The sequence below is a fragment of the Hemiscyllium ocellatum genome, unplaced genomic scaffold (assembly GCF_020745735.1).
Source record: "Hemiscyllium ocellatum isolate sHemOce1 unplaced genomic scaffold, sHemOce1.pat.X.cur. scaffold_2844_pat_ctg1, whole genome shotgun sequence".
Taxonomy (NCBI): Eukaryota; Metazoa; Chordata; class Chondrichthyes; order Orectolobiformes; family Hemiscylliidae; genus Hemiscyllium; species Hemiscyllium ocellatum.
The window spans coordinates 1-64,067 of NW_026868226.1; the positions used below are offsets into that span (position 1 = coordinate 1).

Consider the following 64,067-nt stretch of genomic DNA (forward strand, 5'->3'; position numbering starts at 1 on the left):
CAGCAGGATGGACAGTACTGCTGGGAGAGTGGGCTGAAGAATAGCAGATGGAAGTTTAATAAGATAAATGTGAAGTGTTCCATTTTGGTTAAACAAACCAGGGTGGGACTTGTACAGTTACTGTTCGGGCCTGGTAGTGTTGTCAGTCAGAGACCAAGGGATGCAGGTACACAATTTGAAAGTGGTGTCACAGGGAGGCAGGTGGTGAAGCAGGCGTTTGGGATGTTACCTTCATTGGCAGAGCATGAAGAGAAAGGGTTGGGGGGATGTTGTGTATCTGTACAAGACATTGGTCAGGCCACTATAAAAGCATTGTTGATCAGTGGGAAAAAACAATCTGGTTCACTGACCTTTTGTGTATAACATCTGACATTTTAACCTGGTCTGGCTAACATGTGACCAGACCCCCTGCAAGATGGCTGACTCTGAGCTGTCCTCTGGGTAATTAGCAGTGACACCTTCATCCCATGAATGAATAAATAAAAATACCTATGTCCCTCCCTACCTCTGCAAACCCCCCAGCTGCAGCAATCCGTACTGGCTTTGTAACACCCTGACCACTCTCTGTAACACTCTCACCACCTCCGGCACCTTCACCTCTCCTGTTCCTTTTGTGACATTATACCCTGACAGTGATTCCCCTTCCCACTGCTGCCCCCTCCTGCTAGCAGACCCTTTGCAATCCCTTTAAAACTTATTCCTAAAACACAATCTCACTTCAGGATTTCAAGTAATTTTTGGTGATCTTCTAAGCCTCATAATCTAATATGATACATTTTGTCCTGAGTGAGGGGCCTTGCTGAGGTTTTGTCTGTTTCAATGGAATCTTATTTTGTTGAGTGATTTACACTGTTCCTTCAAATATTTTCCACTGTTCATTTACAGACCCATATTTCAGTCTGTTTAGCTGTTTACCTTGGTCAGTTCTCATCTCAAACCCAAGTAATTGGCTGTTTTTGTTTCTAGTTGTAGCTTTTCCTTTCTGTGATTCACTTTAAAACTTTATATTTATTTAAACTGTATTTTATCACAATTTCCCTGAGGATCTCTGCAGGTGACATTCCTCATTCAGTAAGTTTGATCACACAACGGTCGCTCTGAGACAGTTACATCCCTAACCAATTGCACAATTTGTTATTCAAAAAAACACTGAAAAAATTCTCTGAACTCCTCTTCCAATATCACTGTTGTCAGTGTGAGTGTCCCAGATTATGTGAATATTGAAGTTTCCCAAAATTATCACAATGTGTTTCTTAAAAAAAATTCCAGTGAGTTCCTGTGTAACGCAGTGATGAGCAATGGAATGCTGTTCGGTAGCTAAAACTGTTCTTCTGCTTGTGTCCTTGGCAAGTAGTAGCCAGAATTTACATTCAGACTGACTCCACTTCATGATCTGAGACCAAATGCTTTCTCTGTAATGCCTTTCTTACCCATTATTGTTTGCGTTACCCATTTTGCCTGAATTTCCGCAAGGTTGTGATCCATTGACTATTTCTGTCCACCTTTTGTTCACCCTGTAACCACATCTCTCTGGTGTCTAAACCTCTTTTATCTCGGTGTCACAAATCAATCTACCTTATTGAAGAGACATTCAAAAAACATAATTTACTCTTTCCCATAATTTCCTGTCACAAACCGATTCCCTGATGTACAGTTTTAGTTAAGCTCTGTCCCATCCTGTTCCTTTCTGCTTGTCTTCTGCCACATTCCCATACTGCTCCCATTCTTCACCTTTTCCCTTTGGATTTGGAAAGCTCCTTTCACTGGCATCCTCTCTGTCAGTTGAAAGCCCCATCCATAAACTTACCGATATGATTGGCCCGGACCCTGGCCCCAGCGCAGTTCCAGGGGGACCATCCTCATGGATTATTTATTAAATCAGGTATGGGATGTGGGTATCTCTAGCTGACCAGCCTTTCTTGCCCAGCCCGAGCTGCCCTTGAGCTGAGTAACTTGCTCGGCCATTTCAGAGGGTAATTGAGAGGCAAACACTTTGCTGTGGGGATGTCGTGCAGACCACGTGAGGATGAGCAGATGTCCTTATCTAAAGGACAAGGGTTTGGGGTTTTTGAACATCTGCAATGGTTTCATATTTATTTATGGATTGTTAATTACTATTTTTAAAATTATTGATGGTGAGATTAAAACCCACTTCCCCTGAACATTAGCTGAAGTTTTGGATAAATTCTCTCGCAGTAATACCACTCGGTCATCAATTCGCCTGCTCAGTGGTTGCTCATCCCTGAGCACTGATACCAGGGCATCATGAAGCTAAACCCATTCTTCCAACATGACTGTGTGATCCTGAGGTCTTCCAGCACTCTGGTGATATCATTCAGTCTCTCTCCCTTTGGTATCCCTCACTGTGTGGGTCTAATTGCAGCCTCTGTCAGAGCCTCCCGCTCTTGCAGTTACTCCAGATCCTGAGCGAACAGAATTCTCCACTCCAGAGAGATGCAACAGCGCAGACCAGGGATGGAGTGGGATTTTCCAGATCTCTGTGGGGTTCATTTCCATTCTCCATGTGTAAACCTCACTGCATCAGTCTAATTCCCCATTCTGTCTATTTTTCTGTCTCCTGTAGGTCCTCAGGAAAGTGCTGACTCCATAGACTTCCCAATTGCTGGGTGTCTCGTCCAACACCTCATTGAAGTTGATTGGTCAGCCAGAGAGACAAAAGGCAGAGAGATCTGGAGCCTTCAATAAATCCTGCAGTGAGGTAAGTTCACTCACAGTGTACACAGCAGGGAGCAATGGGAGGGCTCCAACATCATCTAACATGACATGACATAGATACAGTGCTGGAGGGTAAGTACAGTACAGTACAGAAACACCCCTGGCTGAATCACCACGTCTACATTAACTTACGTTGCACTGAGACAGCATGGGGAGTTCATAGTTATCAATCCAGGCCGGTGCTGTCTTAGTGAGCATCAGGGCAACAGAGGGGAAAGCAGGCCTCCGACGAGATGTTGTGAATGCTGCCTGGGATCTTTCTGTTCTGTGTTCTCCCTCCAACACTGTACTAAGACTCACTACTCTGCAACACTCTATGTGTGGCATGGCTTGTGCACCGGTGTCTTCAGTCATTTTTAACTCCTATAACAGTTCCTGTCCCTGTAACCTCCTCCCTTCCTGATAGACCCTCCACATATTTGAAACGTACTGCATTTTAGACTACCATCCCTTTCACTATAACTTGTTTCAGTGTCCACAACATGCTTTACTTCCGTACTATAATCCTCTTTACCTGGATACAGAGTGATACAGCACGGAAACAGAACCTGTGGTCCAACTCGTCAATGCTGCCCATGTTTCCTATACTGAATGAGTCTCATTTGCCTGCGTTTGGCCCTTAGCTCTTCAAACCTTCCCCTCTCCATGTTCCTGCCCAAAGGTCTTTTCCATGTTGTCATTGTTCTTGTTTCTCCCATGTGCCCCTGGCACAAGGTTCTGTCTGTGCACCATCCTCTGTGGATAATGTTGCCCTCAGCTCCCTCTTTAAATCTTTGCTCTCTCACCTCCAGTTTGTACCCTCAAGTTTTGGACTCCCTTACCCTTGGCTATTCACCATTCTTAGGCCCAATCCTTGTGACACTCCACCGGTCACTGTCCTCCAGTCTGATAAGCAACCCTCACCACTACCCTCTGTCTTCTACCTTTGAGCCAGTTCTGTATCTAAATAGCTACTTCTCCCTGTATTCCATGAGATCTAACCTTGCTAACCAGTCTCCCATAGGGAACCTTGTCGAACGCCTTACTGAAGTCCATATAGATCACATCTACCGCTCAGCCCTCATCAATCCTTATTGTTATTTATTCAAAAAACTCAGTCAAGTTTGTAAGGCATGATCTCCCACGCACAAAGCCATGTTGACTATCCCGATTCAGTCCTTGCCTTTCCAACTACATGTACATCCTGTCCCTCAGGATTCCCTCCAGCAACTTGCCCACCACCGAGGTCAGGCTCACTGGTCTATAATTCCCGGCTTGTCCTTACCACTCTTCTTAAACAATGGCACCGCATTAACCAACCTCCAGTCTTCCGGCACCTCACCTGTGACTATTGATTATACAAATATCTCAGCAAGAGGCTCAGTAATCACTTCTCTCGCTTCCCACAGAGTTCGAGGGTACACCTGATCAGGTCCTGGGAATTTACCCACCTTTATGCATTTCAAGCCATCAACACTTGCTCGTCTGTAATATGGATATTTTGCAAGGTGTCACTATCTATTTCCCGACATTCTATATCTTCCATATCCTTTTCCACAGTAAAAACTGATGCTAAATACTTGTTTAGTATCTCTGTCTTTTAAACGTTGTCATTGTACCCACATCCACCCTTCTTCAGCAAGTTCATTCCACAATCAAAACACCGTCTGTGGAACAATTTGCCCCATGTCTTTTTTTGAACATTGCTCTCTTCTAAACTTTAAGACGTGGTCCCTCCTCTTGGGAGTCCCCCATCCTGTGTTAAAGACAACTACCATTAAATCGATCTATATACCTTATTTTTAAAATTTACTTTTATAACATCACGTCTCAACTTCCAGGCTCGAGTGAAAAAAAGACTCAGCCTGTCCAGCCATTTTGCAGAACTCAAGCCTTCCATACCCAGCAACGTCCTGGTAAATCTCTTCTGAATCCCCTGCAGCTTAATAATATCCTCCCTATAACTGGGCGACCAGAACTGGACAGAGTATTGCAGAACAGGCCTCACCAATGTCTGTGCAATCTCAACATGACGTCCCAAATTCTCCATTCAATGGACTGAGCAATAGTCAGGCATGCCAAGCACTGTCTTATCCATCCTGTGATGCAAACTTCAAGAATTATGTACCTGAACCCGGAGGTCCCTCTGCTCTAAAACACTAACTGAGGCCCGAACAGTAATTGTATCGGCTCTACCTTTGTTTGTTTTACCAAGTGCATTATCTTGCATTTATTCAGATTGAAGTCCATCTGCAATTTTTCAGCTCATTCACCCATATCATCAAGATCCCTTTGTAATCTTAGCAAACCTCCTTCACTGTCCACTATGTCACCCTCCAGCCTTCCAGCCCATCACACATGGCTGTCATTGGTACAAATACCTTTGTTAGCGGCTCCACAGTTCCTTCCCTAACATCCCACAATGCCCTGTGATACATGTAATCAGGTCCTGGGGCTTTCCATACCTTTGTGTTTTAAAACGTCCAGCACCACCTCTTCTATAACATGCCCTCTTTTCAAGCCATAGAGATGTACAAGGGAAACAGACCCTTCGATCCAACTCATCCATGCTGACCAGAAGATCTAAATAAGTCCATCCCATTTATCAGCATTTGGCCCATGTACATCTAAACCCTTATTATTCACATACCCATCCATCCCTTAAATGTTGTCATAGTCTCAGTATGTGTTACTTTCTCCCTCAGCTCATTCCATACACACATCACCGTGTGCATAAAAAGCTGACCCTTCAGTCCCTTTTAAACCTTTCCCCTTTAACCTTAAACATATGCCCTTTAGTTTTGGACTCCCCAACCCCTGGTAAAAGACCTTGAATGCTTACCCAATCCATATCCCTCATGGATAATCCTCTGTCAGGTCACCCCTCAGTCTCTGATGCTCCAGTGAAAATAGCCCGAGCTTATTCAGCAACAACCCCGGCAACATCTTGTCAATCTTTTCTGAACACTTTCAAGCTTCCCAACCTCCTTCCTATAGCGGGATACTGGAATTGCAGCAAACTCCAAATATGGTCTAACGTATTACTCTTGTTCCCTGAGTTCCCCAGTCTTTGTCAACAGTAAGTTCTGGAGTCACAAAATGTGTTTAAAGTCTAGCCATATCCTGCGGTTCCACACATCAATGATCTCATTGATCCTTAAGGAACACTATTTTGTTTCGAGTTACACTTTTTACTCAATATAGTTATACAATCACTTTTGCATTCTCCCTATCATTTCCTGCCGAGGCTATTTCATGTACCCTTTCTGCATTCCTGATTTCCACCCAAAGTGTATCCCTACAGCCCCTTGATCCTCATGCATTCCCTTGATCCAGCTGGCGATACCTGAAATATGCCCTTTTTCCTTGTCCAATAGACAGCCAGTGTTTCCGAGGGCTGTCAGCATTGAGCTGCACACAAACAGGAACATGCTGGTGGTGATCGCTCAATTTATCTCACTTTTAAAATATTCTCAGTTGCCAGACTTCCCTTTCCCTGCAAATAGACTCCCTGATCACCTTTTGAAAGTTCCTGTCTAATACTGTCAAGATTGGTCTGGTCCCATTTCATACCTTGAACTTGTGGACCAGACCTGTTCTTTTCCATCTTTATTCTTAAGCTAAGAGAATTGTGGTCATTTTGGCAAAATGCATTCCCACTCACACATCAGTCCCTTTCCCGACCTTGTTTCCCAAGGGAAGGTCAGGCTTTGCCCCTTTCTCTTTTCAGACCATTTACATATTGTTTGGGAATTTCTTGAACATAATTACCAAATTGCTCCCTTGCAAATGCTGAACACTGGCAGTCCCAGTCTAGGTTTGGAAAGTTGAAAAACCCCAACCATAACAGCCCTATTATTCTGATTGATATTGAGATCTCCTGATATATTTGTTCCTCAGTCTGCCACAGACTATTCGGGGTCAGTAGGACAATCGTATCAAAGTGATGACCCATTCTTATTTCTCAGTTGCACTAACATAACTTCAGTGGGCAATCCCACAGGAATATCCTCTCTAAATCTTGCTGTGATGATTTATGCAATCAAAACCCACCACCACACATCCTCTCTTGCCTACCCTTTGATGCTTCCTGTAGCATCTCCACCTTGAACCAATGTGCTGACAGCCCTGCCCCTCCCTCGGCTTTGTTTCTGTAATAACTGTAATGTCCCAGTCCCATGTTCCAATCCATGCCCTGAGTTTATCTTCCGTAGCTGTCAGGCCCGTTGTATTGAAATAAATGCAGGTTAATCATCAGTTTCTCCCCATTTCCTGCTATATTCTTGCTTGCCTTGTCTGCTGAAATTGTTCTCATTAACTTGTGCATCAGCCTCAATCTTCTTTCTGGCCTTAGGACTGTTTAAGATGCAACACCCTACCAGACTGGTTTATATCCTCTCAAGCAGCTCCTACAATTCGCCCCACCAGGATGTGGATCCCCCTCCTGCTCCCAGTTCAGATGTCTTCCCCACCCTGTCAACATGTGCTGACAACTTCACACATCCAGAGACTTGTCCACCAAGGTCCCTTGTTCCTCAGTACTCCAGGTGGACCTACCATTCATGATGTATATCCTTCACTTATGAGACTTCCCACAGTGCATTACCTCACAGTGATCAGAAGTAAACTACATCTGCCATTACTCTGCTCAGTTTATCATCTGATCGATATCAGACTGCAGCCACACCGACCCGCCGAAGCACAACCCACCTATACCCCGACATTTACCCCTTTTACCTAACACTACGGGCAATTTAGCATGGCCAATTCACCTAACCGCACATCTTTGTGACTGTTGGAGGAAACCGGAGCACCCTGAGTCGGGAATTGAACCCGGGTCTCAGGTGCTGTGAGGCAGCAGTGCTAACCGCTCTGCCACCGTGCCGCCCACAAGTTATGCTTTCACATCCAAGTTATTAGTGTACATAATAACCAGCAATGGTTCCTGCACAGATCCCTGTGGTACACCCACTGGTGAAAGAATTTCAAACATGAAGAAGTGTATCCGCTAATTTTGTATCTAATTTGCGAACTTGCCTTGTGGCTCTTTACATTTGAACCAGCCTTCCATGAGGGATTTTGTCAACCGTCTTATTCAAGTCCATGTAAACCACATCATCTGCACTGCCCTCATCAATATTTTTAGACACCATTTCAAAAAAACTGAACTGAATTCCTCAGACAGTATCGTCCTCTACCACATCCGTGATGACGCTGCCGAGGTGATCTTTGCCTTTGCAAGTGTCGATTCATCCTCACAATTGTTCCCAATAACCGCCCCCCCACCCCCCCCCCCCCCCACCCCCGCTGTCAGACTATCTGCTCTGTAATATCTGGCCAATCTCTGCTGCCCTTCTTGAACAAAGGAACCGCATTAGCGATCCTCCAGTCTGTCAGAACTTTACCTGTGGCCAGCAAAGTATTAAAATATACACCAGGGCCCCAGCAAACTCCAGCCTTCCTTCCCATAGCAACTTGGGATACATTTCATGAGGCACTGGGGATTTCTCCACCTTTATGCCTGTGAAAACATTTAAACCTCCTCCTTATTCATCTTATCATGTTCTAAAACCTCACCATCCCCACTGAAATCCCCGACTACAATGCCTTTCTCCTGTGTCAATACAGATGGGAAGCTTTCATTGAAGACCTTACCTACTTCCTCTGGCTCCATGCACGGATTGTCCCTTTGGTTTCTAACAAGCCTCGCTGTTTACCTGGGAATCGTCTTCCTCTAACTGTACTCATTAAACACATTGTGGCCTCTCCTTAACAGTATCTGAAAAGGATATTTCATGCCCATTATTTGCCCATCATTTTAAGGATCCCCTTGCACTCTCTATACGTTGGTCGGTCTTTGCCTGTTTTCATCGCATTGTATTTCCTTTATCAAGCTCAGGATATCGCTTGACCAGTATTCACTGGAGTTACTGCCTTTGTCAATCACTCTTCGCAGAACACACTGGCCTTGAATTCTCCCTGTATCACTTTGACGCACTTCCTCTTTCTGAATATGAACCCAACTGCAAATAGTTCCTCCCGGTCTGTGTTTGCCAGATCCTGTCTCGTGATAATGATAATGCCCAGTGACAGTGATATTCTAACAATTAGGGGGCTTCCACAAATTTGGCGTCTTCACCTCTGCCTTGTCCTTATATTTTACCAAAATGCCTTTGAAACCAACTGTTATGACCCCATCACCAAAACACTATAAAAATCCTTACGTTTGTCATCTTGTCCAGCACCTACAGCCCACTCTGTCTGTAACATCCAGCCCTTACTGACCTGCCCACCTGTGTACCTTCCTCCAGCCTCTCCAGCACATGATGTCACTGTAACCTTCTCCAGTCCCAGCAGCACTCCTCCATCCTGTCCTACAGCACCTTCATTACCTCTAACCTTCCACCATCCATTTCACCTCACTGTCTGTACAGAGTCCTCCAGTTCCTACAGCGTTTCCTGCCAACCCTCCCTTTGTGTAACATTGTGAAGCCACCTGAAAGCTCCTGAGATCTGTAACCTTGCCTCTCTCTCTCTCTTCTCTGTGACTAACTCCCATCAGTACAATGTTTCTTACCTCTGATCACCTCCAGTCAGGACGAGCCTTCTTAGCTCTCGAACATCCTGCAGCCACTAAAAGCATCAATGTGCCTGAAATATCCTCTCAATTGTTGCAACAATTCACATTCCCACAACTGCATCTGTCCATAACCTTAGTCAGTCCATAGAATCCTTGCTAACTCAGTAACCTCACCCAGTGTGTACAACTCTGAGTATGCCTAACTTCATCCAGTTTCCCCAACTGTCCCTACCTCTAATTGTAGAGAGAATCCACAACCTTCCCTATTGTGTTAACTCCCTCTAGTCCCTCTCATGGACACCATCTATGTAACCTTCTCCTGTTCCAAGAGACCCTTGTGAACTTGTGACCTAGTCCAATCTCTGCAGTGCTCTGTATAATCAGCCTCACTGTGCCTGGAACCTGGCTTCAATTCCAGCCTTGGCCGACTGTCTGTGTGGTCTTTGCATGTACTCCCCTCTGACTGTGTGGGTTTCTTCCGGGTGCTCCGGTTCCTTCCATAGCCCAACATTTGCACGATACGTGGATTGGCCATCAGAAATTCACTGTAGTATTCAGGCAAGTGTGGTTTAGGTGAGTTCACCACGAGAAAGGCAGTGTTTAATGGACAGGGAGAGGGATGGGTCTGGTTAGAATGCTCTTTAGAGGGTTGATGTGGATTTGTTGGGCCAAATGGCCTTTTTCCACACTGTGGAGATTCTATTCAGGTTATTGCCCAGTCCTGTCAACCATCCCCAATACTCTCCTTATATGTGGAGTCTCCAACAGTCTCTAAAACACTCCTTGGCGATGTAAGATTCTCCAGTCCTTACCACAATCGATATGGCTGTCACCACTTCCTGCCTTTAGAATAATCCCTAAAATTATTGCCATTCGTTACATCACTCCCAATCACTGTTTCATCCTGAAACCCCCAAAAACATTTATATCTCTGTAAACTCATCTGAACTGTCTATATTTCCTTTTGACAATCCCATTCTGAGACTTTCTCCATATCAAAGAAGTCATTAAGTGTAGGTAACCCTTATTATTGTAACCTCCCTCCAGCCTTACAGCACTGAGGATCTGTAGAAACTCTTTTCAAACCGACAGCCATCTCTGTGTCTGTAATCTCCTCCACTCCCCATAATACATTCTCTCTGAGCTCTTCTGTAGTCCATTAAACACTCCCAACACTGTCTGCATCAGTGTAACCTTCTCCAAAAACACAACGTTCCTTATCTGTGTAAATCCCGACACCAGTCCCTATCCCTCTAAGCTCCGCCTAATACAACCCTCCGTGTGTGTATTCACCTTCAGTCCCAACATCCCTCCCTATCTGTGTAATCTTCTCCATGTTCTTTTTGTTCAGTATCTTCAACTGTCCCTGTCAGTGTAATCTCTTCTGGACCTGAAAACTCCCCCTCTCTTTAACTTTCTCAGTCTACACAACCCTCACTATCTGTAACCTACTCCTGTTGGAGAACTCTCCCTCTGTGAACTGCTCCAAATCTTCAACTCCCTATGAGCTCCTGCAGTCTTACAGCCCTCCCTGTGCACATAACCTCTTCCAGTCCCTAAAACGCCATCAGTCTGTGGAGTCCCTACCAGCATCCCTATCTGTGTTATCCTGTCAGGTCCCTGCTACACTCCCGATCTGTAGATCCCACTCCAATGCCTGTGTTTCACCCGGTCCTGTTCCTACAAGAACCATTAACTATGTAACATTCTCCCGTCACTATCACCCACCGTGTCAATGTAAGCTCCTCCTGTATCTCCATCCAGTTACGCATCTCCATAACCTTCTCCAGCTCTTACATCCCTATCTGTGTAGACATCACTCTCCACTCGAACCCTCCCTACCGCAGGAACTTCCTCCTGTTTGTGCTATGCTCCCTTATCTGTGAAACTGTCTCCAACCAAACTTGCCACCCAATCTCTCAAAAACGAACCCAGATTCCACAGCCTCCATGTCTAAATAACCCCCAGAGCCTAAGCCTTCCTAGATCTTTAAACATCTTCAGTCACGATGACCCTCCATATCTCAGTTTGTTCCGCCAGATGTTACAAAACTCTTTATCCCTGCAACCTACTCAGCTGCCAAAAACAGTCCCTGTCTGTGTAATCGAGCCCTGTCCTACCAACAACCTTATCCCTGTAAACTCCGCAATCACTCGTAGCATTCCAACTGTTTGTAATTTTTATTAATGACTTGGATGAGGGCATTGAAGGATGGGTCAGCAAGTTTTCAGATAACACAAAGATTGGAGGTGTCGTTGAAAGTATAGAGGGCTGTTGTAGGCTGCAGCGGGACATTGACAAGATACAGAGATGGGCTGAAAGGTGGCAGATGGAGTTCAACCTGGATAAATGCGAGGTGATGCATTTTGGAAGGTCGAATTTGAAAGCTGAATACAGGATTAAGGATAGGATTTTTGGCAGTGTGGAGGAACAGAGGGATCTTGGGTGCAGGTACATAGATCCCTTAAAATGGCCACCCAAGTGGACAGGGTTGTTAAGAAAGCATATGGTGTTTTGGCTTTCATTAACAGAGAGATTGAGTTTAAGAGTCGTGAGATCTTGTTGTAGCTCTATGAAACTTTGGTTAGACCGCACTTAGAATACTGCATCCAATTCTGGTCACCCTATTATAGGAAAGATGTGGATGCTTTGGAGAGGGTTCAGAGGAGGTTTACCAGAATGCTGCCTGGACTGGAGGGTTTATCTTATGAGGAGAGGTTGACTGAGAGCAGACTTTTTTCATTGGACGAAAGGAGGAGGAGAGGGGACCTAATTGAGGTATACAAGATAATGAGAGACATAGATAGAGTCGATAGTCAGAGACTATTTCCCAGGGCAGAAATGACTAACATGAGGGGTCATAGTTTTAAGCTGTTGGAGGAAAGTATAGAGGGGATGTCAGAGGCGGGTTATTTACACAGAGTTGTGAGAGCATGGAATGCGTTGCCAGCAGCAGTTGTGGAAGCAAGGTCATTGGGGACATTTAAGAGACTCCTGGATATGCATATGGTCACAGAAATTTGAGGGTGCATACATGAGGATCAATGGTCGGCACAACATGGTGGGCTGAAGGGCCTGTTCTGTGCTGTACTGTTCTATGTTCTATGGTCTAATTAGAGACAGTCAGCATGGGTTTGTGAGGGACAGGTCATGCCTCACAAACCTTATTGAATTCTTTGAGGATATGACAGAATACGATGATGGCTCATTCAGAAAAGAAGGTTGATTGGGATACAGGGAAATCTGTCTGTCTGGATACAGGATTGGATGGCCCAGAGAAGACAGAGGGTGGCAGCAGATGGACAGTATTGAGCCTGGAGCTCAGTGACCAGTGGGGTTCTGTAACAATCGGCTCTGGCACTCTGTTCTTTGTGATTTTTGTCAATGACTCGGATTGTGGGTTAGTACGTTTGCCAATCGCATGACGGTTGATGGAGTGATGGGGAATGTGGAGGGCTGTTGTAGGTTGCAGTGGGACATTGACAGGACGCAGAGCTGGGCTGGGAGTGGCAGATGGAGTCCAATCTGGAAAAATGTGAAGTGATTCATTCTGGAAGGTGGAATTTGAATGCAGGATACAGGGTGAAAGGCAGAATGCTTGGCAGTGTGGAAGTACAGAGAGACCATGGGGTCCATGTCCATTGATCCCTCAAAATAGCCACGCACGTTGGTAGGGTTGTTAAAAAGGCATATGTTGTGTTGGCTTCCCTAAGAAGGGGATTGATTGTAAGAGCCGTGAGGTGTTACTGCATCTTTATAGCATCCTGGTGAGACCACACTTGGAATATTGTGTTCAGTTCTGGTCCCCTGTTTACAGGAAGGATGTGCAAGTTTTAGCGAGCGTACACCCGAGATTTACCAGGATGCTGCCTGGACTGGAGGGCAGTTCTTACAAAGAAAGGTTAAGGGAGCTAAGGCTTTTTTCATTGGAGTGAAGAAGGGAGCGGGCTGACTTTGTGGAGGTGAACAAGTTGATAAGAGGCACAGAGAGAGAGTGAATAGTCAGAGACATTTCCTCCTATGGAATAAATGGTTATTACAAGGCGGTATAATTTTAAGGTGAATGGAGGATGGATAAGCGGGTAGAGAATGGTAGGTGGTTGGAATGCACTGCCAGTGGTGGTAGTAAAATTAGACACATTCGGGACATTTAATAGACTCTTGGATAACATGTGGATAATAGTGAAATGAAGGGTATGTAGTTTACTTTGTTCTTACAGTTGGATAAAAGGTTGGCATGAAATCATGGCCGAAGGGTCTTGGGCTGTACTGTTCTGCGTTCTGTGTTCTGTCTGGTATACTGGGTGATAAACTCAAAGCAGTGTAAAAGGATATGGCATTCAGGAGGAGCTAGTGAACTGGATACAAAATTGGCTTGATGGTAGGAGACAGAGGGTGATGGGAGACATGTTGTGTTTCTGACTGGAGACATGTGACCAGTGGTGTAATGGGTCCACTGTTGTTTGTCATTTGGATAAATGGTTTGGATGGGAATATTGGTTTCCTGGTAAGTAAGCTTCTTGGGTGACACTGACATTGGTGGTAAAGTGGACAGTGAAGAAGGTTATCTATGATACAACAGGATGAACAGTTCTGCTGGGATAGTGGGCTGAAAAATAGCAGATGGAGTTTAATTAGATAAATGTGAAGTGTTCCATTTTGGTGAAACAAACCAGGGTGGGACTTGTACAGTTATTGTTCGGGCCCTGGGTGGTGTTTTCAGTCAGAGATCCAGTGACCCAGGTACACAGTTCTTTGAAAGTGGTGTCACAGGTAGACAGGCTGGTGAAGCAGGCGTTTGGTGTGGTTATCTTCATTCGGGAGAGCATTAAGCGTAAGAGTTGGGATGTCATGTTGTGGCTGTAAAAGACATTGGTGGGGCCACAGTAAAAAACATTGTTGATCAGTAGGAAGAACTCATCTAGTTCACTGACCTCCTCTAGTGAAGGACATCTGACATTCTAACCTGACTCCACACCCACAGCAATATGGCTGACTCTGAGCTACCCTCTGGGTAATTAGCAGTGGGGACAAAGAACGTTGTTCCAGGCAGTGACACCCACACCCCATGAATGAATATATAAAAATACCTATGTCCCTCCCTACCTCTGCAAACCCCTCCAGCTGCAGCAATTCAGACTGGCTTTGTAACACCCAGACCACTCTCTGTAACACTCTCACCACCTCCAGCACCTTCACCTCTCCCTGTTCCTATTGTGTCAATGAACCCTGACCAAGGTTCCCCTTCCCACAGCCCTGCTCCTGTGAGCAGACCCATTGCAATCCATGAACATTTACTCCTAAAACACACTCTCACTTCAGGACTTTATGGTGATCTTCTCAGCCTCATAATCTAGTATGATCCCTTTTGTCCTGAGTGAGGGATCAGTGGGAGTTTCTTGCTGAGGATTTTACTTTTTCAATCGAACGTTCTTTTGTTGAGTACTTTGCATTGTTCCTACAAATGTTTTCCACTGTTCATTTTCAGACACATATTTCAGTCTGTTTAGCCTGTTTACCTTGGTCAGTTCTCCTCTCAAACTCTAGTTGTAGCTTGTTCTTTCTGTGATTCACTTTAAAACTTTATATTTCTTTAAACTGTACTTCATCACAATTTCCCGAAGGATCTCTGCAGGTGACATTACTCATTCACTAAGTTTCATTACACGGTCGCTCTGCGATAGTTATGTCCCTTAACAGTTGCACAATGTGTTTTTCAAAGAAACACTGAAAAAAAATTAACCGAACTCCACTTCCAATATCAATGTTGTCCGTGTGATTGTCCCAGATTATACAAATATTGAAGTTTTCCAAAATTATCACAATACCTTTGTTAAAAAATTCCAATGAGTTCCTGTTTAATGCAGTGATGAGCAATGGAATGCTGTTCGGTGGCTAAAACTGCTGCTTGTGTCCTTGGCAAGTAGTAGACAGAGTTTACATTCAGACTGACTCTACTTCATGATCTGCGGCCAAATGCTTTCTCTGTAATGCCTTTGTTATCCATTATTGTTAGCGTTGCCCATTTTGCCTGAGTTTGCACAGGATTACGAACCACTGAATATTTTTGTTCACCCTGTATCCATGTCTCCCTGGTGTCTAAATCACTTTTATATCTGTGTCACAAATCCATTCACCTTATTGCAGCAACATTGTCCATTCAAAAAAAAAACATAATATCCTCTCTTCCACAATTTTCTGTCACAAATCTATTTGCTGATGTACAATTTTAGTTTAACTCTGTCCCATCCTGTTCCTTTCTGTTTGTCTTCAGCCACATTCCCATGCTGTTCCATTGCTTCACCTTTTCCCTTTGGATTTGGAAACCTCCTTTCACCTGCATCCTCTCTGCCAGTTTAATGCCCTATCCAATAACCTACCAACATGATTGGCCAGGACACAGGTCCCAGCACAGTTCCAGGGGGCCCATCCTGGTAGCTTTCATTTTAAAATCAGGTAGGGGATGTGGGTGTCTCTTACTGACCAGCCTTTCTTGCTCAATCCTAGAATCCCCTGAACTGAGTAACTTGCTCGGCCATTTCAGAGGGTAATTGAGAGGCAAACACTTTGCTGTGGGTATTATCATGCAGACCAGGACAGGATGGGCAGATGTTCGTATCTAAAGGACAAGTGTTTGGATTTGTTGTACTTCAGGAATGGTTTCATACTTATTAGTGGATTGTTAATAATTGTTTTTAAAATTATTGATTTCAAATGTCTCCTTTTCAGATGGCGGGATTCAAACCTGTCTCCCCTGAACATTAGCTGAGGTTTTGGATACATTCTCTCACAATAATAGCACTAGGGCATCACTTCATCTGCTCATCCCTGAGCACTGATACAAGGGCATCATGAAGCTAAACCCATTCTTCCAACATGACTGTGTGATCCTGACATCTTCCAGCAATCTGGGACTATTACTTAATATCGCTCCATTTTACAGATCTCTGTGGGACTCAGTGCCATTCTCCATGTGTAACCATCACTGCATCTGTTTAATTTCCCATTCTGTCTATTTCTCTGTCTCCTGTAGGTACTCAGGAAAGTCCTGACTCAATAGCCTTCCCAGCTGCGGGGTGGATTATCCATCACCACATTGAACGCAGTTGGTCTGCCAGAGGGAGACAAAGGGAAAGGAGATCTGGAGCCTTCAATAAATCCTGTAGTGAGGTAAGGCCCCCCACAATGCACAGAGCAAAGAACAATGAGAGGGCTCCAAACATCTGTTAACACAACATGACATAGATACAGTGCTGGAGGCGAGCACAGTACACACACACCTCGGACTCAATCACCGCCCCAATGCAACTTCTGTTATATTAAAGCTCACTACTCTGCAATACTGTATCTATGGCATGTCTTGTAGTCCAGTGTCTTCAATAATTTTTAATTCCTGTAACAGATCCTATGGCTGTAACCTCCTCCCTTCCCGATAGTCCCTACACATATTTGAAATGTACTGCATTCCAGATGACCATCCCAACCCCTGTAACTTTGTTCAGTGTCTACAATATGCCTTATCTCGGTAATCTCCTCCTTCAATAAGGTAAAAACAAGGACTGCAGATGCTGGAAACCAGCGTCTAGATTAGAGTGGTGCTGGAAAAGTACGGCAGGTCAGGCAGCATCCGAGGAACAGGAAAATCGATGTTTCGGGCGAAAGCCCTTCCTCAGGAACAGAGGCGGGGAGCTTGCAGAGTGGAGAGATAAATGAGCGAGGGTGGGAATGGGAAGAAAGTAGCATAGAGTACAATAGGTGAATGGGGTGGGGAAGAAGGTGCTAGGTCAGAGTGGAGGATGGGGGAAGGTAGCAATGAGTACAATGGGTGAATGGGGGTGGGGATGGGGGTGAGAGGTCAGAGATGAGGATGGAGTGGATAAGGTGGGAAGGGAGATAGGCCATTAGGACAGGTCATGAGGGCGGTGCTGAGCTGGAAGGCTGGAGGTGGGGTGAGATGGGGGAAGGGAAATGAGGAAACTGGTGAAGTCCACAATTATGCCCCGGGGTTGAAGTGTTCCGAGGCGGAAGGTGAGGCGTTCTTCCTCCAGGCGTCGGGTGGTGAGGAAGCAGCGATGGAGGAAGCCCAGGACCTGCATGTCCTCGGCAGAGTAGGAGGGGTAGTAGAAATGTTGGGTCACAGGCCGGTGGGGTTGATTGGAACGGGTGTACCAGAGATGTTCCCTAAAGTGCTCTTCTAGGAGGTGTCCAGTCTCCCCAATGTAGAGGAGACCGCATCGGGAGCAGCGGATACAATAAATGATATTGGTGGATGTGCAGGTAAAACGTTGGATGTGGAAGGCTCCTTTGGGGCCTTGGATGGTGGTGAGGGGAGAGGTGTGGGCGCAGGTTTTGCAATACCTGCGGTGGCAGGAGAAGGTGCCAGGAAGGGAGAGTGGGTTTTTGGGGGGCGTGGAACTGACCAGGTAGTCACGCAGGGATGGTCTTTGTGGAAAGTGGAGAGGGGTGGGGAGGGAAATATATCACTGGTGGTGGGGTCAGTTTGGAGGTGGTGGAAATGGCGGCGGATGATTTGGTTTATGGGAAGGTTGGTAGGGTGGAAGGTGAGAACTAGGGGCATTCTGTCCTTGTTACGGTTGGAGGGGTGGGTTTGAAGGCGGAGGTGCGGGATGTGGACGAGATGCGTTGGAGGGCATCTTTTACCAGGTGGGAAGGGAAAATCCGATCTCTAAAGAAGGAGGCTATTTGGTGTGTTCTGTGGTGGAACTGGCCCACCTGGGAGCAGGTACGGCGGAGGCAGAGGAATTGGGAATAGGGGTTGGGAATTTTGCAAACGGTAGGGTAGGAAGTTATGTAATCTAGGTAGCTGTGGGAGTCGGAAGGTTTGTAAAAAAATGTCAGTGTCAAGTCGGTTGTCATTAATGGGGATGGAGAGGTCCAGGAAAGGGAGGGAGGTATCAGAGATGATCCAGGCAAATTTAAGTTCAGGATGGAATGTGTTGGTGAAGTTGATGAATTGCTCAACTTCCTTGAGGGAGCACGAGGTGGTGCCAATGCAGTCATCAATGTTGCAGAGGAAGACGTTGGGAGTGGTGCCATTGTAACGACGGAAGATGGACTGTTCTACGTAGCCAACAAAGAGACAGGCATAGCTGGGGCCCATGCGGGTGCCCATTGCTACCCCTTTGGTCTGGAGGAAGTGGGAGGATTTGAAGGAAACATTGTTAAGGGTGAGGACAAGTTCAGCCAACCGAATGAGAGTGTCGGTGGAAGGGTACTGTTGTGGACGTCGGGAGAGGAAGAAACGGAGGGCTTTAGAGGTCCTGGTCATGGTGGATGGAGGTGTAGAGGGATTGGATATCCATTGTGAAGATGAGGCGTTGGGGGCCAGGGAAACGGAAGTCTTGGAGGAGTGGAGGGTGTGGGTGGTGTCTCGAACGTATGTGGACAGTTCCTGGACTGGGGGATAGGACAATGTCGAGGTAGGCAGACATGAGTTCGGTGGCGCAGGAGCATGCTGAGACAATGGGTCGGCCAGGGTGGTCAGGCTTGTGGATCTTGGGAAGGAGGTAGAACCGGGCAGTGGGTGATTCTGGACAATGAGGTTGGAAGCTGTGGGTGGGAGATCTCCTCCTGAGGTGATGACGTTCTGTATGCTCTGGGAGATGACCGTTTGGTGATGGGAGGTGGGTCATGGTGAAGGGGGTGGTAGGAGGAGGTGTCTTTGAGTTGGCATCATGGCTTCAGCGGTGTAGAGGTCAGTGCACCAGACTACCTCTGCACCCCCTTTATCTGCTGGTTTGATGGTGAGGTCGGGATTGGAGCAGAGGAAGTGGAGGGCTGGGCGTTGTGAGGGTGAGAGGTTGGAGTGGGAGGGGGGTAGATAGGTTGAGGCAGTTAATGTGTCGGTGGACGTTGGAAATGAAGAGATCGAAGGCAGGTGATAGGCCAGCGCGGGGTGTCCAGGTGGATGGAGTGTATTGGAGGCCGGAAAAGGGGTTCTCAGAAAATAGGTGGAAGTGTTCATTGTAAAAGTAAGCTTTGAGGCGGAGGCGGTGGAAGGAGCGTTCGACGTCACGGTGTGTATTAAATTAATTGATGTGTGGACGGAGAGGGATAAAGATGAGGCCTTTGCTGAGGACTGATCATTCGTCCTCAGTGAGGGGGAGGTCAGGGGGAATGGTGAAAACTCGGCAGGAGTGGGAGCTGGGACCAGGCGTAGGTGTGGAGCTGGGGGCGGCGACGGTGCCTGTAACTGGTGTGGGTGTGGTGTTAGGGGGAATGGGGATGGAGTCATGGACAGGTGTGGTGTTCCCCTCAGGGTTCTGCGGGCGGGGATGGTGATGGTGGGACCTGGGAGTGGTGTCAGCAGAATGCATGTTAGTGGTGTTGGTGGGGACGGAAGTGTTGGCAAACACGGCAGTGGGGGGAGCGGCAGTCACTGAGTGTGTGACATCAGCGATGATGTGAGGGACGAAAGTGATGTCACTTGTGGTGTATGAGGAATTGTAAGGGGCGGAAATGGCATTTACTTTATTTTAACCAATAATTTCCTGTCACAAATCTATTTGATAATGTCGTATTTTAATTAAACTCAGTCCCTTACTGTTTCTTTCTGTTGGTCTTCATCCACATCTCCATGGGTGTTCCAATATTTCAACCTTTCTCTTTGGTCTTGGGAATTTCCATTCACCTGAGACCTGTCCCCCTCCTCATCTGTGTCTGTTTATAGCACACTGCATAATCCTGGTACCAGAGGAGCCTATCCCAATGAAATAGCTCAGTCCTCCCTGAGTGCTCACTGGTCAGAACCACTTCTAATGATACCATTGTGTGATCCTGACACCTTCCAGCACACTGCTGATATCACTCAGTCTCTCTCCATGTGATATCCCTCACTGTGTGGGTCTAATTGCTGCTTCTGTCAGTGCCTCTCACTCTTGCAGTTACTCCAGATCCTGAGCCAACAGCATTCCCCACTCCAGAGGGAAGCAACTGCACAGGCCATGGATGGAGATGGGAATTTCCATATCTCTGTGGGACTCAGTGCCATTCTCTATGTTCATTGTGGGACTTCATTGCATTAGTCTAATTTCCCATTCTGTCTATTTCTCTGTCTCCTGTAGGTATTCCTGATGTCCCTGACTCAGCACAATTCCCAATTCCTGTCTCGTCCATCACCACATTGAAGACGGTTGGTCAGCCAGAGAGAGATGGAGAGTGAGATCTGGAGCCTTCAGTAAATCCTGCAGCCAGTAAGATCACTCACAGTAAACAGCACAGGGAGGAGTTCATGGGCTTTAATTCAGAACCTGAGGGCATGATGTAGGAATAATGCTGGACAAGGAACATGAGAAAAATCTCAGGCTTCATTATCACCATCTTGTCTGTAAATTCATCTGTTCCACAGAACCCTCCCTATGTCTGCCATTTTCTCCACTGTCTGTTTCATCGATACCACCTTCCCTATCTCTATCAGCCCCTACAATCCTGCTTATCCCTGTAAGCTCCTCATATCAGTAAAACTCTCCAAGTTTCTGCCTTTGTCTTTAATCCTGGGTTCTGTCACATCTCTCCTTAACTGAAGAAAATTAACTCTTCAGTTCCTTAAGCCATCCCTGTCAGTGTAGTCCTTTCCAGACCTGAAAAACCTCCCTGTCTTTGTGACTTTTTTGAACTCCTGCTACCTTCATGATCTCTGTAACCTTCCCGTCACGCCAACAAAAAAGCTCTGTACCTTAGTAACCTCCTCCAGCTGTTAGACTCCTCCTTGTCTCTGGGCACAAAGCAGAGTGACCCTGCTTCTCTCAAAATTAGTTTCTGCATTTCTAATGATGACTATAAACTCTTCCTGTCTCTAAGACACACTCAGTCTCTGTAAACTCTGCTGGTCCCTATTGATGTAATTTCCTCTAGTAACTACAAACCTTTCTACCTTTAATCTCTTCCAGACGCGACCACGCAGTTTATTTCTATAACCTCCATGAGTGATACAGTCATAGAGATGTAGAGCACGGAAACAGACCCTTTGGTCCAACCTGTGCATGCCAACCAGATATCCCAACCCAATCTAGTCTCACCTGCCAGCACCCGGCCCATATTCTTCCAAACCCTTCCTATTCATATGCCCATCCAAACGCCTCTTAAATGTTGAAATTGTACCGTCCTCCACCACATCCTCTGGCAGCTCGTTCCATACACGTACCACCCTCTACGTGAAAAAGCTGCCCCTTATGTCTCTTTTATATCTTTCCCCTCTCACCCTAAACCTATGCCTTTGAGTTTTTGTCTCCCTGACCCCAGGGAAAAGACTTTGTCTATTTATCCTATCCTATCCATGCCCTCATAATTTTGTAAATCTCTGTAAGGTCACCCCTCAGCCTCCGAAGCTCCAGGGAAAACCGCCCAAGCCTGTTCAGCCACTCCCTGTAGCTCAAATCCTCCAGCCCTGGCAACATCCTTGTAAATCTTTTCTGAACCCTTTCAAGTTTCACAACAATTCTTCCGATAGGAAGGAGACCGGAATTGCATAAAATATTCCAACAGTGGCCTAACCAATGTTGTGTACAGCCGCAACATGACCTTCCATCTCCTGTACTGAATACTCTGACCAATAAAGAAAAGCATACCAAATGCCGCCTTCACTATCCTATCTACCTGCAACTCTACTTTCAAGGAGCTGTGAATTTGCACTCCAAGGTCTCTTTGGTCAGCAACACTCCCTAGGACCTTACCATTACCTGTATAAGTCCTGCGAAAACTTGCTTTCCCAAAACGCAGCACATCACATTTATCTGAATTAAACTCCATCTGCCAGTTAGCCCATTGTCTCATCTGGTCCAGATCCTGTTGTAACCCTCTTCGCTGTCCACTACACCTCCAATTTTGGTGTCATCTGTAAACTTACTAACTGTACCTCCTATGTTTGCACCTAAATCATTTATGGAAATTACAAACAGTAGAGGGCCCAGCACTGATCCTTGTGGCACTGCTCTGGTCACAGGCCTCCGGTCTGAAAAACAACCCTCCACCACCACTCTCTGTCTTTTACCTTTGAGCCAGTTCTGTATCCAAATGGTTAGTTCTCCCTGTATTCCATGAGTTCTAACCTTGCTAATCAGTCTCCCATAGGGAACCTTGTCGAATACCTCACTGAAGTCCATATGGATCACATCTATCACTCTGCCCTCCACAATATTCTTTGTTACTTGTTCAAAAAACTCAATCAAGTTTATGAGACATGATTTCCCACGCACAAAGCCATGTCAACTATTCCTAATCTCTCCTTGCCTTTCCAAATACATGTGCATCTTGTCCGTCAGGATTCCCTCCAACAACTTGCCCACCATTGAGTTCAGGCTCACTGGTCTATAGTTCCCTGGCTTGTCTTTACCACCATTCTTAAACAGTGGCACCACGTTTGCCAAACTCCAGTCTTCCGGCACCTCACCTGTGACTATCGGTGATGCAAATATCTCAGCAAGAGACCCAGCAAACACTTCTCTAGCTTCCCACAGAGTTCTCGGGTACACCTGGTCAGTTCCTGGGGATTTATTCACCTTTAACCGTTTGAAGACATCCAGCACTTCCTCCTCTGTTAAGTGGACATTTTGCAAGATGTCACCATCTATTTCTCTGCAGTCTATATCTTCCATATCCTTTTCCACAGTAAATACTAATGCAAAATATTCATTTAATATCTCCCCCATTTTCTGTGGCTTCACAAAAAGGCCGCCTTGCTGATCTTTGTGAGTCCCTATTCTCTCCCGAGTTACCCTTTTCTCCTTAATATATTTGGAAAAACCCTTTGCATTCTCCTTAATTCTATTTGTCAGCCCTATCTCATGTATGCATTTTGCCCTCCTGATTTCCCTCTTAAGTATACTCCTACTTCCTTTATACTCTTCTAAGGATTCCCCCGATCGATCCTGTCTATGCCTGACATATGCTTCCTTCCTTTTCTGAACCAAACGCTCAATTCTTTAGTCATCCAGAATTCCCTATAACTACCAGCCTTCCCTTTCACCCTGACAGGAATATACTTTCTCTGGACTCTTGTTATCTCATTTCTGAAGGCTTCCCATTTTCCAGCCATCCCTTTACCTGCGAACATCTGCCTCCAATCAGCTTTCAAAAGTTCTTGCCTAATACCGTCAAAATTGGTCTTCTCCAATTTAGAACATTAACTTTTAGATCTGGTCTATCCTTTTCCATCACTATTTTAAAACAAACAGAATTATGGTCGCTGGCCCCAAAGTGCTCCCCCACTGACACCTCAGTCACCTGTCCTGCCTTATTTCCTAAGAGTAGGTCAAGTTTTGCACCTTCTCTAGTAGGTACATCCACATACTGAATCAGAAACTTGTCTTGTACAGACTTAAGAATTTCCTCTCCATCTAAACCTTTAACACTATGGCAGTCCCAGTCAATGTTTGGAAAGTTAAAATCCCCGACCGTAACTACCCTCTTATTCTTACAGATAGCTGAGATCGCTTTACAAGTTTGTTTCTCAATTTCCCTCTGACTATTGGGGGGTCTATAATACAATTCCAATAAGGCGATCACCCCTTTCTTATTTCTCAGTTCCACCCAAATAACTTCCCTGGATGTATTTCTGTGAATATCCAACCTCAGAACAGCTGTAATGCTATCCCTTATTAAAAATGCCACTCCCCCTCCTCTCTTGCCTCCCTTTCTAACCCTCCTGTAGCATTTGTATCCTGGAACATTAAGCTGCCAGTCCTGCCCATCCCTGGGCGATGTTTCTGTAATAGCTATGAGATCCCAGTCCCATGTTCCTATCCATGCCCTGAGTTCATCTGCCTTCCCTGTTAGGCACCTTGCATTGAAATAAATGCAATTTAATTTATTAATCCTACCTTGTCCCTGCCTGTCCTGACTGTTTGACTCACTTCTGTTCTCAGCTGTACCTGTCTCAGATCAAGCTCTCAAAATCCTCCCTGCGATTGTTACCACGTTCCATCCCTGCATTCCTCCAAATCCGTGTAAAGTCCTCCCATTCCTAAAACCCGCCCTGTATCTGTCATCTGTTCCAGCTTCCACAACCCTCCCTATCTCTGTAAGACCCCCACCCCACCCCGTCCCAGTTACTACAGCCTGCTGTATCACTGAATGCCAGTCGTCACTATAATATCAGGGTTAGGTGTCAAAGCAGGAACACTGGACTGGGTTAGATATCAGTCCTGATCATATTGAATGGTGGGACCGACTCTGTGTTCAAATGGTCGATATCTGCTCTTCTTTCCTGTGGTTCTCTATAAACTTACTATCTATATAACCTCCTTCAGTCCCCACAGTCCTCCCTATCTCCATAAACTCCTTCAGTCCCCATGACTCTTCCTATCAATGTAACCTGAATCCTTCCCCACAAACCTCCCTAACTCCATAATCTCATCCTGACCCAACGACCCTCCCATTCAGAGTAACCTCCTTCAATTCCCATGATCCTCCTGATCTGTGCAACCTTCTTCAGGCCCAACAGCCCTCCGACCTCTTTGTTCTCTTTCAGGCCCCACATCACTCCCTATCTCCATGATGTTCTTCAGTCACCACTGCACTCTCTATGTCCATAATCTCATACAGTCCCCACATCACTCCCTATCTCCATAATGTCCCTTCAGTCCCCATGACCCTCCTTATTTCGAAAACATCTATTACCTGTTGAACCTGTAAGCTCCCTTTTTCAGATTGTTAAACACGAACTCCCATAACCCTTTCTGCTGCCAGTCTGAAACCAAACAGTGTTGGCCTGATAGTAGGTCGGGAGCTGGAATGTGTTTGAAAGGATATGTCAGTGAACAATAACTGGACCCTTAGAAACACTTTTAATAAAAAGAGAATGTTGCTTTGAGCCTGTAGGATTGTATTTTTATTGGTGTGAGCATAAATGGCAGGATAGATACAGGTGTAGGAGTGGCTGTACCGAAGATACGATTTATTTGAGTTTTCAGAAACCTTTACACAAGTTTCAATAAGGGCTAAAGAGTAACTTGGGAGAGAATAGGGCATCATAACTGGAGGTGGTTGAGATATTATACAAAATAGTGATGTCAGAATTTACTGTGGAGGAAGACATGGAATCTCGGGAACTTGGGGAAATAAATAGCGATGTCTTGGAAAGAATCCTCTCCAGAGAAGAGAAAGTGCTGGAATCTTAAAACAATTAAAGGTTAATTAATCCTCAGTAGCTCATTGGGTCTATGCCTGAATATTCGTGGGAAGCTAGGGAAGAGATTGCATTGTCCCTAACAGAGATATTTATATTATCAACAGACACAATGAGTTACTGGAAGAGTGGAGGGTGGATAATGTTACTCCATCACTTAAGGGCTGCAGGGAAAAGCCAGGAAATCACAGCCCAGTGAGCCAGTGCTGGGTAAGTTGATGGAGGAGATTCTGAAAGAAAGGAGCTCCATATATTTGGAAAGGCAAGGGCTGATTCGAAATATTCAGCATGGATTTGTGAGTGGGAAACCGTGTTTCACAAACTGGATTGACTCTTCGAGTCAAGAGATAGATGAAGGCAGAGCAGTCAAGCATTGTCTACATGGACTTCAGCAAAGCATTTGACAAGGTTCCAAGGGATGTAGAACATCTAGTCAAGAGGAAGAAGGAAGCTGACTTAAGGTTGAGGAACCAAGGATCAGAAGGAGGGCTCTAGAGAGTTACATGGGGCAGCACGGTGGCTCAGTGGTTAGCACTGCTGCCTCACAGCACTAGGGGCGCGATCACAATTCCAGCGTCAGGTGACTGTCTGTGTGGAGTTTGCACATTCTCTCCATGTCTGCGTGGGTTTCCTCCGCGTGCTCCGGTTTCCACACACAGCCCAAAGATGTGCAGGTTAGGTGAATCAGCCATGCGTTGTTCAAGAAAGGGAATAGAGATAATCCTGCGAATCACAGACCTGTCAGTCTTCTGTCTGTGATGTCCAAATTATTGAAGACTCTGAGATACAGGCTTTATGATTCCTTGGAAAACCATAGTTTGATTAGAGAAAGTCATCATGGCTTTGTTAGGGACAGGTCATGACTCACAAATTTTATTGAATCCTTTGAGAATGTGACAAAACCCATTTACGGCTCATTGAGAAAGTACAGAGCATGGGATACATGGAAACCTGTCTGTCTGGATACAGAATTCCTGGCCCATAGAAGACAGAGGGTGATGCCAGATGGAAAGCATTCAGCCTGGAGCTCGGTGACCAGTGGTTTTCTGCACGGAGAGGTTACAGGACCTCTGCTCTTGGTGAGTTTATGAATGACTTGGATTTGAGAGTGGAAGAGTGGGTTAGTAAGTTTGCCAATGAGACGAAGGTTGGTGGAGTGGTGAATAGTGTGGATGTCTGCTAGAGGTTGCAATGGGACATTGACAGGATGTAGAGCTGGGCTGAGAAGTGGCAGATAAAGTCAAACCTGGAAAAGTGTGAAGTGATGCATTTTGGAAGGTGAGACTTGAATGCAGAATACAGGGATAAAGGCAGAATACTGGATAGTGTGGAGCAACAGATGGATCTTGGATTTCATGACCAGAGATCCATCAAATTTGCCACCAAGCTGATAGTGTTGTTAAGAAAGAATATGTTGCATTGGCTTTCATTAGCTGGAGGATTGAGTTTTATAGCCATGAGGTTATGCTGCAGCTCTATCCAGCCCTGTTTAGATCCCAATTAGAATATTGTGTTCAGTTTTGATCCCTTCATTACAGGAAAGATGTGGATGCTTGAGAGAGGGTAAAGAGGAGATTTACCAGTATGCTGCCTGTACTGGAGGGCATGTCTTATGAAGAAAGGTCGAGGGAGCTAAGGCTTTTCTCATTGGAGTGAAGAAGAGTGTGGTGTGATTTGGTAGAAGTGAACAAGGTGGTGTGAGGCAAAGAGAGAGTGAACAGTGAGAGACCTCTTTATCCCATGGCATACATGGTACCAGGGGGCATGATTGTAAGGCGATTGGAGGATGGGTAAGGGGAGATTTCAGATGTAGGTCCTTTACACAGAGAGTGGTGGGTGGGTAGAACGGGATATTTTAACAGACTCTTGAATAGGCACATGGATGATAGTAGAATGAAGGTTATGTAAGTTAGTTTGATCTTACAGTTGGGTCAAAGATGGGCATGACATCATGGCCGAAAGGTCTTGGGCTGAACTGTTCTGTGTTCTGTGTTCTGTTTGGTAAACTAGGTGATAAGCTCAGATCAATGTAAAATGATATGCTATTCAGGAGGAGCTAGTCAACTGGATACAAAATTGGGCTTGATGGTGGGAGACAGAGGGCAATGGGAGGCATGTTGTTTTTCTGACTGGAGACATGTGACTAGCGGTGAAGTGGGTCCCCTGTTGTTTGTCATTTGGATAAATGGTTTGAATGGGAATATCGGTTTTGTGGTAAGTACGTTTTTTTGAGTGACACTGAAATTGATAATATGGATAGTGAAGAAATTTATCCAAGATACAACAGGATGAACAGTACTGCTGGGACGGTGGGCTGAAGAATAGCAGATGGAGTTTAACTCGATAAATGTGAAGTGATCCATTTTGGTGAAACAAACCAGGGTGGGACTTGTACTGCTAATGTTCGGGCCCTGAGTAGTGTTGTCAGTCAGAGACCCAGGGATGCAGGTAGACTGTTCTTTGTAAGTGGTGTCACAAGTAGACAGGTTGGTGGAGCAGGCCTTTGGGATGGTTACCTTCTTTGGGCAGAGCATTGAGAGTAGGAGTTGGGATGTCATGTTGTGGCTGTACATAAAAGCATTGTTGACCAGTAGGAAGTACACATCTGGTTCACTTACGTCCTTTAGAGAAGAACATCTGACATTCTAACCTGGTCTGGCCTGCACGGGACACCAGACCCACAGCAATATGGCTGACTCTGTGCTATACTCTGGGTAATTAGCAGTGGGGCAAAGAATGTTTGTCCAATCAGTGACATCCTCATCCCATGAATGAATAAATAAAAATACCTATGTCCCTCCCTACCTCTGCAAACCCCTCCCGCTGCAGCAATCTGTACTGGCTTTGTAACACCGTTCAGACCCTGACCACTCTGTGTAACACTCTCACCACCTCCAGCACATTCAGCTCTCCCGGTTCCTTTTGTGACATAAAACCTTGACAATTATTCCGTCTTCCATCTGACCTCCTCCTGCGAGCAGACCCTTTGCAATCCCTTTAAAACTAACTCCTAAAACATTCTCTCACTTCAGGATTTTAAATACTTATTGGTGATCCTCTAAGCCTGATAATCTAATATGATCCTTTTTACTTGAGTGAGGGACCGATGGGAATTTCTTGCTGAGGATTTGTCTGTTTCAAGGGAATGACCTTTTGTTGAGTGTTTTACACTGCTCTTTCAAATGTTTTCCACTGCTCATTTACAGGCACATATTTCAGTCTGTTTAGCCTATTTACCTTGGTCAGTTCCTCTCTCAAACTCATGTTATTGGTTATTTTTGTTTCTAGTTGTAGTTGGTCCTTTCTGTGACTCACTTTAAAACTTTATATTTCTTTAAACTGCACTTTATCACAATTTCCCTGAGGATCTCTCCAGGTGACATTACTCATTCACTAAGTTTCATCACACAATGGTCACTCTGAGATAGTTATGTCCCTAGCCAGTTGCACAATGTGTTATTCTAAGAAACAGTGAAAACTAATTATCTGAACTCCATTTCCAATATCACTGTTGTCGGTGTGACTGTCACACATTTTGTGAATATTGATGTTTCCCAAAATTATCACAATGTGTTTGTTAAAAAAATTCCAATGAGTTCCTATTTAATGCAGTGATGAGCAAGGAAATGCTGTTTGGTGGCTAAAACTGCTCTGCTGCGTGTGTCCTTGGCAAGTAGTAGCCAGAATTTCCATTCAGACTGACTCTACTTCATGATCTGTGGCCAAATGCTTTCTCTGTAATGCCTTTGTTCTCAATTATTGTTAGCGTTACCCACTTTGCCTGAGTTTCCGCAAGGTTGTGAGCCATTGAATATTTATGTCACCTTTTGTTCACCCTGTAACCACATCTCTCTGGTGTCTAAATCTCTTTTATCTCTGTGTCACAAATCCATCTGCCTTGTTGATTAGACTTCGTCCATTCAAACAAAACCATAATTTAGTCTTTCCCACAATTTCTTATCACAAACCTACTCACTGATGTACAGTTTTAGTTAAACTCTGTCCCATCCTGTTCCTTTCTGTTGCCTTCAGCCACATCCCCATGCTGTTCCGATGCTTCACCTTTTCTCTTTGTATTTGGAAAGCTCCTTTCACCTGAACCCTGTCCTGCATCCTCTCTGTCAGTTTAAAGCCCTGTCCATAAACCTACTGACATGATTGGCCAGGACATTGGTCCCAGCACGGTTCCAGGGGGACCATCCTCTTGGATTTTTTATATAAATCAGGTCTGGGATGTGGGTGTCTCTGGCTGACCAGCCTTTATTGCCTATCCCGAGCTGCCCATGAACTGAATAGCTTGCTCGACCATTTCAGAGAGTAATTGAGAGGCAAACACTTTGCTGTGGGGATGTCGTGCAGACCACGTCAGGATGATCAGATCTCGTTGTCGAAAGGACAAGTGGGCGCCACGGGATGGCTCAGTGATTAGCACTCCTTCCTCACAGCACCAGGGTCCCAGGTTCGATTCCAGCCCTGGGCGACTGTGCGGAGTTTGCACATTCTCCCTGTGTCTGCGTGAATTGCCTCCGGATGCTCCGGTTTCCTCCCACAGTCCAAAGCCGTGCAGGTCAGGCGAATTGGCCATGCTAAATTGCCCATAATGTTAGGTGTATTAGGTCGAGGGAGATGGGTATTAGTGGGTTACTCTTCGGAGGGATGGCGTGGACTGGTTGGGTCGAAAGGCCTGTTTCCACACTGGAGGGAATCTAATCTAAGGGATTATGATTTTTGTACATCAGCAATGGTTTCATATTTATTTATGGATTGTTAATTGCTATTTTTAAAATTATTGATTTTAAATTCCACCATATCTTATGATGGGATTCAAACCTGCCTCCCCTGAACATTAGCTGAGGTTTTGTACAAATGCGTTAACAATTATGTTACTAGGCCATCACTTCACCTGCTCACTGGTTGCTCATCCCTGAGCACTGATACATGAAGCTAAACCCATTCTTCCAACATGACTGTGTGATCCTGAAGCCTTCCAGCACTCCGGTGATATCACTTAGTCTCTCTCCATGTGGTATCCCTCACTGTGTGGGTCTAATTGCTGCCTCTGTCAGTGTCTCTCACTCTTGCAGCTACTCCAGATCCTGGGCCAACAGAATTCTCCACTCCAGAGAGACGCAACAGCACAGGCCAGGGGTGGAGCTTGGGATTTCCCAGATGTCTGTGGGGCTCATTTCCATTCTCCATGTATAACCCTCACTGAATCAGTCTAATTTCCCATTCTGTCCATTTCTCTGTCTCCTGTAGGTACTCGGGAAGTTCCTGACTCAATAGACTTCCCAACTGCTGTGCGTCTCATCCATCACCTCATTGAAGATGGTTGGTCAGCCAGAGAGACAAAGGGCAGGGAGATCTGGAGCCTTTAATAAATCCTGCAGTGAGGTAAGATCACTCACAGTGCACAGAGCAGGGAGCAATGGGAGGGCTGCAAACATTGGCTAACAATACATGATATAGATACAGTGCTGGATGGGGAGCACAGTATAGACACACCCCATGCTCAGTCACCACGTCTACTTTAACTTATGTTGCACTGAGACAGCATGGGAAGTTCAGAGTTATCAATCCAGGCCTGTGCTGTCTTAGTGAGCATCAGGTCAACAGAGGGGAGAGTAGGCCTCCGACGAGATGTTGTGAATGCCTCCTGGGATCTTTCTGTTCTGTGTTCTCCCTCCAACACTCTACTAAGACTCACTACTCTGCAACACTGTACCTATGGCATGGCTTGTGCACCAGTGTCTTCAGTCATTTTTAACTCCTATAACAGTAGTTGTCCCTGTAACCTGCTCCATTCCCGATTATCCCTCCACATATTTGAGATGTACTGCATTCCAGAATACCATCCCTATCGCTGTAAATTGCTTCAGTGTCTACAACATGCCTTATTTTGGTACACTAATCCTCTTTAACTGGATACAGAGTGATGCAGCACGGAAACAGAACCTGTGGTCCAACTCCTCAATACTGCCCATGTTTCCTAAACTAAATAAGTCTCATTTGCCTGCATTTGGCCCTTATCTCTTCAAACCTTCTCCTCTCAATGTACCTCCCAGATGTCTTTTTCAAGCTGTAATTGTTCTTGTTTCTCCCATGTACCTGAGGCAGCCTGTTCCGTCTATGCACCATCCTCTGTGGATAACCTTCCCCCTCAGCTCCCTCTTTAAATCCTTGCTCTCTCACCTCCTGATTATAACCTGTAGTTTTGGACTCACCTACCCTTGGTTATTCACCATTCTTAGGGTCACCCCGTGGCCTCCTCTTCCCAAGGGAAATATTTAGGGCAATGTTACAAATATCTACAACGTATGTAACAAAGTGCTGGCCAATGACGGCAAATGTGCCAAATGCCGCTATCCCCACCCTGTCCACCTGGTATGTCACTTCCGAGGAACAATGTAACTTTTACCACCTGGTGTCTCTCACTCTCTCTCTGTTCGACAAACATGGCCAGAGCCCTTGCATTAACTGTATTAGTCCTCCCTGGTTTGTCTTAACAAAATCCAACACCTGAATTAAACTGCATCTTTCATTCCCTGGTCCACTGGCCCAGTTGGTCAAGATCCCCTTTGATAACCGTATTTACTGCCCGCTACACCATTAATTTGATCATCAACAAACTTTCGCACAATCTCTACTATATTTTCAACCAAATCATTTATGTAGATGATGCACTTCAGTGGACCCAGCCCTGATCCTTCCTTCAATAATGGAATAAAACCATATTCCTGTCATAGAGCCATGCAGCATGGAAACTGACCCACCATCATCTAAAACTCAACTCTTCCCAGCTGGCTGTTGCTGCCCCATATCACTCCAAACCTTCCCTATTCGCCTGTTTATCCAAATATCTTTTAAATGTTGTAATTGTACCCACATCAACCCCTTTCTCAGGAAGTTCATTCCACACTCAAACCACCCTCTGTGTAGCATATTGAATCATATCTTTTTTTTTGAACGTCGCTCTCCTTTAACCTTAAAAGTGTGGCCCCTCCTCTTGAGATTCCCCCATCCTGAGGAAAAGGCAACGATCATTAAATTGAGCTATATACCTCATTTTTTCATAAACCTTTTATTGTATAATGTCTCAACCTCCAGGCTCCAGTGAAAAAAGACTCAGCCTATCCAGCAATTTTTCAGAACTGAAGCCTTCCATACCCAGCAATATCCTGGTAAATCTCTTCTGAATGCCTTGCAGCTTAATAATATGCTCACTGTTAACTGGGCGACCAGACCTGGACAGAGAATTGCAGAACAGGCCTCACAAATGTCTGTGCAATCTCAACACGACGTCCCAAATCCTACACTCAATGGACTGAGCAATAGACAAGCATGCCAAGCACTGTCTTATCCATCCTGTGATGAAAACTTCAAGAATTATGTACCTGAACCCGGAGGTCTCTCTACTCTAAAACACTAACCGAGGTCCGAACATTAATTGTTTAAGCTCTACCATTGTTTGTTTTACAAAATGCATTACCTTGTATTTATTCAGATTGAATTCCATCTCTAGTTTTTCAGCCCATTCACACCCTTCATCAAGATCCCTTTGTAATCTCAGAAAACATCCTTCCCTGTCCATGATGCCACCCTCCAGCCTGCCAGCCCATCACACATATCAGTACTGCACATATCTTTGTTAGAGGCTCCACAATTTCTTCCCTAACATCCCACAGTGTCCTGTGATACAACTAATCAGGTTCTGGGACTTGTCACAGCTTTGTTTGTTTAAAACCTCCAGCACCACCTCTTTTCAAGTCATAGAGATATACAGCATAGAAACAGACCCTTCGGTCCCCAACTCGTCCAGGCTTACCAAAAGATCTAAATAAATCCATTCCCTTTTCCAGCATTTGGCCCATATACGTCTACACCCTTACTATTTAGATGCCCATCCAGACACCTTTTAAATGTTGGAATTGTATCAGTCTCCATTACTTTCTCTCTCAGCTCATTCCATACACACATCACCATGTGTGTGAAGAAGCTGTCCCTTCAGTCCCTCTGTAAACCATTCACCTCTAACCTTAAAATTCTGCCCTCTAGTTTTGGACTTCCCAACTTCTGGGAAAAGGCCTTGAATGCTTACCCCTATCCATGCAGCTCATGTTCATATAAACATCTGTAAGGTCATCCCTCAGTCTCCAGTGATTCTCCAGTGACCGTAACCCCAGCTTATTCAGCAACAACCTGGGCAATATCTTGTAGATCTTTTCTGAGCACTTTCTAGTTTCACAACATCCTTCCTGTAGCAGGGAGACTGGAATTGCAGAGGACTCCAAATGTGGTCTAATGTATTACTCTTGTTCCCTGAGTTCCCCAGTGTTTGTCCACAGTAAGTTCTGGAGTGAAATAAAATGTTTAGGACATTAGCAAATATCCTGCAGTTCCACATATCGATGGCCTCATTGATTTTTAATGGATACTATTTTTTTCCTGAGTTACTTATGCACTCTAAGTATACTGACACAATCACTTTTGGATTCCCCTTTCCTTCTCTGCTGAGGCTATTTCATTTAGCCTTTCTCCATTCCTGTTTTCTACTCCAAGTGTATTCCTACAGCCCCTGTATATCCTCAGGGATTCCCTTGATCCAGCTGGCTGTACACATGTGCCCCCTTTTCCTTGACCAGTCCCTCAATAGACAGCCATTGTTTCTGAATGCTGTCAGCATTGAGCTGCACACAAACAGGAACATGCTGGTGGTGATCGCTCAATTAATCTCACTTTTAAAATATCCTCACTTGCCAAACTTCCCTTTCCCTGTAAATAATCCCTTCCCCAATCACATTTTGAAAGTTCCTGGCTAATACGATCAAGATTGGTCAGGCTTCATTTTATAACTTGCACTTGTGGACCAGGCCTGTCCTTTTCCAAAGCTGTTTTCAAACTATTAGAACTGTGGTCACTTTGGCAAAATTCTTTCCCACTCACATCTCAGTCCCTTTCCCGACCTTGATTCCCAAGGGGAGGTCAGGTTGTGCTTCTTTCTCTTATCAGGCCATTGACATATTGATTGGGAGTTTTCTGGAACACAATTACCAAAATTCCTCACTTGCAAACGCTGAACACTGGCAGTCCCAGTCTAGGTTTGGAAAGTTCAAAAACCCTACCGTAAGAGCCCTATTATCATGGTTGATATTTGAGATGTCCCGACATATTTGTTCCTCAGTCTGCCACCGACTATTCGGGGTCAGCAATCAGATCGTATGAAAGTGATGACCCATTCTTATTTCTCAGTTCGACTAACATAGCTTCACTGGGCGATCCCACAAGAATATCCTCTCTAAAAACTGCTGTGAAGATTCATGCTATCAAAACCCACCACCACACGTCCTCTCTTGCCTCCCCTTCCTGTAGAATCTCTACCTTGAAACAATGAACTTCCAGTCCTGCCCCTCCCTCAGCTGTGTTTCTGTAATAACTATAATATCCCAGTCCCATTTTCCAATCCATGCCTTGAGTTCATCTTCCTTTGCTGTCAGGCCCCTTGTATTGAAATAAATGCCGTTTAATCATCGGTTTCCCCCCATCCCCTGCTGCGTTCTTGCCTGCCTTGTCTGCTGAAATTGCTGTCTTTAACTCGTGTACCAGCGTCAATCTTCTTTCTGGCCTTACGTCTATTTAAGGTCCAACACCCTGCCAGACTAGGTTATATCCTCTCAAGCATCTCTAGCAATTCACCCCAGTAGGATGTAGGTCCCTCTCCCGCTCCCAGTTGAGGTGCCTTTCCCACCCTGTCATCTGCACTGCCTTCATCAATATACTTAAGCACCATTTCCAAAAAAAATGACGTCAATTCCTCAGACAGTATCTTCCTCTGCCAACCCTGTGATGACTAAACCAAGTTGAACCTTATCTTTGCAGGTGTCTATTCATCCGCACAATTCATTCCAATAATTTCCCTTCCCCTGCTGTCAGACTATCTGCTCTGTAATTACCTCGCCTATCCCTGTTGCTCTTGAACAAAGGAACCACATTAGCGATCCTCCAGTCACTCAGCACTTCCCCTGTATCCAGCAAGTATAATATATATCCACCAGGGCCCCAACAATCTCTGGGTAATTAGCAGTGGGGCAAAGAATGCTGGTTCAGGCAATGACACCCACATCCCAAGAATAAATAAATAACAATACATATGTCCCTCCCTACCTCTGCAAACCCCTCCAGCTGCAGCAATCCATACTGGCTTTGTAACACCGTTCAGGCATTGACCATTCTCTGTAACTCTCTTCCTACCTCCAGCAACTTCATCTCTCCATGTTCCTAACGTGTCAATAAACCTTGACAATAAACCTTGACAATAAACCCTTCCCATTGCCCTCCTCACGCTAGCAGACCCATTGCAATCCCTTTAAAACTTACTCTTAAACACTCTCTCACTTCAGGATTTTAAGAACTTTGTAGTGATCTTCTCAGCTTCATAATCTAATATGATCCATTTTGTCCTGCATGAGGGGCCGGTGGGGATTTCTTGCTGAGTTTTCGTCTGTTTCAATGGAATGTCCTTTTGTTGAGTGTTTTACACTGTTCCTTCAAATGTTTTCCACTGCTCCAGACACCCATATTTCAGTCTGTTTAGCCTGTTTACCTTGGTCAGTTCTCCGCTCAAACCCATGTAATTGGCTATTTTTGTTTCCAGTTGTAGATTGTACTTTCTGTGATTTATTTTAAAACTTTATATTTCTTTAAACTGCACTTTATCACAATTTCCCAGAGGATCTCTCCAGGTGACATTACTCATTCACTAAGTTTTATCACACAACAGTTGCTCTGAGATAGTTACATCCCTAGCCAGTTGCACAATGTGTTATTCTAATAAACACTGAAAAAAATTCTCTGAACTCCTCTTCCAATATCACTGTTGTCAGTGTGAGTGTCCCAGACTTTGCGAATATTGTCGTTTCAATAAATGTTCACCATTCCTTTATTACAAATTCCAATGAATTCGTATTTATTGCAGTGATGAGCCATGAAATGCTGTTCGGTGATCTAAAACTGTTCTGCTGCTTGTGTCCTTGGCAAGTCGTAGCCAGAATTTACGTTCAGACTGACTCTATTTCATGATCTGGTGCCAATTGCTTTCTCTGTAATGCCTTTCTCACCCATTATTGTTAGTGTTACCCATTTTGCCTGAGTTTCCGCAAGGTTGTGAACCATTGAATATTTATGTCCACCTTTTGTTCGCCCTGTGACCACATCTCTCTGGTGTCTAAATCTCTTTTATCTCTGTGTCACAAATCCATCTCCCTTGTTGCAGAGACTTTGTCCATTATTAAAAAAAACATAATTTACGCGTTCCCACAATTTCCTGTCACAGATGGATTTGCTGATCTATAGTTTTAGTTAAACTTTGTCCCATCCTAATCCTTTGTGTTGTCTTCTGTCACATCCCCATGCTGCTCTGATGCTTCACGTTTTCTCTTTGGATTTGGAAAGCTTCTTTCACCTGAACCCTGTCCTTGCATCCTGTCTGTCAGTTTAAAGCCCTGTCCATAAACCTACCAACGTGATTGGCCAGGACATTGCTCCACTGGAACTGTGCTGGGACCAATCTGAATGGATTTGTTTTTAAATCCGGTCTGGGAGGCGGGTGTCTCTGGCTGACCAGCCTCTTTTGCTCGTCCCTTGCTGCCTTTGAGGTAAGCAGCTGGCTCGCCCATTTCACAGGGTCATTGAGAGGCAAATACTTTGCTGTGGGTATGTCGTGCAGACCACATGAGAGTGAACTGTTGCCTTTCTCTGAAGGTCAAGTGTTTGGATATTTACCAATACTTATTTATGGATTGTTAATTTCAATTTTTAAAACATATATTCATTTAGCTTTCCAAATGGTTACAAGTTAGAAAGAAGAAGCGGGGTGGTCACTTTGTTGATACTGTATTGAAGACTGTTTAGACCCAACAGATACCAGAGGAGCAGACGTGTAGAGATTGCAGATAACTATAGGAATAATAGAGGAGTACAGGGTGGAGATTTTAATATTCCCTGTATTGACTGGGCCACCTAGAGTATAAAAGACATGGAAGGAGTGCAATTTTTCAAATGTGTCCAGGAAAGGATCCTAAACCAATATGCAGAGGGCCCTACTCTACTCAGGCAGGTGCAACACTGGACCCTCCCCCCCCCCTCAGAAAACAAGGTCGGGCTAGTGACTGAAGTGTCATTCGGAGAGCACTTTGTGTCCAGTGCCCACAACTGTCTTCGTTTTAACATAGTTATGGAGAAAGCTCAGCAGGTCCACTGATTGATGAGGAATACTGGAACAGGGCCAGGTTTGGGGCCATTCTGCAGGATCTGGCCAGCATCAATGCCGTGAATTTAAAATTGCACAATGCCCAGTTATAATCCAACTCGCTTTGGAAGCGCTGCTGATCACTGTAACAGATGAAAAGCTTCAACTAAATTTGTTTGATATTATATTCCATGACCCTGCCATCCTGTTGCTATAAATTCTGTGCCTTAGGATTGTGCTCCACAACCACCTGATGAAGGAGCAGTGCTCTGAAAGCTAGTGCTTTCAAATAAACCGGTTGGACTGGAACCGAGTGTCAGATGATTTTTAACTTTGTACATCCCCAATCCAACACCAGCACCACCACATTCTGATTCCAATCGATTGTGTGAATTTGTTTCAAGGAAAAGTAACAACTGGCAAATGGGAGGCTTTTCAAAGTGTGATCTCAAGAATCCGGGACCAGTCTGTCCCATTGGAATGAAGGGAAAAACTGGCAGGAATAGGGATCCATGGCTGGTGCGGGATAATAAGGCTGTGGTCTTGAAATGAAGACTGCATGCATTGGGTTTAAGCTTTCAGTATCGACATAAACTCTTCTATTCTTAAAGACACGATCAATCTGTGGAGACCCTACAATCCTCTCAGTCCCTGTAATACTCCCAGTCTGCAGAAGTCATTCCAATGCCCGTGACTCTTCCAATCCAGTTCATACAAGACCCACTATCTGTGTGATATCTTTTCATTGCCAGCACCCACCCTGTCAATGTAAGCTCCTCCAGTGTCTCCATCCATCTACTCATTTCCATAATCTTCTCCAGCTCTTACATGTGTAAACATCACCCTCCGCTACAACCCTTCCCACTTTGACCAAACTGGAGGAGGTTACTAATGTTCCCTAATCTGTGAAAAAATCTCGAACCAAAATTGCTGTCTTTGTCACTTGGAGAATCTGTGTGATTCCACACCCTCTTTATCTAAATAACCTGCAGAACCTAAGCCTTCCTGTAAATATAAACATCTTCAGTCACGACTACCCTCCATACGTCTATTTGTTTTTCCAATCTGTACAACTCACTTTATCTCTGTACTCAGCCCCATTCACCTGAAACATTCCTGTCTGTGTAAAACACCCCATCCTAACAACATCCTTATCCCTGTAAACTGCTCCATTCCTCCCAACCTCCCATCTCCATGAACTCCTGTAGGCCCGATAGCTCTCCACATTTCTGTAACCTCCAGTGGCTCTGTGCTCCTCCCTCCCTGTGAAAACACCTCCAGTCCCCGCACCCCTCCCAGTCTGGTCATCTGCTCCAGATCAGCCCATTGCTGTCTCTGTTACCTCATACAACCTTAGCAACGCCTCCTATTTGTGTCACTTCATTCAGATCACATCCTCTCCCACTTCCCCGAACCTCTTGCTGCCATTATAACTCTTGCTATTTAGAGCATGGAATAGCACATTCCAGTACAAGCCCTTCAGCCCTCAATATTGTGCTGACCTTTTATCCTACTCTGAAAACGAAACTAACCTACATACCTTACATTTTACTATCATTGATGTGCCTATCCAAGAGTTGGTTAGATGTCTGTAATGTGTCTGAATCTACTACCACGGCTGGCAGTCCATTCCACGCACCCAACACGCTCTGTGTAAATAACATGCCAGTCCTCTCCATGCCGACAGGATATCCCAACCCAATCTAGTCCTACCTGCCAGCACCTGGCCCGTATCACTCTGATATCTCAGCTAAACCTTCCGCCAATTACCTTAAACTTCCGTCCCTTTGTGATAGCCATTTCTCCATGGGAAATAGTCTCTGGTTATCCACTCGATCTATGCCTCTCATTCCCTTGTACACCTCTATCATGTCACCATTTTTCCTTTTTCACTCTGATCAGAAAAACCCCAGCTTCCATAACCTCCCTTCTATGGGCATGCGCTCCAGTCCAGGCAGCATCCTGCTCAATCTCCTCTGCACTGTCTTTAAAGCTTCCACATCCTTCCTTTAATGAAGCAAACAGAACCGTTCACAATATTCCAACTGTGGTCGAACTGGGGTTCTGTAGAACTGCAGCAAAACCTCGCATCTCTTAAACTCAATCCCCCTGCTAATGAAAGCCAACCCACCATCCGCCTTCTTAACACCCTGTCAACTTGGGTGGTAACCTGAAGGACACAGGATCCCTTTGTTCCTGCACGCTGCTAAGAATCCTGCCTTTAACCACGTAAAGGTTTTCTTCAGCATCCTCTAATCTAAAACTATCCCTATCTTTGTAAGTTCCTCCAGTCCCTACAACAGTCATGAACTGTGAAACCTCCTCAAGTTCCTATATTCCTAATGTCTGCAAAATCCTCCCGTCCTGATGTTCTTCCATATCTCTGTAACCCCCACCATCCTCCAGTGCCGTTCTGGGGAACATTACAAAGGATGGAGGAGTTGGAGAGTCTGGGCCACGTTACGAGGTATGAAGGGCTGTAGAACCTGGAGGATGGTACAAATGTCAGAAGGGACGTGGGAATTGCAGGAAGTTAAAAGTTCCGGGATTGAAAGAACCTGCAGGCTGAGATAGACGATGGCTTGTGGAACCTGGAGGACATTATGATTTGAACCGCAGGTAATTTTTGATTGGACCATTCAGTCAATCTCACAGTCATAGAGATGTACAGCATGGAAACAGACCCTTCATTCCAACCTGGCCATGCCGACAGAATATTCCAACCCAATCTAGTCCATCTGACAGTTCCTGGCCTATGTCCCTCCAAACTCTTTCTGTTCATATATCCATCCAAATGCTTCTTAGATGTTGCAATTGTACCATCTGTAAGATTGGCTGAAAGATCCAATCAAAAAATTACAGGTGGTTCAAATCATAACATCCTCCAGGTTCCACAAACCATTCATGGTCCCATCCTGCAGATCAGCTATCCCAATCCAATGTAATCCCACCTGCTAGCACCCAGCCCATCTCCCTCTAAACCCTTCCTATTCATACACCCATCCAGGTGCCTTTTAACTGTTGCAATTGTACTAGTTTCCACTACTTCTTCTGGCAGCTCATTCCATACATGTACTCCCCTCTATGTGAAACAGTTGCCCCTTAGTTCTCTTTTATATCTTTCTATTATTACCCTAAACCTCACCCGACAATTCTGGACTCGCACACCCCAGGGGAAAGACTTTGTCTATTTACCCTATCCATGCCCTTCTTGATTTTATAAACCTCTATAAGGTCACCCTCAGCCTCCGACTCTACAGGAAAAACAACCATCGCCTGTTTAAACTGTCCCTAAAGCTGAACCCTGATAACGTCCTTGTAAATCTTTTCTGATCCCTTTCAAGTTTCACATAATCCTTCCGATATGAAGTAGAATAGAGTTGCATGCAGTATTCCAAAAGTGGCCTAACCACTGTCCTGTACAGCCGCAACATGAACCCCCCAACTCCTGTACTCAATACTCTGACCAGTAAAGCAATGCATACCAAGTGCCTTCTTCGCTATCCTGACTATGTGTGACTCTACTGTCAAGGAACTCTGTATTTCATTTGAAAAATTGCACAGACAGATAGAGTGGCCCGAGGTCTTCTGGGTAATGCTAGTTCAGTCTAAGCTGGTAGGCGGAGGCAGTGAATTATTTGCAGCGCTGTCTGATGAATGGTCGAGAGATAATGCACATGTCAAACAGGCTATTTTAAGTGCTTATGGATTGCTTATGAAAGGGAAGCCACTAAAATTCCCTTTACTGTACCATCGCTAACTGACAAAACTCCTTCAGATCTATATCCTCCAAATTGTTGAAACCTGCTATCACTGTTGCAACTCTCATTATTTCCTAACATTGTTGAGGCTCTAAAACCATCCCTATCAGGTTAATCTCCTCCACTGCAGACAACACTCCTAGTCTGTGTAATCTCTTCACATCCTTCAGTTCCTAAATTCCTATGTATAGGTGCGACTGCTTTGTAGCCATTGTATCCGCGTTTATATCTGCAAAAGGCTCTGCTCACTGCAGCACATCCTATGCTCATAAGTGAATCTGGTCTCTCAAAGACTCTCTTTCACTCTCTCCTCCGGTCTCTACAAGTTTCCCTATCCCTGTCATATCTTGCAGCATGCACACCACTCACTCTCTCTGACAAACCTTCCACTTCATGAAATCATCTCTCCTTCTAACTTTATCCTGTCTGCAACTTCCTCCCTATCCATGCAACATTCTCCAGTCTATATCATCATCCATGTGCTTGCAATATTCTCCAGTCCATACCACCCTCCCTTTTCCTGTAACATTCTCCAGTTCATACCATCTTCCCTATCGCTGAGATATTCTCCAGATCCCACAACTGTTGTTAAATGTACCACATCCTGGAATCATGTGAATGTTTCTACACCCTGATCAACAAAGACCATGTAATGATCCACAGCCCTACACACATCCCTATCTCTGAAGTCTTATCAAAGACGCTTTATCTCTCTAACTTCCTCCAAACAATAAAAACTTTTCTCCTGCAAACCTTCTGTAGCAACTGTAACTATGTTTAACCCTGCAACATTGTTGTGCCCCCAAACATCTCTCCCACTGTGTGACCTCTATCCATCCCTCAAACACCCTCTCTCGGTGACACGTGCCATGCATTTGCAACAAGGCAGATGGAAAGAGAACAAATATGATCGACCTGTTATTGTGGAGGGGTGGCTGCAGAATGACCATGACAGAAATGTGATTATTGAGGGGTTGTAGGGATTTAGGCGGGATCAGCAAAAAACCCAACAAGGTCCCGTTTTGTTGTGAAGAAAGGATGCAGTCAGTGCTTTAGTGCGACAGCCAATTTAATCTGGGAATCAAAATATAGAGTCATTTTGAATGGACAGCTTCCAAATAGCAAGGGGGATCTGGAAGATCATATCACAACCAATGCTCGTTGGTAAGTTGTATACAATATTTTCTTGGTGATAGTAGACAGAGGCATGTGGAGTCGTCAATTTCTGATTGGACGTCTGTGGCCAATGCTGTTTCACAAGGATCAGTGCTGCGATGTCTGTGTGTAATTTACATCTGTGATTCAGTTGAAAAGGTAAGCAGTTTGCTTAGTATTTTGCAGACGACATTTGGAAAGACATGTAATGATTAGGGATAGTTAGGGGAATTGTGGATAGTGAGGAGGAGTGTTAAAGTTTGCAGCAGTGTGTAGGTCAGCTGGGACGCTGTGCAGAGAAATCACAAACCGAATTTCATCGGGACAAGTGTGAAATGATACATTTATGAAGTCAAATGGAAGAGAGAAGTACACTAATTGACGAATTGGAAACATTGATAAACAGATGACCTTGGATGCAAATCTGTAGCTCCCTGAAAATAACGACACACTAGGATTTGGTGGTAAAGGAGGAGTATGGTATGCTTCCCTTCATTGGTCACAGGATTGTGTACAGACGTTTGCATGTCATGTTGTGACTGAATGAAACTTCATTCGGTCATTTGGAAGGTTGCGTGTATTCTCGTTGACACACTACAGGAGGAATGTGGAGGCTCTGGGGAGGGTGTAACAGAGGGTTGGCAGAATGTTGCCTGGTTGAGAATGTCTTTACTGTAAGGAGGTTGGACGCAGTTGGATTGTTTTGCGAGAGTGTCGGAGACTGAGGGGTGACCTGGTACAGGTATATAGCGTTAGGAGAGGCGTGAATAGTGTGGATAGTTGAAATCCTTCTTCCAATGTCGAAATATCAAATACTAGTCTGCCTCGATTTAAGGTGAGAGTGAGAAGTTTTAAGTGAGATGAATGAGTCCAGTTTTCTTTACCGAGAGGGTGGAAGCTGCTCAGAAGGTGGGAGAGGTGGCAATGAGAGCAAAGTCTTGAAGTTGCATTTAGACAGAAACATGAACAGGCAGAGAATAGAGGGATATCGCCCATGTGCTGGCAGATGGGATTAGTTTAGAATATCATTATTGTCAGCACAGCCTTGGTGGGCCGAAGGGCCTATTACTGAGCTGTACTGTTCTAGTTTCTAATTTAATGGCATCTGCCCTGTCAAAGCCCCTCAGAATTCTGGATGGTTCATTCAATTTCTCTCCCATTCTTCAAAACCCCAATGGGTTCAAGGTCAATCTACCCCACCTCTTCTCATTGGAAAATCCCGCCATCTCCAGGATCAGCCGACTGAACCCTCCCTGGCCTGCCTCCCATACAAGAATATCTTTCCTTGGGGCACGCATACTGTTCATTATAATCTAGGTGTAGTCTGAATTGTACCTTGCATCGTTTTAGGAAGACCTCCCTATTTTTAGACTCCATTCCCTTTGCCTTCTTGATTACCTTGATCCTGTAAGCTCCCTTTTTTAGATTGATACACAAGGATTCCCAAAATCTGAAGTCGAGAACGAGCTGGAATATGTTTTAAAGGATATGACAATAAATGATAACTGGATGTTTAGAAACAATGGGAGATGTATGATTTTATAAAAGGGGAACTTTTAAAATCTGTTGGATTCCATATTTTGGTGTGACCATAAATGGCAGAATAGATAAGAGGGGAGACTAGTTACAGTAGAGAGATATTTGAAATTTCAGATGCATTCAGAAGTTTCAACAAGGGCTTAAACTTAGCTTAGGAGAGAAAAGGGTCCCTGAAATGAGGCTGTCTGTGTGGAATCACTGCTGATGGGTGAGATACTGAACAAAATATTTTGCGTTAGGATTTACTGTGGCGAAAGACATGGAAGCTCGGAGACTGAGGGATGACCCGGAAACTTGGGAAAATACATAGTGATGTCTTGAAAAGAGTGCACATTGGAGAACAGGAGGTGCTGAATGTCTTAAAATGCAATAAGTTAGATAAAACCTTGGGACATGATCAGGTGTATCCCAGCGCCTTGTGAGAAGCGAGAGAGGAAATTACAGGTCCCCTTCCAGAGATATTTGTATCATTGACCGCTCCGACAGACCAGTGAGACTGATGGCAGGGGTGGTAAGTTGTTGGAGGAGATTCTGAGAGAAACGATCATCATGCATTTGATTTCCACCCAAAGTGTATTCCTCCAGCCCCTGTGATCCTCAGGGATTCCCTTGATCCATATGGCGATACCTGACATGTGCCCCCTTTTCCTTGACCAGTCCCTCAATAGACAGCCAGTGTTTCGAGTGCTATCAGCATTGAGCTGCACACAAACAGGAACATACTAGTGGTGATCGCTCAGTTTAACTCACTTTTAAAATATTCTCGTTGCCAGACTTCCCTTTTCCTGCAAATACACTCCCCAGTCACATTTTGAAAGTTCCTGTCTAATACTATCAAGATTGGTCTTGCCCCATTTTATAACTTGAACTTGTGGACCAGACCTGTCCTTTTCCATCACTATTTTCAAGCTAATAGAATTGTGGTCATTTTGACAAAATGCTTTCCCACTCACATCTCAGTCCCTTTCCAGACCCTGTTTCCCAAGGGGCGGTCAGGTTTTGCCCCTTTCTCTTTTCAGACCGTTTACATATTGATTGGGAGTTTCTGGAACACAATTACCAAATTCCTCCCTTGCAAACACTGAACACTGGCAGTCCCAGTCTAGATTTGGAAAGTTTAAAAACTCCATCTATAACAGCCCTATTATTATGATTGATATCTGAGATCTCCTGATATATTTGTTCCTCAGTCTGCCGCGGAATATTCGGGGTCAGTCGGACAACCGTATCAAAGTGATGACCCATTCTTATTTCTCAGTTCCACTAACATAACTTCAGTGGGCAATCCCACAGGAATATCCTCCATAAGTACTGCTGTGATGATTCATGCAATCAAAACCCACCATCACGCGTCCTCTCTTACCTCCCCTTCCTGCAGTCCCTCTATCTTGAAACAATGAGCTGACAGTCCTGCCCCTCCCTCAGCTGTGTTTCTGTAATGACTATCATATCCCAGTCCCATGTTCCAATCCATTCTTTGAGTTCATCTTCCTTAGCTGTCAGGCCTCTTGAATTGAAATAAATGCAGTTTAATCATCAGTTTTCCCCCATTCCCTGCTATACTCTTTCCTGCCTTGTCCGCTGAAATTGCTCTCTTTAACTCGTGTACCAGCATCAATCTTCTTTCTGGCATTACGACTGTTTAAAGTCCAACACATTGCCAGACTAGTTTATATTCTCTCAAGCAGCTCTAACAGTTCACCCCATCAGGATATGGGTCCCCCTCCTGCTCCCAGTTCAGGTGTCTTCCCTATCCTGTCTACCTGTTCCGACACTTTCAGACATCCAATGACTTGCCCACCAAGGTCCCTGTGTTCCTCAGTACTCCAAGAAGACCTACCATTCATGATGTATATCCTTCGCTTATGAGACTTCCCACAGTGCATTACCTCACAGTGATCAGAAGTAAACTCCATCTGCCATTACTCTGCTCAGTTTATCATCTGATGGACATCAGACTGCAGTCTGAGACCACCCCCCTCACCTTTCATATCATCTGCAAACCTACTAATGATTCTTTCTGCTTTCACATCCAAGTTACTAATGTACATAATACCCAGCAATGGTTCCTGCACAGATCCCTGTGGTACACCCACTGGTAAAATAATTTCAAACACGAAGAAGTCTATCCACTAATTGTGGATCCAATTTACCAACTTTCCTTGGATTCCAGTTGGTCTTTACATTTGAACCAGCCTTCCATGAGGGACCTTGTCAAAGGCCTTATTCAAGTCCATGTTAACCACATCATCTGCACTGCCCTCATCAATATTTTAAAACACCATTTCAAAAAAAAACTGAACTGAATTCCTCAGACTGTATCTCCCTCTCCCAAATCCGTGATGACGCTGCCGAGGTGATTCCTGCCTTTGGAAGTGTCGATGCATCCAAAGAATTGTTCCCAATAACTCCCCCCCACACCCGGTGTCAGACTATCTGCTCTCTAATTACTTGGCCTATCCCTGCTGCCCTTCTTGAAGAAAGGAACCACATTCGCTATCCTCTAGTCATTCGGCACTTCACCTGTGGCGCAAAGTATTAAATATATCCACCAGGGCCCCAGCAATCTCCTCCCTTACCTCCCATAGCAGCCTGGGATACATTTCATTGGGCACTGGGGATTTCTCCACCTTTCTGCCTGTGGAAACATTTAATATCTCCTCCTTATTCATCTTTTCATGTTCTAGCACCTCACTGTCCCAACTGAAATCCCCGGCTACAATGCCTTTCTCCTGTGTCAATACAGATGGGAAGTATTCATTGAAGACCTCACCTCCTTCCTCTGGCTCCATGCACAGATTGTCCCTTTGGTTTCTAACAAGCCTCGCTGTTTACCTGGGAGTCCTCTTCCTCTAACTATACTCATTAAATACCTTGTGGCCTTTCCATAACAGTATCTGCCAAGGTTATTTCGTGCCCATTATTTGCCCGTCATTTTAACGATCCCCTTGCACTCTCTATGCGTTGGTCGGTCTTTGCCTGTTTTCATCGCATTGTACTCCCTTGATCAAGCTCAGGATATCGCTTGACCAGTATTCACTGGAGTTACTGCCTTTGTCATTCACTCTTCGCAGAACACACTGGCCTTGAATTCTCCCTGTATCACTTTGACGTACTTCCTCTTTCTGAATATGAACCCAACAGCAAATAGTTCCTCCTCGGTCCGTGTTTGCCAGATCCTGTCTCGTGATAATGATAATGCCCAGTGACAGTGATATTCTAACGATTCGGGGGCTTCCACAAATTTGGCCTCTTCACTTCTGCCCTATCTTTATATTTTTTTTCCAAAATGACTTTGAAAGCTAGTGTTATGACCACTATCACCAAAACACTATAAAAAAACTTTGTCTGTCATCTTGTCCAGTACCTACAGCCCACTCTGTCTGTAACATCCAGCCCTTACTGACCTCCCCATCTGTGTATCTTCCTCCAGCCTCTCCAGCACATGATGTGACTGTAACCTTCTCCAATCCCAACAGCACTCCTCTATCCTGTCCTAAAGCACCTTCATTACCTCTAACCTTCCACCATCCATTTCCCCTCACTGTCTGTACAGAGTCCTCCAGTTCCTACAGCGTTCTGCCAACCCACCATTTGTGGATTGACCTGAATGCTCCTGAGATCTGTAACCTTGCCCTCTCTCTCTCTTCCATGCTCTCTGTCTCTGTGACTAACTCTCATCAGTACAATGTTCCTTACCTCTGACCACCTCCAGTCAGTACTAACCTTCCTAACTCTCGAAAATCCTGCAGCCACTAAAACCATCCATGTGCCTGAAGTATCCTCTCAATTGATGTAACAACTCTCATTTCCACAACTGCCTCTGTCCATAACCACAGCCAGTCCAAAGAACCTTTGCTAACTCGGTAACCTCATCTAGTGTGTACAACTCTGAGTATGACTAACTTCATCCAGTCTCCCCAACCATCCCTAACTCTTATTGTCTTGAGAATCCACAATCCTCCCTAATGTGTTAACCTCCTCCAGTCCCTCTCATGGCCACCATCTATGTAACCTTCTCCTGTTCCTGACGATATTCTCCTCCTGTTCCAATGAACCTTGTGAACATTGTGACCTGGTCCAATCTCTGCAGTGCTCTGTATAATCAGCCTCACTGTGCCTGGAACCTGGCTTCAATTCCAGCCTTGGCTGACTGTATGTGTGGACTTTGCATGTTCTCCCCCCTGACTGTGTGGGTTTCTTCTGCCATAGCTCAACATGTGCACGAGAGGTGGATTGGCCATCATAAATTGACCGTAGTATTCAAGCAAGTGTGGTTTAGGTGAGTTCACCACGATTAATGCAGGATTAATCCAAGGAAAGTGGGTGGCGCGGTGGCACAATAGTTAGCACTGCTGCCTCACAGCGCCAGAGACCTGGGTTCAATTCCCGCCTCAGGCGACTGACTGTGTGGAGTTTGCACGTTCTTCCCGTGTCTACGTGGGTTTCCTCCGGTTTCCTCCCACAGTCCAAAAGTTGTGTGGGCCAGGTGAATTGGCCATGTTAAATTGCCCGTAGTCTCAGGTAAGAGGTAAATGTAGCAGTATGGGGAGGTTGCGCTTCGGCGGGTTGGTGTGGACTTGTTGGGCCGAATGGCCTGTTTCCACACTGTGGAGATTCTATTCAGGTTATTGCCCAGTCCTCTCAACCATCCCTGTCTCTTGAACCATCCCTCCTTATATGTATAATCTCCAACAGTCTCTAAAACACTCCTTGGCGATGTAAGCTTCTCCAGTCCTTACCACGATCGATATGGCTGTCACCACTTCCTGCTTTTAGAACAATCCCTATAACTGTTGTCATTGGTTACATCACTCCCAATCACTGTTCCATCCTGAAACCCCCAAAAACATTTATATCTCTGTAAACTCATCTATACTTCATTTTGACAGTCCCGTTCTGAGAGTTTCACTACATCAAAAAAGTAATTAAGTGTAGGTAACCCTTATTATTGTAACCTCCCTCCAGCTTTAAAGCACTGAGGATCTGGAGAAGCTATTTTCAAACCGACAGCCATCTCTGTGTCTGTAGTCTCCTCCACTCTCCATAATACATTCTCTCTGAGCTCTGCAAATTGCTCCAACTCTTCGACCCTCCATAAGCTCCTGCAGCTCTTACATCCCTCCCTATCTACCAAATCACTTCCATTCTCTTCCATTCCCTAAACACCAACAGTCTGTGGAGACCCGACCACCATCCCTATCAGTGTCATCCTCTCAGGTCTCTGCAGTATTCCTGATCTGTCGAACTCACTCCATGCCGGTGCCTCTCCCAATCCAGTCCCTACAAAACCCACTATCTATTTAATACCGTCCTGTCACTATCACCCCCTGTCAATGTAAGCTCCTCCTGTGTCTCCACCATCTACCCATCTCCATAACCTTGTCCAGCTCTTACACCACTATCTGTTTAAACATCACCTTCCTCTTGTTTGTGCTATGCTCCCTTATCTGTGAAACTGTTTCTGACCAAAATTGTTATCCCAGTCTCTGAAAAGAAATCCAGATTCCAAAGCCTCTGTAACCCCCAGAACCTAAGATTTCCTATGTCTATAAACATCTTCAGTCACAACTACCCTGCATATCTCTGTTTGTTCCTCCAGTCGATACAAACCCCTTTATCTCTGTAATCTGCTCAGCTCCCTAAAACAGTCCCTGTCTGTGATCCAGCCCTGACCCACAAACATGCTTATCCTTGTAAACTTCTCCATCCCTCCCAATATTCCCAACTCCATGAACCCCTGTCAGCCCTACAGCTCTCCTCATTTCTGTAACCTCCTGTGGGCCTATGGTCCTCCCTCCCTGTGAAACCACCTCCAGTCCCCACATCCCTCCCAATCTGGGTCCTCTGCTCCAGATCAGACCATTGCTGTCTCTGTAAGCATCTCCACCCCTGACAACTCTTCCCATTTGTGTAACCTCGTTCAGACCCCGTACTCTCCAGCTTCCTGCATCCTCTTCCTGCATTGCAACCAAAACCACATGTTTGTGTAATACCCAACAGTACTTACACCCTCCTCAACTCAGTAACCTCTTCCAGCCCTAACAAAACACCTAAACTGTGAAACCTCTCATTTTCCTACAATCCTCTCTCCCTCCTCAACTACCTTCATCACCATGTAACCTCACAATTACTGTATCCTCCTTTTGGCACTGCAACCGTCCTAATGTCTGCAAAATCCTCCTGTCCTGATACTCCTCTCTATCTCTGTAACCCCCACCACCCTCCAGTGCCCTTCTGGGGAACATGGCAGAGAAGGGAAGATTTGTAGAGTCCGAGCCATGTTATGGAGGTAGAATTCTAGGAATTACAGATTTAGTCTTATGTCTTTGGTGTGCAGATTATTGACGAGGACTCTAAAGACAGGATTTATGACGACTTGGAAAACCATAATTAAATTAGAGACAGTCAGTATGGGTTTGTGTGGCGCAGGTCATGCCTCACAAACGTTATTGAATTCTTTGAGGATATGGCAGAATATGTTCATGGCTCATTCAGAAAAGGAGGAAAATTGGGATACAGGGAAATCTGTCTGTCTGGATAGAGGATTGGATGACCCAGAGAAGACAGAGTATGGCAGCAGATGGACAGTATTGAGCCTGGAGCTCAGTGACCAGTGGTGTTATGTGACAGTCGGCTCTGGGACTCTGCTCTCTGATTTTTATAAATGACTTGGATGTGGATATTGGAGAGTGGGTTAGTAAGTTTGCCAATAACATGAAGGTTAGTGGAGTGGTGGGCAATGTGGAGGGCTGTTGTAGGTTGCAATGGGACATTGACAGGACACAGAGCTGGGCTGGAAGTGGCAGATGGAGTTAAATCTGGAAAAGTGTGAAGTGATTCTCTCTGGAAGGTCGAATTTGAATACAGAATACAGGGTGAAAGAATACTTGGCAATGTGGAAGAACAGAGAGATCATGGTGTCCGTGTCCATAAATGCCTCAAAATCGCCACACACGTTGATAGGGTTGTTAACAAGGCATATGTTGTGTTCGCTCAACTTAGACTGTAAGAGCGGTGAGGTTTTACTGTATCTTTATGGCATCCTGTTGAGACCACACTTAGAATATTGTGTTCAGTTCTGGTCCCTTGTTTACAGGAAGGCTGTGCAAGTTTTAGAGTGCGTACACAGGAGATTTACCAGGATGCTGCCTGGAATGGAGGGCAGTTCTTCCGAAGAAAAGTTGAGGGAGCTAAGGCGTTTTTCATTGGAGTGAAGAAGGAGGCGGGGCGACTTTGTGGAGATGAATAAGATGATGAGAGGCACAGAGTGAGTGAATAGTCAGAGACTTTTTCTCTGGTGGAATAAATGGCGATTACAAGGTGATATAATTTTAAGGTGATTGGAGGATGATAAGAGGATTGAGAATGGAAGGTGGTTGGATGGACTGCCAATGGTGGTAGTAAAATTAGACACATTCGGGACATTTAATAGACTCTTGGACAGACACATTGATAATAGTAAAATGAAGGTATTGTAGGTTAGTTTGATCTTATAGCTGGATAAAATATTGGCATGAAATCATGGCCGAAGGGTCTTGGTCTGAACTGTTCTGTGTTCTGTGTTCTGTCTGGTAAACTGGGTGATAAGCTCAGATCAGTGTAAAAGGATATGGTATTCAGGAGGAGCTAGTGAACTGGATACAAAATTGGCTTGACGGTAGGAGACAGAGGGTGATGGGAGACATGTTGTTTTTCTGACTGGAGACATGTGACCAGCGGTGGAGTGGGTCCCCCTCTTGTTTGTCATTTGGATAAATGGTTTGGATGGGAACATTGGTTTCCTGGTAAGTAATTGTTTTGGGTGACACTGAAATTGGTGGTAAAGTGGACAGTGATGAAGGTTATCTATGATACAACAGGATGAACAGTACTGCTGGGAGAGTGGGCTGAAGAATAGCAGATGGAGTTTAATTAGATAAATGTGAAGTGTTCCATTGTTGTGAAACAAACCAGGGTGGGACCTGTACAGTTAATGTTCGAGCCCTGGGTATGTTGTCAGTCAGAGATCCAGTGACCGAGGTAGACAGTTCTTTGAATGTGGTGTCACAGGCAGACAGGCTGGTGAAGCAGGTGTTTGGGATGGTTTCCTTCATTGGGTAGAGCATTAAGAGTAGGGGTTGGGACATCATGTTGTATCTGTACAAGACATTGGTCAGACCACTATAAAAGCGTTGTTGATCAGTGGGAAGAACTCATCTGGTTCACTGGCCTCCTTTAGGGAAGGACATCAAATATTCTAACCTGGTCTGGCTAACATTGGACTCCAGACCCACAGCAATATGGCTGACTCTGAGCTGCCCTCTGGGTAATTAGCAGTGGGACAAGGAATGCTGGTCCAATCAGTGACACCCACATCCCATGAATGAATAAATAAAAATACCTATGTCCCTTCCTACTTCTGCAAACCCCTCCAGCTGCAGCAATTCAGACTGGCTTTGTAACACCCTGACCACTCTCTGTAATACTCTCACCATCTCCAGCACCTTCACCTCTCCCTGTTCCTATCGTGTCAATGAATCCAGACCGAGGTTCCCCTTCCCACAGCCCTCCTCCTGCTACCAGACCCTTTGCAATCCATTAACATTTACTCCTAAAACACACTCTCACTTCAGGATTTTAAGTACTTTTTGGTGATCTTCTCAGCCTCATAATCTAGTATGATCCCTTTTGTCCTGAGTGAGGGGTCAGTGGGAATTTCTTGCTGATGTTTTTACTGTTTCAATTGAATGTCCTTTTGTTGAGTGTTTTGCATTGTCCCTTCAAATGTTTCCCACTGTTCATTTACAGGCACATGTTTCAGTCTGTTTAGCCTGTTTGGCTTGGTCAGTTTTCCTCTCAAACTCATGTAATTGGCTATTTTTGTACTTCGTTGTAGCTTGTCCTTTTTGTGATTCACTTTAAAACTTTATATTTATTTAAACTGCACTTTATCACAATTTCCCGAAGGATCTCTGCAGGTGACATTACTCATTCACTAAGTTTCATTACACGGTTGCTCTGCGGGAGTTATCTCCCGAGCCAGTTGCACAATGTGTTTTTCAAAGAAACACTGAAAAAAAAATAACCGTACTCCACTTCCAATGTCAAGGTTCTCCGTGTGATTGTCCCAGATTATACAAATATTGAAGATTTCCAAAATTATCACAATGCCTTTGTTAAAAAATTCCAATGAGTTCCTGTGTAATGCAGTGATGAGCAACGAAATAATGTTTGGTGGCTAAAAATGTTCTGCTGCTTGTGTCCTTGGCAAGTAGTAGCCAGAATTTACATTCAGACTAACTCTACTTCATGATCTGCGTTCAAATGCTTTCTCAGTAATGCCTTTGTTATCCATTACTGTTAGGGTTGCCCATTTTGCCTGAGTTTGCAAAGGATTACGAACCACTGAACATTTTTGTTCCACCTTTTGTTCACCCTTTATCCATGTCTCTCTGGTGTCTAAATCTCTTTCAGCTCTGTGTCACTAATCCATTGACCTTATTGCAGCAACGTTGTCCATTAAAAAAACATAATATACTCTCTTCCACAATTTTCTGTCACAAATCTCTTTGCTGATGTACAATTTTAGTAAAACTCTGTCCCATCCTGTTCATTTCTGCTTGTCTTCAGCCACATTCCCATACTGTTCCATTGCTTCACCTTTTCCCTTTGGATTTGGAAAGCTCCTTTCACCTGCATCCTCTCTGTCAGTTTAATGCCCTGTCCATAAACCTACTGACATGATTGGCCAGGACACTGCTCTCAGCACAGTTCCAGGGGGACCATCCTGGTAGCTTTCATTTTATAATCAGGTCTGCATGTGGGTGTCTCTGGCTGACCAGCCTTTCTTGCCCAGCCCTAGCTGCCCATGAACTGAGTAACTTCCTCGGCCACTTCAGAGGGTCATTGAGAGGCAAACACTTTGCTGTGGGTACGTCGTGCAAACCACGTCAGGATGGGCAGATGTCCTTCTCGAAAGGACAAGTGTTTGGATTTGTTGTGCTTCAGGAATGGTTTCATACTTAATTGTGAATTGTTAATAATTATTTTTAAAATTATTGATTTCAAATGTCTCCTTTTCAGATGGCGGGATTCAATCCTGTCTCCCCTGAACATTAGCTGAGGTTTTGGATACATTCTCTAACAATAATACCACTAGGCCATTACTTCACCTGTTCACTGGGTTACCCATCCCTGAGCACTGATACCAGGGCATCATGAAGCTAAACCCATTCCTCCAACATGACTCTGTGATCCTGACATCTTCCAGCAATCTGGGGCTATTACTTAATATCACTCCATTTTACAGATCTCTGTGGGACTTAGTGCCATTCTCCATGTGTAACCCTCACTGCATCTGTTTAGTTTCCCATTCTGTCTATTTCTCTGTCTCCTGTAGTTACTCAGGAAAGTCCTGACTCAATAGCCTTCCCAGCTGCGAGGTGGATCGTCCATCACCACATTGAACGCAGTTGGTCTGCCAGAGGGAGACAAAGGGCAGGGAAATCTGGAGCTTTCAATAAATCCTGTAGTGAGGTAAGGTCACCCACAGTGCACAGAGCAAAGAACAGTGAGAGGGGTCCAAACATCTGTTAACACAACATGACATAGATACAGTGCTGGAGGGGAGCACAGTACACACACACCCCAGGCTCAATCACCGCCCCAATGTAAGTTCTATATTAAAACTCACAATCTGCAATACTGTATCTCTGGCATGTCTTGTGGTCCAGAGTCTTCAATGATTTTTAATTCCTGTAACAGGTCCTATCGCTGTAACCTCCTCCCTTCCTGATAGTCCCTCCACATATTTGAAATGTATTTGAAAAGCCCTTCATCAGGAACAGAGGCAGGGTGCCTGCAGAGTGGGAGATAAATGAGAGGGGTGTACAATAGGTGAATGGGGTGCAGAAGAAGGTGATAGGTCAGAGTGGAGGATGGGGGAAGGTAGAAATGAGTACAATGGGTGAATGGGGTTGGGGATGGGGGTGATAGGTCAGAGATGTGGATGGAGTGGATAGGTGGGAAGGGATATAAGCCAATAGGACAGGTCATGAGGGCGGTGCTGAGCTGGAAGGCTGGAGGTGGGGTGAGATGGGGGAAGAGGAAATGAGGAAACTGGTGAAATCCACATTGATGCCCTGGGGTTGAAGTGTTCCGAGGTGGAAGGTGAGGCATTCTTCCTCCAGGTTTCGGGTGTTGAGGAAGCGGCGATGGAGGAAGCCCAGGACCTGCATGTCCTCAGCAGAGTGGGAGGCGGAGTTGAAATGTTGGGTCACAGGGCGGTGGGGTTGATTGGAATGGTGTACCAGAGATGTTCCCTAAAGCGCTCTGCTAGGAGGTGTCCAGTCTCCCCAATGTAGAGGAGACCGCATCAGCAGCAGCGGATACAATAAATGATATTGGTGGATATGCAGGTAAAACTTTGATGGATGTGGAAGGCTCCTTTGGGGCCTTGGATAGAGGTGAGGGAGGAAGTGTGGGCACAGGTTTTACAGTTCCTGCGGTGGCAGGGGAAAGTTCCAGGAAGGGAGGGTGGGTTTTTGGGCGGCGTGGAACTAACCAGGTAGTCACTGAGGGAATGGTCTTTACGGAAAGTGGAGAGGGGTGGGGAGGGAAATATATCCCTGGTGGTGGGGTCCGTTTGGAGGTGGCGGAAATGGCGGCGGATGATTTGGTTTTGGTGAAGGTCGGTAGGGTGGAAGGTGAGCACCAGGGGCGTTCTGTCCTTGTTACGGTTGGAGGGGTGGGGTTTGAAGGCGGAGGTGCGGGATGTGGACGAGATGCGTTGGAGGGCATCTTTTACCAAGTGGGAAGGGAAATTCCGATCCCTAAAGAAGGAGGCTATCTGATGTGTTTTGTGGTGGAACTGGCCCCATTGGAAGAGGGAAGGCGGAGGCGGAGGAATTGGGAATAGGGGTTGAGAATTTTGCAGGCGGTAGGATAGGAAGATATGTAATCTACGCATCTGTGGGAGTGGGTAGGTTTGTAAAAAATGTCGGTGTCAAGTCAGTTGTCATAAGGGGATGGAGAGGGCCAGGAAGGGGAGGGAGGTATCAGAGATGGTCCAGGTAAATTTAAGGCTAGGGTAGAATGTGTTGGTGAAGTTGATGAATTGCTCAAACCCCTCAAGGGAGCACGAGGTGGTGCCAATGCAGTCATCAATGTTGCGGAGGAAGACGTTGGGAGTGGTGCCATTGTAACTCCAGAAGATGGACTGTTCTACGTAGCCAACAAAGAGACAGTCAAAGCTGGTGCCCATGCGGGTGCCCATTGCTACCCCTTTGGTGTGGAGGAAGTGGGAGGATTTGAAGGAAACATTGTTAAAGGTGAGGACAAGTTCAGCCAAACGAATGAGAGTATCGGTGGAAGGGTACTGTTGTGGACGTCGGGAGATGAAGAAAGAGGACCTGGTCATGGTGGACGGAGGTGTAGAGGGATTGGATATCCATTGTGAAGATGAGGCATTGGGTGTCAGGGAAACGGAAGTCTTGGAGGAGTGGAGGGTGTGGGTGGTTTCTCAAACGTATGTGGACAGTTCCTGGACTGGGGGATAAAACAATGTCGAGGTAGGCAGACATGAGTTCGGTGCGGTAGGAGCATGCTTAGACAATGGGTCGGCCAGGGTGGTCAGGCTTGTGGATCTTGGGAAGCCGGTAGAACCGGGAAGTGGGGGATCCCGGACAATGAGGTTGGAAGCTGTGGGTGGGAGATCTCCTCCTGAGGTGATGAGGTTCTGTATGCCCTGGGAGATGAAGGTTTGGTGATGGGAGGTGGGTCATGGTAGAGGGGGTGGTAGGAGGAGGTGTCTTTGAGTTGGCATCATGGCTTCAGCGGTGTAGAGGTCAGTGCACCAGACTACCTCTGCACCCCCTTTATCTGCTGGTTTGATGGTGAGGTCGGGATTGGAGCAGAGGAAGTGGAGGGCTGGGCGTTGTGAGGGTGAGAGGTTGGAGTGAGGGAGGGGGTAGATAGGTTGAGGTGGTTAATGTCTCGGTGGAAGTTGGAAATGAAGAGATTGAAGGCAGATAATAGGCCAGCACGGGGTGTCCAGGTGGATGGAGTGTATTGGAGGCCGGAAAAGGGGTCCTCAGAAAATAGGCAGGAGTATTCATTGTCAAAATAAGCTCTGAGGCGGAGGCGGTGGAAGAAGTGCTCAATGTCACGGCGTGTATTAAATTAATTGATGTGTGGACGGAGTGGGATAAAGATGAGGCCTTTGCTGAGGACTGATCATTCGTCCTCAGTGAGGGGGAGGTCAGGGGGAATGGTGAAAACTCAGCAGGACTGGGAGCTGGGCCCAGGTGTAGGTGTGGAGCTGGGAGAGGGGACAGATCCTGTAACTGGATTGGGTGTGGTGTTAGGGGAAATGGGGATGGAGTCATGAGCAGGGGTGGTGTTCCCCTCAGGGTTCTGGGGGGCGGGGATGGTAACGGTGGGACTTGGGGGTGGTGTCAGCAGAATGCAGGTGATGGTGTTGGTGGGGGTGGAATTGGTGCCAAACACGGCAGTGGGGGGGCGCGGAAGTCACTGAGTGTGATGATGTGAGGGGCGGAGGTGATGTCACTTGTGGTGTATGAGGAATTATGAGGGGCGGATATTTATTTTAACCAATAATTTCCTGTCATAAATCTATTTGACAATGTTGTATTTTAATTAAACTCAGTCCCTTAATGATTCTTTCTTTTGGTCTTCATCCACATCTCCATGGTGTTCCAATATTTCAACCTTTCTCTTTGGACTTGGGAATTTCCATTCACCTCAGACCTGTCCCCCTCCTCATCTGTGTCCGTTTATAGCACACTGCATAATCCTGGTACCAGAGGAGCCTATCCCAATAAAATAGCTCAGTCCTCCCTGAGTACTGGGAGCAGTGCTCACTGGTCAGAACCACTTCTGATGATACCATTGTGTGATCCTGACACCTTCCAGCACTCTGCTGATATCACTCAGTCTTTCTCCATGTGAGATCCCTCACTGTGTGGGTCTACTTGCTGCCTCTGTCAGTGTCTCTCGCTCTTGCAGTTACTCCAGACCCTGAGCCAACAACATTCTCCACTCCAGAGGGAAGCAACTGCACAGGCCATGGATGGAGACTGGGATTTTCCAGATCTCTGTGGGACTCAGTGCCATTCTCCATGGCTAACCTTCATTGCATCAGTCTAATTTCCCATTCTGTCTATTTCTCTGTCTCCTGTTGGTATTCCTGAAGTCCCTGACTCAGCAGAATTCCCAATTCTTGTCTCGTCCATCACCACTTTGAAGACAGTTGGTCAGCCAGAGAGAGATGGAGAGTGAGATCTGGAGCCTTCAGTAAATCCTGCAGCCGGTAAGACCACTCACAGTAAACAGCACAGGGAGGGGTTCATGGGCTTTAATTCAGTCCCTGAGGGCATGATGTAGGAACAATGCTGGGCAAGGAACATGAGAAAAATCTCAGGCTTCATTATCACCATCTTGTCTGTAAATTCATCTGTTCCACAGAACCCTCCCTATGTCTGCCAGTTTCTCCACTGTCTGTTTCATCGATACCACCTTCCCCTATCTCAATCAGCCCCTACAATCCTGCTTATCCCTGTAAGCTCCTCACATCAGTAAAACTCTCCAAGTTTCTGCCTTTGCCTTTAATCCTTTGTTCTGTCACATCTCTCCTTAACTGAAGGAAATTAACTCTTCAGTTCCTTAAGCCATCCCTGTCAGTGTAGTCCTTTCCAGAACTGAAAAACCTCCCTGTCTTTGTGACTTTTTTGAACTCCTGCTACCTTCATGATCTCTGTAACCTTCCCGTCACGCCAACAAAAAAGCTCTGTACCTTAGTAACCTCCTCTAGCTGTTAGACTCCTCCTTGTCTCTGGGCACAAAGCAGAGTGACCCTGCTTCTCTCATAAATTAGTTTCTGCAATTCTAATGATGACTATCAACTCTTCCTGTCTCTAAAACGCACTCAGTCTCTGTAAACTCTGCTGGTCGATATTGATGTAATTTCTTTCATTGACTACAAACCTTTATACCTTTAATCTCCTCCAGACGCGACCACGCAGTTTATTTCTATAACTTCCATGAGTGATAGTCATATAGATGTACAGCACGGAAACAGACCCTTCGGTCCAACCCGTGCATGCCAACCAGATATCCCAGCCCAATCTAGTCTCACCTTCCAACACCCGGCCCATATTGTTCCAAAACCTTCTTATTCATATGCCGATCCAAATGCCTCTTAAATGTTGAAATTGTACCAGCCTCCACCACATCCTCTGGCAGCTCATTCTATACACGTACCACCCTCTGCGTGAAAAAGTTGCCCCTTAGGTCTCTTTTATATCTTTCCCCTCTCACCCTAAACCTATGCCTTCGATTTCTTGTCTCCCTGGCCCCAGGGAAAAGACTTTATCTATTTATCCTATCCCATCCATGCTCCTCGTAATTTTGTAAACCTCTGTAAGGTCACCACTCAGCCTCCGAAGCTCCAGAGAAAACCAACCCAGCCTGTTCAGCCTCTCCCTGTAGCTCAAATCCTCCAACCCTGGCAACATCCTTGTAAATCTTTTCTGAATCGTTTCAAGTTTCACAACAATTCTTCCGATAGGAAGGAGACCGGAATTGCATAAAATATTCCAACAGTGGCCTAACCAATGTTCTGTATGGCCGCAACATGACCTTCCATCTCCTGTACTGAATACTCTGACCAATAAAGGAAAGCATACCAAATACCACCTTCACTATCCTATCTACCTGCGACTCTACTTTCAAGGGGCTATGAACCTGCACTCCAAGGTCTCTTTGGTCAGCAACACTCCCTAGGACCTTACCATTCAGTGTATAAGTCCTGCTAAATCTTACTTTCCCAAAATGCAGTACATCGCATTTATCTGAATTAAACTCCATCTGCCAGTTAGCCCATTGTCCCACCTGGTCCAGATCCTGTTGCAACCTTCTTCGCTGTCCACTACACCTCCAAACTGTAAACTTACTAACTGTACCTCTTATGCTCGCATCCAAATCATTTATGTAAATAGCAAAAAGTAGAGGACCCAGCACCGATCCTTGTGGCACTGCTCTGGTCAAAGGCCTCCAGTCTGAAAAACAACCCTCCATCACCACCCTCTGTCTTCTACCTTTGAGCCAGTTCTGTATCCAAATGGCTAGTTCTCCCTGTATTCCATGAGTTCTAAACTTGCTAATCAGTCTCCCATGGGGAACCTTGTCGAATGCCCCACTGAAGTTCATACAGATCACATCTATCACTCTGCCCTCCTCAATATTCTTTGTTACCTCTTCAAAAAACTCAATCAAGTTTATGAGACATGATTTCCCATGCGCAAAGCCATGTCAACTATTCCTAATCAGTCCTTGCCTTTCCAAATACATGTGCATCCTGTCCCTCAGGATTCCCTCCAACAACTTGCCCACCACTGACTTCCGACTCACTGGCCTATAGTTCCCTGGCTTGTCTTTACCACACTTCTTAAACAGTGGCACCGCGTTTGCCAACCTCCAGTCTTCTGACACCTCACCTGTGACGATCGATGACACAAATATCTCAGCACGAGGCCCAGCAATCACTTCTCTAGCTTCCCACAGAGTTCTCGGGTACACCTGGTCAGGTCCTGGGGATTTATCCACCTTTAACCGTTTGAAGACATCCAGCACTTCCTCCTCTGTTATGTGGACATTTTGCCAAATGTCACCATCGATTTCCCTACAGTCTATATCTTCCATATCCTTTTCCAAAGTAAATACTGGTGCAAAATATTCATTTAATATCTCCCCCATTTTCTGAGGCTCCACACATCTTTCTGGGGCCCTATTCTCTCCCGAGTTTCCCTTTTTTCCTTAATATATTTGTGAAAACCCTTTGCATTCTCCTTAATTCTATTTGTCAGAGCTATCTCATGTCCGTGTTTGCCCTCCTGATTTCCCTCTTACGTATACTCCTACTTCCTTTATACTCTTCTAAGGATTCACTCGATCTATCCTGTCTATACCTGACTTATGCTTCCTTCTTTTTCAGAACCAAACGCTCAATTCTTTAGTCATCCAGAATTCCCTATAACTACCAGCCTTCCCTTTCTCCCTGACAGGAATATACTTTCTCTGGACTCTTGTTATCTCATTTCTGAAGGCTTCCCATTTTCCAGCCGTCCCTTTACCTGCGAACATCTGCCCCCAATCAGCTTTCAAAAGTCCTTGCCTAATACCGTCAAAATTGGCCTTTCTCCAATTTAGAACATCAACTTTTAGACCTGGTCTATCCTTTTCCATCACTATTTTAAAACAAATAGAATTATGATTGCCGGCCCCAAAGTGCTCCCCCACTGACACCTCACTCACCTGTCCTGGCTTATTTCCCAAGAGTAGGTCAAGTTTTGCACCTTCTCTAGTAGGTACATCCACATACTGAATCAGCAAATTGTCTTGTACACACTTAAGAAGTTCCTCTCCATCTAAACCTTGAACACTATGGCAGTCCCAGTCTATATTTGGAAAGTTAAAATCCCCTACAATACCTACCCTATTATTCGCACAGATAGCTGAGATCTCCTTACAAGTTTGTCTGACAATTTCCCTTTGACTGTTGGGAGGTCTGTAATACAATCTTAATAAGGTGATCATCACTTTTTATTTCTCAGTTCCACCCAAATAACTTTCCTGGATGTTTTTCTGGGAATATCCTCCCTCAGAACAGCTGTAATGCTATTCCCTATCAAAAAGGCCACTCCCCCTCCTCTCTTGCCTCCCTTTCTATCCTTCCTGTATCATTTGTATCCAGGAATATTAAGCTGCCAGTCCTGCCCATCCCTGCGTCATGTTTCTGCAATTGCTATGAGATCCCAGTCCCATGTTCCTAACCATGCCCTGAGTTCGTCTGCCTTCCCTGTTCGGCCCCTCGCATTGAAATAAATGCAGTTTAATTTATTAGTCCTACCTTGTCCCTGCCTGCCCTGAGTGTTTGGCTCACTTCTGTTCTCAGCTGTACCTGTGTCAGATAGAGCTCCCAAAATCCTCCCTGTGATTGTTCCCACGTCCCATCCCTGCATTCCTCCAATTCCCTATAAAGTCCTCCCATTCCTAAAACCTTCCCTGTATCTGTCACCCGTCCCAGCTTCCACAACCCTCCCTATCTCTGTAAGACACCTCTCCCATCCCCGTCCCAGTTACTACAGCCCGCTGTATCACTAAATGCCAGTAGTCACTATAATATCAGAGTAAGGTGAGAAAGCAGGAACACTGTAACTGGGTTAGATATCAGTCCTGATCATATTGAATGGTGGGACCGACTCTGGATCAAATGGTCGATACCTGCTCTTCTTTCCCGTGGTTCTCTATAAACTTACTATCTATATAACCTCCTTCAGTCCCCACACTCCTCTCTATCTCCATAAACTCCTTCAGTCCCACGACACTTCCTATCTATGTAACCTGAATCATTTCCCACAAACCTCCCTAACTCCATAACCTCCAAAATACTCCACGACCCTCCCTGTCTCCATAATCTCATCCTGACCCAACAACCCTCCCATGATCCTCCTGATCTGTGCAACCTCCTTCAGGCCCAACAGCCCTCCCGATCTCTTTGTCCCCTTTCAGGCCCCACAGCACTCCCTATCTCCATGATGTTCTTCAATCACCACTGCACTCTCTATGTCCATAATCTCATTCAGTCCCCATATCACTCCCTATTTCCATAATGTCCTTCAGTCCCCATGACCCTCCTTATTTCCAATACATCTATTACCTGTTGAACCTGTAAGCTCCTTTTTCAGATTGTTAAACACGAACTCCTATAACCCTTTCTGCTGCCAGTCTGAAACCAACAGTGTTAGCCTGATAGTAGGTCGGGAGCTAAAATAATGTTTGAAAGGATATGTCAGTGAACAATAACTGGACCCTAGAAACACATTTAATAAAAAGCGAATGTTGCTTTGAGCCTGTAGGATCGTATTTTTATTGGTGTGAGTATAAATGGCAGAATAGATACGGTGTAGGAGTGGCTGTACCGAGGATACGGGTTATTTGAATTTTCAGAAACCTTTACACAAGTTTCAATAAGGGCTAACGAGTAACTTGGGAGAGAATAGGGCCCCTTAACTATCGGGGGGTGAGTGAGATGTTATACAAAATAGTCTTGTCAGAATTTACTGTGGAGAAAGACATGGAAGCTCGGAACTTGGGGAAATAAATAGCGATGTCTTGTAAAGAATCCTCACAGAGAAGAAAAAGTGCTGGAATCTTAAAACAAATAAAGGTTAATTAATCCTCAGTAGCTCATTAGGTCTATCCTTGAATATTCATGGGAAGCTAGGGAAGAGATTGCAGTGTCCCTAACAGATATTTATATTATCAACAGACACAATGAGTTACCGGAAGAGTGGAGAGTGGCTAATGCTATTCCATCACTTTAGGTCTGCAGAGAAAAGCCAGGAAATCACAGCCCAGTGAGCCAGTGATGGGGAAGTTGTTGGAGGAGATTCTGAGAGAAAGGAGCGACATATATTTGGAAAGGCAAGGGCTGATTCGAGATATTCAGCATGGCTTTGTGAGTGGGAAACAGTGTTTCACAAACTGGATTGACTCTTCGAGGAGTTGGCCAAGAGATAGATGAAGGGCAGAGCAGTCAGCGTTGTCTACACGGACTTCAGGCAAAGCATTTAACAAGGTTCCAAGGGATGTAGAACATCTAGTCAAGAGGAAGAAGGAAGCTGACTAAGGTTGAGGAACCAAGGATCCGAAGCAGTGCTCTAGAGAGTTACATGGGGCAGTACAGTGGCTCAGTGTTAAGCACTGCTGCCTCACAGCACTAGGGACGCGATTACAATTTCAGCCCCAGGCGACTGTGTGGAGTTTGCCACATTCTCTTCATGTCTGCCGGGTTTCCGACAGGTGCTCCGGTTTCCACCCACAGCCCTAAGTTTAGCAGGTTAGGTGAATCAACCATGCATTGTTCAA

At 45.3% G+C, this 64,067-nt stretch overlaps 1 long non-coding RNA gene across 2 annotated transcripts; it reads left to right on the forward strand.

Annotated features, from left to right (window-relative positions):
• Nucleotides 1-2,589: 2,589 nt before the first annotated feature.
• LOC132812593 (uncharacterized) lies at nucleotides 2,590-30,778 on the forward strand. Of its 2 annotated transcripts, none has more exons than XR_009643723.1 (4): nucleotides 2,590-2,719; nucleotides 16,329-16,465; nucleotides 20,380-20,508; nucleotides 30,699-30,778. It is a non-coding gene; the product is annotated as an uncharacterized LOC132812593 (long non-coding RNA). The 2 variants fall into 2 exon arrangements; XR_009643722.1 differs by lacking the exon at nucleotides 30,699-30,778 and adding an exon at nucleotides 26,330-26,418.
• Nucleotides 30,779-64,067: the final 33,289 nt, after the last annotated feature.